The 72,089-nt window shown below is 45.8% G+C and overlaps 1 protein-coding gene across 1 annotated transcript; it reads right to left on the bottom strand.

Annotated features, from left to right (window-relative positions):
- Positions 1 to 17,788: 17,788 nt before the first annotated feature.
- Positions 17,789 to 50,718, bottom strand: LOC8034513 (cholesterol 7-desaturase nvd). Its single transcript, XM_029990433.4, has 5 exons — positions 50,587 to 50,718; positions 33,254 to 33,377; positions 27,019 to 27,207; positions 19,619 to 20,214; positions 17,789 to 17,953 (listed from the first exon to the last, which is right to left on the bottom strand). Exons 1-5 carry the CDS (start codon positions 50,716 to 50,718, stop codon positions 17,789 to 17,791), a joined length of 1,206 nt encoding a protein of 401 aa, XP_029846293.2.
- Between the last annotated feature and the right edge of the window lie 21,371 nt (positions 50,719 to 72,089).

Below are 72,089 nucleotides of genomic sequence, written 5' to 3'. Positions count from 1 at the left end.
GACGCAGCTCATAACACTGTTTAAATAGAAAACGCGATCTGCGCAGGACAATATTTCTTTTTCCTGCGCGTGCCCGGAAGGGTTCCTTATGAGCCCTGACAAGTTACGAAGTTAAACTGGCCCAGTTTTCTATCTTAGTACATGACCAAATCTTGTGCGGCGTTTCGAGAATTGGCGTTGCACTAATTGGGTCAAATTGAGCTAAATTCATATTCGAATTATATGCATCACCTAAACATTTGCCCGCTTCGTACTAGGCACATGAAGGTCACATTTATGTTAAAATAATTTAAACACTACCTGTTCACTTCATCTTGTTATATGTAACCATTTCGTGAAAAGCCTCACGAGTCTATGCAAAGTTAGTGGCAGCGAACATCGAAACCCTTACGTGACATTAAAAGAAAAACGATGCACTCACAATGCATTCGGAAGCAGGCGCGCAATCTCTGATTATTACATCTAAATATGAAAAAATAATAGAACGTATAATCATTACCCATGTTTGCATGTTTTTTTTTTTTTTAATTGTGGTACTTTATTATATTGCAGGTCCCAGGAGAAAGATAAACTCATCCGACGGTCCTGTTCTCTACAGAGGACGTCTTCTATTCTGCAGCTGTCCAAGTCCAGGTGGAGGACCTGTCGGTGGATGTTGGCGACGTCATCCATGGCCTCAGCCTCATGATCTATTGGACTTTTGATATTCAATATGCAACGGGGATCAAGACCACCTTGGCTCTCTTTGAGCGCACGATCGGGCTGCAAGACACACCACTGGAAAGGATTGCCCTGAAGCTTCTTGGCAGGCTACAAGCTTTTACTAATTACTATTTTTGGGGGGGTTTTGATCCTTCTCAAGTTTTTGGATTTTACAATAAAACGTGGTTGACAATATTCTTGGCTGTTATGACTGGCAGGACTTTTTTTTAGACGTCTGGATTGTGTGTTTCTAAAAGTTTTAGTTAAGTTTTGATGCCGGCACATTGCCCGTGAGTATTATTCTCTTATCCCTGAAACCTCCTCAGAGTGCCTCCTTAAGGAACTTAACACGCAAAGAATTCAGAACTCTCTCGTATGACAGCTGACCTCAGGAATGGCCCCTCCAGCACACTTGAACAAGCCAGTTCGCTGAGTCTCGGGGTCTGAAAAAGTGCCCTTACTATTTGGAGCTCCGCGAGACCCATGGTGTACACAAGCGACCCCAACAGTGTGGAGTCGCGGAAAACCTCGGGGGTTGTATATAGTGTCCGACGGCACTCGCAATTATGGGGATCACGCGAGTCTCTAGGTGTAAAAAAAGGGCACCAAAAAGCACCCAATTTAGGGGGGATGAAGTGATGCCGTGGGAGTTCTAAGCGGTACTAAATAATGCCTGAATTTACGGGTGTCACATGAGTACCTGGGTGTAAGAAAAGGCGTCAAACAGCACCCAATTCAGAAGCGATTCGTTGACCCCCTGAGAGTTGAAAGTGGTTCCAAATAATTCATCTAATTAGGGGTGTAACATAAGTACCTGAATGTAAAAGAGGGCGCCAAACAGCACCCGGAGTAAGGGGTGTCGGTTGAGGCCCGTGGACTTTGAGGGGGGTGCTAAGTGATCCCGTATATCTGGGGAGTACTTGAAATCCCCAACTTGAGAGGATACCACAAACACCCCAGGGGAGTCACATATGGGACACGGTCTTACTACCCTGAGGGGAGTACCCGTATACACCCTTTTTTCTTAGAGTGCACATTTCCTTCGTTTTTAACGCAAGTCAGGGAGGAGTGGCAACCGCTCGCGAAACCAAAACAATCAGTGAGGCAATCGGAACGAACAGGACTGTGAATTGCCTTTTCATGCAGCGGATAGCGAGTCTCGAGGACGAGAGGCGATTGACGCAGCGAGGTACACGAGATTGGAGAGGATGATGGAGATGCAGGATAAAGAACCGGCTGGGATTGAGGAAGAGGATGTGCAAGACACAGCGTCCCCCGTCCCCCCCCCCTCACCCCTCCGAGGCGATGGGAGGAAGCGTGGTGCCAACGGCAGCCGGCCCAGAACAAGTTCAGGAGCGGCAGGATAAAGAACAAACGGAACGGGGAGGATGGTGTGCGGGACATGACGTCGGAGGCGAAGGAAGGTAAAGTAGTTTCAACGGCAGCCATCCTAAAACAATCCCAGAAGGTACAGGGAAAAGAGAAGGGGCAAAGACAGTTTTAGACTAAGGAAGAGGGAACAGATGGGACGAAGCAGGTAGCAAAAAGCTGGAGAAGAGGAGAGGAGGAGGCGAAGGAGTGAAGAACTGAAGAGAGAGAGAGTGCTACCACCGAACCAATAGCTCAAAGAGGAATGAAAAACCCAGCACCAACCATGAGGCCACCAAAGGGAGTCCTGAGAGAGGTAACTGCACGTGGTACATCGCACCAAGGCTCGATGTACCACGTGCAGCGGGAGACATGCCGTCTCTATGTGCAACCCAGAGTGGCGGTCAAACTCACCTCATCGGGGAGCTACGGCCAAGAGCGGAGAGGCCACCGACGTCTTAACGGCAGGTTCCACATCTTCACCTGGCGGCAACGGCGTTCTCCTGCAGACTTTCAGGGGCTGGATTGTGACTGACAAGAAATCTGCATACATCCGCGGCATCGTAGATGGTGGAAGCCAGAAAACATTCATCCGAGAAGATGTGGCCACAAAGTTTCAACTGGACACTATAGGGCACCTCGACTTGAAATTTAACACTTTCGCAAGCACAGAAACAAACATTCCCAGCCAACACTTAAAGGTCGTGCGTCTCCATCTGCGAAGCCAGTACGCTACGGCGAGCCATATATTGGAGGCCGTGGTTGTCCCGTTCATATGTAAGGAGCTTGCAGAAACACCGGTCGACCACTCGTTCATACGAACCATCTCAGGCGACCTCGCGGACGAGTTGATGTTCCCCTCAGTGAAATCAGAAGCTGGTATAAGCCTTCTGATAGGGGCTGACCAGATGTGGCGACTTCTCACGGGAGAGATCCGACGTGCTGAAATTGCCACCGAGCTGGTGGCCATTTCAACTGTGCTAGGATGGACCTTCCAAGGGCCGACCAGCGCAGTGCAGGTGCTATCATGTTCTATGAATGCGGTTGTGTGTGCTCTCAGCGTTAGTTGAAAGTAGTGAAAGCGCACAATAAAGACGAATACGAAGACGGAGAGGCAAACAGCAACAACTTCGTATTCGTCTTTATTGTGCGCTTTCACTACTTTCAACATGCATAACCAACTCGCCTGCATCGCCACATTAGCTCAGCGTTAGGGCTAGTCACGAAGATGATTCCATCGCTTTGCAAAAGTTTTGGGAATTAGACAGTCTTGGCATCGTGGACGAGCCAACGACGACAATGCAGGACCATAAAAACGTAATCGAACACTTCAACGAAAACATCACGACGAAAGGAGGGCGCTATCAAGTCACTCTTCCCTGGAAGGACACCTCACCAGTCCTGGAAAACAACTATGATGTAGCCCACAAAAGACTACACAGCCTGATCAGACGACTGAAGCGGGATGGCACCGTTACAGAGTACGACGAGGCAATTAGACGCTATATGGTGGATAGGCATGCAGAAAGAGTCGAAGAGGACAGCCAGAACAGTGGACCCGTCTACTACATGCATCATCGAGCAGTGGTTCGAGCGGACTCAGCGACAACGAAGCTTCGAGTCGTCTTCGACGCCTCAGCTCACGGACCAAACACTAGATCCCTGAACGACGACCTTGAGACGGGCCCGAAGATGAACACGGAACTCCTGCCAGTGCTGCTCCGGTTCCGAATGCAAAAAGTGGCGGTCACTGCCGACATACAGAAGGCCTTCCTGCAGATAGCCAACGCAAAAGCAGACAGAGATGCCCTTCGCTTCCTGTGGTTTTCCAGCGCACCTCGACCGCACGAGCCACTGCCTGTCATAGACGAATGGCGAATGACAAGAGTACCCTTTGGGACTACTGCGAGCCCATTTCTACTTGCAGCGACCCTACGCCATCACCTGGAATCTGCGAGAGACCAGAGGAAACCCATCGCAGATACTCTACTTCGCTCGTTCTACGTTGATGACATGCTGACAGGAGCGGCAAGCGCGGAAGAAGCCGCGAATCTCGCAAGCGGTGCGAAAAGGCTCCTCCAAGAGGCTGGAATGGAGCTTCGCAAATGGAGCACAAATTGTCCTTACCTCCAGCAAACCTTTGATCAGCAAGAAGGCGGTAATAAGAGAGCGTGCAAAGACACGCCTATTCACTCACACGCAATAACTAAGGTTCTAGGTCTGGTCTGGGACAGAACGGCTGATTCTTTTACTTTCTCAGGTGTGCACTTGCTCAGTATACTCAACTCTAACCGAAATACAAAGCGCTCCGTGCTGCAAGCTTCTGCTCGAATTTTCGATCCTCTTGGATTCCTTGCCCCCTATGTCATCCGGGTGATGATGCTGTTCCAGCGAATGTGGCAGCGAAGAGTAGGATGAGACCATGAGCTGCCAGATGACCTACGTGAAGAATGGACGGCGTGGTCCACCGAATTGAGAGATCTAGGGTTAGTCACAACACCGAGATGTCTCCTGCGAATGGATGGGAAACTGAATTCTTTGCAACTACATATATTCGCCGACGCCAGTCCTAGCGCATACGGGGCCTGTGCATACTTGCGCGTCGTGAACAGCACAGGAGATGTTATCGTGACTTTAATTATCACGAAAGCCAGAGTTGCTCCTCTCAAGACGCTGTCCCTGCCGCGTCTCGAATTGATGGGAGCACTATTGGGAGCTCGACTTGATGTATTCTTGCGAACAAACGTATTTCACACTGGCATCGAAGTATGGCACTGGACGGACTCCATGATAACGCTGGGTTGGATCAGGGGATCTTCGACAGATTGGAAACCATTCGTATGCAATCGGGGTAATGGAAATCCAAGCCAAGAGTGATCCCTCCATCTGGCACCACTGTCGTGGTAGCATGAATCCGGCTGACTTGATGACTAGAGGAAAGACCGTGAGGCAGCTCAGTGTTCACGATGAATGGTGGTTCGGACCAGATTGGCTTAGGCGTGACCTGGAAGACTGGCCTCCTGCGGCGTCTCCAGCCAATGGTCTGCCAAGCGATATCGAAGCGGAAAGGCGACATAAAGTGAATGTCTTGCTCAACGATGCAAGTATACCTAACCCGCTTCTGACTTTGGAGAACTTTGGAAGCTACACGAGGATGCTGCGGGTCACGGCTTGGGTCCTGCGCTTCGTCCAAAATTGTCGACTACCGACAGAGTCAACGGAGCTCTCATTGTCGGCAGCGGAAATTCGAGACGCAGAGCACTTGTGGATCAAACATGCTCAGCATGAATGCTCTGATGCTGAGATTCGTGCCCTCTCCCGAAGTGAAGAAATCTCGGCAAGATCAAAGATAAAGGATCTACAACCTTTCATTGACGAGACTGGCGTTATGCGGATCCGGAGTCGATTACAGCACGCCTTACTTCCAGAGGGTGCTAGGCATCCCATTATTCTACCGAGAGATCATCACCTGAGTTAGCTAGTAGCCGCCTCAGCCCATCAGCGCACCTTGCATGGAGGCGTTCAGGCGACGATGACGGAGTTACGTGAGAGGTTTTGGCTGCTCAGCGCCCGGAGAACGGTAAAGACGGCGATCAGCCAGTGTCGAGTATGCCGACGCTTTTCTGCACAGCCAGCCAGTGCACCAGTCGCACCGCTACCGCGGGACAGAGTCCACGAGGGTCACCCATTCCAAGTCGTAGGAGTCAATTTTGCCGGACCTTTGTTCGTCAAGACCAACGGTGACGACGTAAAGGCCTTTTGCCTTTGCCCTTTTCACTTGCGCAACCACTCGAGCTGTACACCTAGAGCTCGTCTCTTCCGTAGCCACGACACCCTGGCTTCTGGCCCTTCGACGCTTTGTGGCTCGTAGAGGAATACCGAGCACGATTTACAGTGATAATGCTCTTACGTTCAAAAGGGCTGCGAAAGACTTGAGGGCTGTGTGAGAAACGATGCGCAACCCAGTGTTGCAGGATTACTGCAGCTCTCAGCGAATCACGTGGAAGTTCATCGTGGAGAGAGCGGCATGGTGGGGCGGTTGGTGGGAACGACTGGTGTGTTCGGTAAAGGTCTGCCTCCGAAAGGTTCTTGGACGGCAGAGCCTATCGTTCGAGGAGCTGACGACTATCTTGGTTGACGTTGAGGCTACCGTAAACTCGCGGCCCTTGACATACCTCCACGCAGATCCTGGCGAGCCGGGAGCCTTGACGCCAGCACATTTGCTCATCGGGAGAAGACTGACCACACTACCCGAGGTGGAACCGCCCCAGGCGTCATCTAAGGAAACCCTCTCCCGCCGCTGGAAATATCGGCAGCGCCTCATGGACCAATTCTGGAAACGTTGGAAGCAAGAATATCTCCAAGAGCTTCGCTCAGCACATCTCGCCCGACCCGCTGACAGCTGTACACCGAAAGTTGGGGACGTAGTTTTGCTGCACGATGACAACACCCCACGTCACCTGTGGAGAACCGTTCGCGTCATCGAGGTCTTTCACGGTAGAGACGGCCACGTGCGATCCTGCGCGTTTAGGCTACCCTCGGGTACATGCACACGAAGGCCCGTGCAGCTGCTCCACCCATTGGAGACCTGGTGATCAAATGAGCGGCTTGCTCATTTCGGGGGGAGTGTGTTGGAAATTAATGTTTAACGGATCCTTCCTAGCGCGCGGGCATGGGAGCGGGAAGGAGAAAAGAGGAAGTTGAAGTAAATCGTTCACCAGAGCTGGGTCGTCCTGTTCCTTTCCCCTACGAGCGCCCTCAAGGCGCAACAGGGGGATCGAAACGAAGCCCCGCGGAAAAGGAGACGACGAAGGAGAGCAAAAAGAGGAACAAAGCTAGCCTTCCTGAACATACAGGGTGGTCGGGTTCAGCGCAAGTGGGAAGAGATAATCCAGACAATGACAGATGAACAAATCGAGCTGGGCGGCGTAGTGGAGACCCATTGTCGAGAGGCGGAAATGCCACCGGGACACTCAAGGTTGTTCTGGGAGGCTTGTAACAGAGAGGGAAGAGAGGGGGGATGAAAAGGCACTAGTGTACTCTTTGCGCCGAATTGAGGACGGGTCAGGGCAAGACCGAGTTGCCGGGAACACCTCTGGATGACGGGGATGCTAGCAGGATGTAAGACTGAAGTGGCGGTGGTCTACATGGGGACAGGAAGAACTGCCAAGGAGAGGAATAGGGAGCTATGGGAGTGCCTTCGGGTAGACATAGGAGACCTCCATGGAGAGTATTATATTCTCCTGATGGGGGACTTTAATGCACACCTGGACAGCCTGGACGGGGCCACGGATGCAAACCGCCAGGAGTTACTAGAAACGGTAGATCAATTCAATCTTGTGAAAGGGAACTTCCAACCGAAGTGCGAGGGATTCACCACGTGGTCGTCAGAAGACCGGAAGCTTTGCATAGATTTTGCGGTCATGTCACCTGGTCTGTACGACCGCTTAACTAGGATGGTCATTGATGAAAAGGGCGATCGCAGAGCTGGAAGTGACCACAACAGAATGTTGATGAAATGTGGCGGGAAAAGGGAAAACGAGAGGGGAGGCAACGAGCGCAAGTGGTTTCTTACGGAACGAGACATCGACCAGATTGCGGAGCAACTGGAGGTGACGCCGGAGGCAGAGTAGGAACGCATAATTGGGCGTGTACGACAGGAGTTGAAGAAGAAAAAGGCGCAGGGTGGGCAAACGACTGAAACGATGGTGGGACCGGGATGTACGGGTTGCAATCAGCGCCAGAAAGGATGCGAGCCGCAAACATCGGACGGTGGTGAGAGCCCGGTGGCCCGAGCAGGCACGGAGGAGCCTATGGGGAAGCTACAAAGACAAGAAGAAGGTAGCGGCATGCTTGATCCAGGAGAAGCTTCGCAAGGTAGACCGAGGGATCCTGGAGGATCTGAGAAGAAGTGGTTGGGATGCACCAAGAAAATTCTGGAGACACATGCAGAGGTCAAACAGGCATGCGACGCCCAAACAGCCGCTGCGTCACCCGGAATCAGAAGTTCAACTGTCAGAGACGGAGGGTCTGCAGTTTGTGGCGGCGCAAGTCGCTGCCGCGTTTGGAAGAGAAGAAGGCAAGGTGAACCAAGTAGAGGGTGAGCCAGGGACAGAGGAGGTCGACTCGCATGAATGGTTGGGTCCTATCGGCAAGGCGGAGCTCAGGAACATCGTTGGTCGAATCCAGGCAAGCACGGCGACAGGAATGGATGGGTTTCCAGCGTTTCTTCTCAAGAAGCTGGTCCCAAGGCAGTGCTTCGCGTTGAGGGAGTGCTTCAGTGAAATGCTGGAGACTGGAAAGATACCTCACGACTGGCGCCACGGTTGAATGACTTTCTTGTATAAGGGTGCTAGGGAAAGGGGTAGATTATCATCGTACAGGCCGATCACGGTGACTCCGGTGCTGTACAGAGTCCTCGCCCAGAAATTGTGCTGACGGCGAGCTCGAGGTCCGGCCTGCAAAAGCTTCTGGATACGTGAACACGGCATGGGGACCGCCTCGGACTACGGTTCAGCACCCAGAAATGTGCTGTGTTACGTTGGGGGAGTCTGGGAGGACCGACGGAGAGTGAGCCGGTAACCCTGCAAGGGAAGAGCATTCCGTTCGAGTCCGCATACCGCAACCTGGGAGTCAGGCTGTCGACGGGTCCAGACTATTTGGCGCAGTATGAACAGAGGGTGCGAGTGAAGGCGCTACGAGGGCAACGCGTGTTTAAGGCCCAGGGTCTATGATCTTTTAATATATTGGAGGTGGTACGCGGCCTATGGAAGGCAGTGACGGTGCCGGGACTGACGTTCACTAACGCGGTGCTGTGTCCGTCAGCCGCCACGCGGGAGTGCTTGGAGAGAAGGCAGCGCGAAGTGGGGAAGGCTGGCCCTCGGCTCTCATGGGACAACACAAAACAAGGCAGTGCAGGGCGATGTCGGGTAGTCCTCGTTCGTGGATCGTGAGGCGGTGGCGAAGCTCAGTTTCTAAGTGCGGGCCTGGGGCCTCGGACAGGAGCGGTGGGTACATCAGATGCAGAGGTGCCTACTCTACACCGGGGCGGCAACCCGATGGACTAGGAGAGTTCTTTGTGCTGTCGAACAATTATGGGGTGCTGCTGCCGTCCATCAATAGGCTGGCAGATACAAGCATAGGATTGAAGGAGCTGCGTGAGCAGGTCAGAGCTGTGGAGACCCAAAGATGGGCAAGAAGGGCAGCTGACAAGCCGGCACTCCAGACCTACATCAGCCACAAGAAGGAGATCTACAAGGGGCAGTTTTTCGATAACACACTGAGGAGCAGCCTGCTCTTCGAGGCTCGCTCCGGAACGTTGAGAATGAAGTGGTGGCAGGTGAAATCTGGCAGAGTCCAGGCCAGCATGATGTGCGCCATCTCTGGAGAAGAGTAGGAGACTACGGGACACCTGGTGCTGAGGTGCAGGATGCCACGGCCGCTCAAACCACGCGAAGTGACACTGGAACAGGCTCTCGGTTTCGTTGGTCAACCGCAAGAGGGAGACATGAGAGCCTGCTGCCGCACCAGCACGGCTGGTGTGGCAGTAAGGGGAAACGGTGCGAACGTGATCGAGACAACAAAGCGACGATTGGAGAATTGGACAAGGAAATCCTGCGGGGGGGCGGGAGTTTGTCATTCCCGAAGAAAATATATTGCTAGGACATAAACTGAGATAATCCGTACTGTAGATTCCTCCCGTTAGGAATAGAATAGCCAATTCAGATCCAGATCCAGATCCAAAAGTCGTCCCCTGAAGAGCGAATTCAATGCACCCGTTAGCTCATTGCACGGTCCAAAAAATATCGTGGAGCGTGAGAGAAGGTTAAATCGCTAGCCACGAGATAGCAGGCACAAGCGGAGTAATTGCAAATGTCTAGGCTAGGTGGTGCTAAACACAGTATAATTCAAAGGCCACGAAAAAAAATGTTTGCTCTTTTATCGCCATCAGAGCCATTTATGCAGAGAGTTTCGTCATTAATTGATAAGAATAGGGCGAAAACGAGGGCACATCATTCGCAGACACTGATTCAATGACCTGGGGCGCAATGACTAACAGATCTTGTGACAAACAACTAGCCCCAAATATTCCCCTAGTGGAGGCACTGAGTTTAACAAATACCGCTCCAATCACGATTGCCAGGTGAGGATGTGTTCAAGCATTTTATTTCAGCACGCCAGAGTTCAAATTTTGCGACTCTTCGTAACTAAAAGGGCAACTCACGTGACGTTGTCGTCACGGCGACATTCAGAACGCACTCAATCTTTCTTTTGATTGCACTTGCGGCGACAACTGCTGCCGCGGCAACGAAAAAAAAGCACAATGAGATGAACGAAAAAGAATCAGTAGAAATTGTAGACATATAATATTTCTGTTACTCCTTACCTTAGAAAAAAAGTCTGTACTTAAATGATTCTAATAAAGGGAGAGGACGGATGCCTTTGGGTCCATGCGTTGTCCTGCATATTAAGTTGTATTCTGCCGGTATTGCATCAAGGCGACGTCTGATCGGATTGCTATTAGTTCGCAAAGAAATAGTAAGTACGTTCACCCGACCGCATCAGGGCTTTTCGGTGAACAGTTCGAGCAGTTCAATGCTTGTTTAATAAATTGCAGCAAATAAGGGTAATACAGGTAATACGCTAGTACCGTCAGTACTACAGCATTAAGAAGAAAGGAGTACCTATTCACCTCCTAAAAGAAAAATGGTCAACATATTCAGTACAAGCTTTTTTCGATTGGCGATTTATTTTCTTTATGATTTGATGAAAACTTAGTTTGGAACTGTAGAATTTGAAATCCGTTCGTGAGATTCAAACTTCGAACTTGAAATCGAAACTTTCCAACTTTCTGAACTCGTACCTCGAAACAATCGAAATCTTCGACTTTTCGACCTTAAATCTTTAGAGAATTCGAGATGTTCGAAGTTTTCGAACTATCTTCCAAAAAATCGAAATCTTCGAACTAGAACTTTTAGAAACCTTGATATTTCCGAATTATTTGAATTCGAACGTCAGCGGAGTTCCAAAGTTTCGAAATTTTAAAGTACGAACCTTAGTTAGGTACGAATTTTTCAAAACCTTTCGAACTTCAACATTGGGAGGTTCACGACATCCCTAACAATCACCGGCCGCCAAATCCCCATTTTAAGAAAAAAATCAGAGTAAAAGGTGCGTTTAATAATGAACGAATATATTGTCTCACCTAAGCATGATGTCTCCTGTTCCTTCGCCGGGAACGGCGTGCATAGCTACGATCAGCGCTCGGAACGTGTTTTGATATCTTTATTCCCTGTCATGGCCGTCCCTCGATTACATTACAGCGCAAGACTGCATGCGTCTTCACAGTTCAGAGTTTTGCACTCGAGCTTAATGCTGGATGCTCTATTAGGTTTATAAAACCTGGGTAACAGTAAAAAGGCTATTGCCCATGCAACAAAAGCATGTTCCCCGTAATAAATAAATAATAGTTAAGAAACACAGAGACACCCTCTCACATAAACATACGCGCACACTCACACACAAATCGTACACTCTAGGATTGAGGTCAGATTGTCACATCATAGACCTTTAAGGTGAAGGGTGCGTTTTTACTTTCGTAGAAACCCATACCTACAGTCTAGATCTAAAACTTTCATAAGGAAGCTCAGAAGGTGACAAGTCGAGCTACGCGAAGGCTAGCTCCAACTGCTTTATATTGGAAACCAACTGAGCCGGTGAAGGGGCAAGTTAATTTGTACTTCACTTTCCCATCCCAGAGTAATGCCTAATTTTAGAGACCAACCGAAGTTCTATTGTCCCAGAAAGTTAACGTAGAAAATCGAGATGATCCCTCAAGGTACAGCACGGGCCCACTTTTCAATCATCCCACGAGAGCACGGCGCACGAAAGAGGCAGGGATAGCTGATCTCCACACGAGCGGTAGCCTCCATCGCACCCGGGCAGGAAACACTAGCGTTGTGTTGTTTTTTTCTTCTTCTGTCGAAGGCATCCTCTCGCACGGAAACGCAGTTAATATGCACAAGCAAGCTGCATTTTCGAGCTCAGCGCGTAGCCAGTCTAGCTTCGCGGCCGGTGCGGTATGCGGTGCCCCCAGCTCTGCAGGTTTTCCCACTTTTATTTTTCCCACGTTTCCCACGTTTTCCCAGCCTTTTCCCACGTTTTCCCAGCCTTTATACTCCCAGTGTCCCTGAATTTAATCCAGCTGTACACCAACTTAATCTCAGTTTCAATTCATTTTATTGAAGTTCTCAACAATTTATTCCCAGCGCCATTCATTTTAATTCAAGGGTTACTCAATTTAATCCTTTGATATCTGTGAATTAACTATTACTACTAACTCATTTAGTACAACAATTCTAGAGGTCTAAATTACTCGCAAGTCATAAATGCTTTTTCACTGTATATGCGCATTGCGTGACTGGTTCTCTCGTGAATTTTGAGGGATTTCTTAGACCATAATACGTAAGCTCGAGACTGAATGATGGGGTTGTTTTGTCGGTCTTACAACAGTAACGGAAATTTTCAAGAGACTTGACAGTGAAACCGTGTTTGAAACACTTGTATTGGAATTAGGTGCAATCATTCAATGTCATGAATATTTTAATTGCAAGTCGAGATGCTTATTTTGGACTGCGTGTATTCCACACTCGGATATGTGAGTTACATGTCCTCGATATGAAGGGCAGGTATATATACGATGTACCTAAATTGCTTGCTGGGATAGGCCGCGCAATCAACACGTTGAATTTTCTGCATTGCTTCTTGCGTCGCCGTTGTTCCTTGCGTTGCCGTGTCCCCTTAAGGTTGTAGCTTCAATCCGCGCAAGTACGGCTGCGGTATGCTCACTGAGTTAAGCTTTCACAACTCACTTGGACTTGAAAACACATCTTCAACTGGTTTGAAGAATGGATGTGTGGTGGTAAGTACTTTAAAGAGTGCTTTTCGGCCAAGGCGGCATCTGCGGCTCGTCAGTGTGCGGGTGCATTATCAAATATAACAACCGCGTATAGCCAGAAGCTGTTGCCATGATCTCCCTCGAAATTTTCTTCAGAAATTCGTTGAACGCCAACCCAGGACACTTTCTCCACACTTCTTCGCAAGACATGCATGTGAGGACGCTGAAATTGGGCCCTTTAGTACCTGTAGTTCTCAAGACGGCGCTCCACCCACGTTTTGTCCTCCCAAACCTCCGACTACACCAAGTTATGAAGTTTGTCTCGTCAACGTTATATCGAAGTTGAAGCAGGCTGTTGCCCTGCAACCACGAAGCGTATTCTTTTCCTGCACTTCTTACGTCACCGCGAATTCGGTCAACCGGCTGCAGAAAAGTTGCTTCGCTGCATTACCGTGTCCATCTAACAGTCTATCAACTGTACTACATAGCCTGATTTGGGTACCTGGTCGAGTTGCTTCAAGCTCTTGTTTGAGTTGCTTCAGCGTGTAGGTCGGGTATTTATCCGCCATAGCTGCCAGATCCTCCACAACAACGAAGTCGAATGTCTTCTTTGAGCCTCCTTTGGGTTTCGGTTCATCTCTGATACGCAGTCGAAAATCAGCATATTTATTTGCAATGAAAATGGTTATGCCGTTGAACGAATACACCTAATTGAAATACATATTTTCTAAACACGGTTTTACTGTCAAGTTTTTTTTTAAATTTTTTTACTATTCTAAGGCCGACAAAACATCCCCATTCTTCAGTCCCGAGGTTTCGCATTATGGTCTAAGAAATCTACCAAAAGTCACGAGAGAACCAGTCATGCAACGCGCATATATAGTACAAAGTCATTCATGACTTTCAAGCAACTTGGACCTCTAAAACGCTTGTAACATATGATTTAGTAGTCATAGTTAATTCACATACATGATCGGATTAAACTTAGTGACTCTCAAATTAAAATGAATGGCGTGGGTTTAATTTATATCAAACATAGATTAAATTGGTACATAGCTGGATCAAATTCAGGGACACTCGGATCAAAAAAGCTGGCATTTGGATTATTATGAGCGGGAAAACATGTAGAGTCAAATTTAGCCCTAGGGTCATCAACGCTTATAGGGACCAATTAGTTTCACGGGAGAGCGGCGCGCTTTTCACACCACCCCGTCTAATGGCGGAACCTTCGGGGAAATAGTATACTTCCGGTTGACCAGCCTCCGGTATATGTTTGAAGGAACAAGACTGCACAGGCGCGTCTTTCAAGTTTTTCTTGATGTGGGTTTATGGACTATGTAGCGTCAATAAAAAAATCCACAACTCGTTTTATTTGACGTCCGTGGCGAAAGTTACGTGGCCCTGCCTGACGGCCCAGTGGAAACTTGTGTACATGTTATGGTAACCACGTGCCTCCCTATCTTGGTCTAGCTCAGGCAGGCCATGGGGCGTCGCCATGTCGGGGCGTGTCCCAGATGCGAGGCCAGGCCGTATTCCCTTGTAGACGGCTCTCCCTCGCCTTCTTGGTGGGTTTGTCGTAGGCACACCCTTCGAGCCCTTTTTTTGGACGCGTCCAACCTTCCGGGAAGCGAACCTATACTACCTAGGGTGCCTTCATGTGCGCTTCGCATAGAGTGATGCCAGCTGCCTGTTTCCCTTTCCCACACCCTCTTCCACCGCCATTTAGTTCCTCTCATTGTTTTCCCGTGCGCCGGGAAGTAGCCTTTGTGTCCATCGGTCCTCCCATCCGAGGGAGAAAATGCTAATCCTCCCTCCGTGGGTTCAACACCGCTGCTCCGAACTTGTGAGGTAAGGTGCTTGTTTCCGGGAGGGTTATAAGCACCACGGATTATCGCCGAGAACCAAAGTGGCTGCTGCTTTATCGGCGAGCGGTATTACAAAGGGTGGCATCACACTAGCAAAGCGCACACGAAGGCTCCCTAATACTACCAACCACCCGGGCTCTTCAATTCCCGCAGGTTATGCCGGGTAATATTTTTGATTCGAAACATTTTTTAAGGCGTATGTACTGTAACGTTAATGCCGTCTTCATTGTATGTTTTTCTAGCTCGGCGGACATTTGAGGGGCAAACAACCATCACTGTCTGGCGAGTAATTAACTGAAATTCGTTAATTAACTTTTTAATGAGTGAAAATAGCCACAGGGTTCCAATTAGAACCTTACTGAGCGTCATCGAAAATAACTGAGTCAATTCTCTCTAGAACAACTTGAAGCTCGTGGGACACTCGGGGGCGCGCCACAGTTAGCACTCGTGAAGCAGGCGCAAAGCCAGATTAGCGGAACGCAGATGATTTGATCGTTATCGCGTTCCACCACTGCTAGCTTTGCGCCCGCTTCACGAGTGGTGACTTTGGCGCGCCCCCGAGTTTCCCACGAGCTTCAAGTCGTTTGAAGAAGAGTTGATTTAGTGGTTTTCGATAACGCTCAGTAAGTTTCTAATTAAAACCACAAGTTTATTTGCACTCATTCAGAAAATGAACTAACGAGCTTAGTTAATTACTCACCAAACTGTGACGGTTGTTCGCCCCTCGAGTATCCGCCGAGCTCAAGAAACATATAGCAAAAAAGGCATTTACGGTATAACACGATATAATCCGGCCCTAAAGAACGGCCGGGAGCCGATGTAGAGCTCCCGGCCGTTCGACGGAGCTCTATTTGAGGCTCTTCTCATATCAGTGATTTTGTCATTTGCGAGAGCGCGGAGTCCGACTGGTGATCCTGCCACATTGAGACAGCGCCGGTACTTCGGACTTTAGTGAGGGCAAAGCGTGTTGGCACTTGAGTCAATTGAACACGTCGCATTACAGACCCACACACATACTATGTTGCTACATGGTACCCTTTAAAACGAAAACCCACAACGTGAGACATTCAACTAAGTTGGACGCCCACATATCAACCAAAGCCCTTGTGATTGTTTCGTGCTTTTCGTGCACGGTAGAGCGTGTACGAGCAAACATCGCTTCATCAGCTGCGTGTCGTCGCCATGAGTGTTCGAGCTGGCCAAAGCGATAACTAAGCTACGCCTGTTGAACGTGAAAAGGGGTGTAAAGGATTGCGTTACTCGTGTTTAGTTGTACCAGGGAAAATTCGAGCAGTACGTTTTCGACGACAAGTAGAGATATTGTGATTTGGACAATGCCAACGCAGTGTGTTCGATAGCACCGCTCGTTCCATGTGGAAAACGGCGTGCTTTCGACGATTGGTGGAGATACTTTGATTGTGACAAATTCGACCTACCGCGGCGATCTCTTTACGTGGATACAGCTGCAGACGCGAAAAGGCTATTTCAGATTCTAGGACCCAGGTGATAACGTACGAAAACTAGTTTCGCGTCCGACTTGTTATGGTCACGCGACACTCCTGGGGAGATATTCCATTGATTTGAACTGTTCTGTTTAGGCGGAGACACACACAATTAGGCGCTGTCATGATTGACGACGTAGGTGAGTAATAAAATCGGAAGGAGGCCACCAGGAGTTTCATGCCATCTTTCACGTCCTGCATCAATCGTGTCACGAAAAGACGCTTTATTGCACGCTTAAAAAAATATGTCGCTCTCGAACTTCGAAACTGACAATCGAACCTCAAGTTTTGTTTCATGTCAATAGATCCCACCCATTCCGAAGTCCTCCGCTGACACAAACTCTGAACTGGTGCGTTTCCTTCTTTTTTCTTAATTCGTCCTTGGGTTTTTGCAGGAGTTTGCTTATGACTCTCACGAAAAACAGTCTGTTCGCAAGCGCCCATGCACCCTTAAATTAGCTGCGGCATTTCGCTCTGCTCTAAGATTTGAATAAAATATCACTATTATTTTAATTATTAAATATTTTATGCGGTACCAAATTGGTCTTTGTTATGAACACCGGGGTTCCGGCTAAAATATGAAGTTATATTCTTGGACGTCCAAAGGTGGCGAATATATATTAATGTTTCAATCAATCTTTATTTACATAAGAGATCAAGTGTGACCCATTCGATCAAGTTTCTACCCTGTCCAGAAGAGTCGGGTGTGCGCATCTTTTATTTTGAAGACTAAGCGATGATGCATATCTAGTGCTGAGCGTGGAATCGACGCGAGCGTCACAAAGACTGTCCATGCTCGACGGCTGCGGCGTCTTTTAATTCACCCAGATCTGCCACAGCAAAGTTTTCCAGTCAATTGCAAAGCATTACAGCACTTCAAGAAGCCAGTAGGCGCGAAGAACATAACAAAATACGGATATAATTGCGGAGCACCCGAAACAGCAGATATGTTACCCTTGAAAAGCATGCAAACTATGCCCGAACAGGAAGTGTTCCCTGACCCTGCCATGGTGGCCAGGAGTGACCCAAATACAATGTATAGAAAAAATCTAAGCCCCATTTACTCATCAATCTTGCAGAGTTTTTGAATGGTCCCAAAGTTTTTCTTAGAGTATTATCATCATTTATTTTGCTTTTACTTTAACAATTCATTTTATTAATCATGGCTTGGCAGAAACAAAATATATTCATCCTGTGCTGTTGTCCAGTGATCTCGCTTTGACCTCTAACTCCTATTAGTTAATTAGTAACGATGATGATGAATGAATCTACGTTTATTTTTCACGAGTATAAAGACATGAACAGTGTTATGAATTCCCATTTTATGTCCAGTTTATAGAGGGAATATCAAATGAAGTGCCACGTGTTGGTCTTGATGTCGTTTAAATACTATCGGGGAGAATGTCCCCCAAGCACTGCACCACGTTTCTCTAACCACATGTCCTTTCGCTCCGTCACCATTCTAGAGTCCGTTCTCTCAACTCCTGCCATGTGGTGCTGTTGTCGCTGTAAAACTGGGAGTACCACTTCCTGAAGGCAGCGATGGTCTTGTCTTCTTTGACCAGAGCTGCCTGCTTGAGAAAGATTTTGTGGTTCCATATTTCGGCGTCTCGATCAACCTGGAATAAAAAAAAATCTGTGCTCGCAGCGAACCCAACAATCTTAAGTTGTTGCTTCTACTTCAAGAAAGCGCTAGAAGTTCAAATTTTGTGGCATAGCCTATATTTAAATATGTTTATTTTCTGTCTTTTATCGTTTACTGACACAGTATTTACCGTTGTAAATACTGTCCCTGTGACAATCTGCTACCCCAAATTGGAAGTATTTGATTCGCCATAAAACTTCATCAAACAATGCTGCTGAATGCAATATGGGTACTAGGATTGCTTCTAAAACTTGCGTGATGACGCATAGCTTGCTGGAACATCAAAATTTGAGGACCCTAGGCAGCACATGAAAGAGACCCTAATGGACCCCAAGTGGGCCAACTGGGCTGTGGCAGCCCCTGTGATAACCCCCTTGGTCCCACGTCGGTGCGATTTTGGAAGGCCCAATTCCGGCTGCCCATGCAATATCTCCGTGGGTCCCACCTCGGTTATGCGAAAGCAAAGTTAGCATAGATGTGGGCGAAACGAGGACACGCCTACTTGGGCTGCCGACCCAGTACCCCCATGAGTTTCACTTCGGCTACGTGTGGCCCTAGCCAACTTAGGCTACCCGTTCGAGGCCCTCGTGGATGCCAACTCGGCTATACGGGGGCAGAGTTAGCACAGAGGTGCGCACCACGAAAGCACCGCGTGGGCATGCTTAACTAGAACTCCGAGTGCAATTCCTCCATGGGTCATACCTTGGCCATGCAGGGGCATAGTTAGCGTAGAGGTGGGTTCCACAAAAGCACAGCGTGAGCATGCCCAATTCGGGCTACCCATGCAATGCCTTCATGGCATAGAGGTGGGCTTCACGGGGGCCGCTGCTCGCGCAATGCTTCCGCGAGTCCCACCTCGGCTATAGGTAAGCCGAGTTAGCACAGAGGTGGGTTTTAGAAATTCATTGCGTGGGCATGCCCAACTCAAGCTGCCCGTGCATGGCCCCATGCGTCAGACCTCGGCTATGCGGGGGCAGAGTAAGCATTTAGTAGGGTCCACGGGTGCATTGCTTGGGCAACGCGTGGGCATGCTCAACTCGGACTTTCTGCGAAATTACCAAAATGATACTTAATGCTTATATTAAGAATATTTAATGCGCGTTCTGTAAATATAACTAAAAATATCATTTTAGTGTAGTACCAAGTAACGATTTTAATTTAAAGCGTGAGAAAGAAGGTTTTCGCCTACAATACCTCATGACCAATGTACTACTCAGCGTTTATGTGGATAAGGCCTTTATACATTGGATGGAAGTTTTTGCTCAGGGTATTGAATTTGAGGCTGAATTTTAAACATGCTTGTCGGAGTGCCGTTATTGTTTTAACACTCGGTGTATGTAGCCGACTCAAGCTGGCTATATATCCCGATTACCAGATGTACAGGAACAATATGGAATTCTGTACATTTATATGTTTCATTTTGTACACTCGAAAAGCCCACTTTTTATGGTCGAGCTCAAGGCAATCTTCTAGTATCTCAAAGCATGTACATTTGCATGCAAACACATTATGTGTTTAAGGGCTACGTTTATGTATGTGTGTACAAAGCCTCAGTGACGCGAAAGGAATCTTTTTGTTATTAAGAAAGTTAATTAGGACAGTGAGAATATTGTTTTTTGTAGAATAAACACGTACTTACCATATGACGCATTGCCATTGTATGGAACAACCGGACAACCCAGTTGGTACCAGGCTCGAAGTACAGCCGATGCTGCATTCTAATCTTGAATGGGCCCTCTGGCACCAGAGATTGAACCGCCACATAATTCCCGGCTTTCCCGTGCACACTGATCGTCACTAGAGCAGGGCCGTGCTGCCGAGCTTCGATGTAATAACGCAGATGCTTTGGCCTCATTCCCAGTAGTTCGACGCTTGAAACAGCCTTCATCACACCAGTGTGACCAGTTGACGTCCATGTGGCATCCCAGTGGTGGGTGAAGAGGCGGCCTTTCCACGACTCGCCCAGGTTCTTCGAGAACTCTTTGCCGTCAACGAGGCTCGAAGCTCGGTGGATCTGGTTGAAGTGACCCAAGTCTGCGCCGTTCTCGGCGATGTCCTGGATGTGGCAGTGGACGACGTGCTCGAACGACCCTGTCGGGGAGGGCTCATACTCGTTGGTGAGGATGTCGTCCGGTATTTCCCAGCCTGGTGTCTCGTCCTCCGCGTGGTACCACACGAAGAGGAGTCCCATTATCTCCCGGCAAGGCCACGTCTTGGCTTTCACAAATTCAGGAACTGCATTGGTTAAATGGTGTCTTTTAAAAAGAAGCGCAATACGCAAGGCAAGATAGATAACAGAATAAGATCAATTAATGATTCCATCAGGAAATTGCACGTGTTCATATTTTGTGTTTATAATTCAATTGCACATTAAATGCATTATAAGCAAAAATCGATGGTGTACCAACTCTGTCCTCTAACTTCTGGTATAGCTCCAGCAATGGCAGTAAATCAATTTAAAAGGAGATGTCAGTGTTTTTCAGTGGCGGATCCAAGGGGGGGGGGGCGGTGGGGGCGATCGCCCCCCCCCCCCCCCCAAACGCCTCGCCAGGCAACCCCCCCCCCCCCCCCGGGGTTCTTCGTCAGCTCGAAGAAAAAACGTAAGCAATCGACGCGAGAAAAAGATTAAAACAGCGGTGGGTGGACGCGCCTGCTGGGCGCTTCCAAAGTGGGGTTTATCTCCGTCAAGGTCACGGTACGTCTTCCCGACAGGGACGGTGCCAGGAGTTTCGAAGTGGAGAGACAGTGGGGAATGCGCACCAAATATCAGGGTCCTCGACTGCAGGCACACTTCCAAACAAGGCCCGCACGTCGAGCACGGGGGGAAAATACCTTCAACCATATCTAGTCCCTTTCTCTCTCTCTCTCTTTGGGGGTTGTCTGCGAAACATTTGTGCCCTGAAAGCTCCCAAACGCAGACGTCAAGCAGCCTTCCTCAAGGGTAGCGGATTATCCTTCCTCTCTAGCGGCCGCCTTTTCATCACTTTTCGTTTGATGGTTTCTTCGTGGTTCTGGGCTTGTCTTTAGGCACGTCTTTTTTGGCTTGCTTTGAGATGCTGTCGCCCACGGGCTCACTAAAGGTATCTTATTGGCACGGTGTGCTCATTGCCAAGGGAAGTGAGGAGGGGACGTACCGGGAGGAGACGTTCCAGGGGGGGAGGGGGGATGCAGCTTGTACAACCAGGAGACCAATTGCTTTTCTTCTCAACTGAGAGAGGAAGCAAATGCTCTGGGTACAGTGTAGTCTGGGTCTGAGCTTCTCCTGAAGACGCTCCGGACTTCCCCACGACCTTGGCTTAAACATAAGCCCGCTTTCGTCCTCGCCTCCATCCCTCACTGAGGATCAGCGCCGCAGCGCGGAATACAGAAAGAAGCCGACGAGCGCCAGAAGGGGGAGATGTTTCCTCTAATGGGCTTCATACTGCCTGCGGTACGACTTCTCGTGGCGGAAAGCTAATAAAAGAAAGATAAACGGTACGAGCACTCTAAAGGCTGGAGGCTGCTTACACGGGGTCCTCAAGCCGACGCCGTAGGCATTTATTTGTACACAATGCCGTTTCAACTTAGGGTGGCGGGACATATTTGAGGAAAGGCGCATATTTTAGGAAAGGCGGACTTGGGAAAAACGAGCCCTTTCAAAGATGCGGCTATACATAAATTAAATGGACAGCGCCTCTGCCCGTTCGAGTGAACACCGACTCCCAAACATCCATGCTGCAGTCGTGATCGGCCTTTAGCTCAGTTGAGATTCGCCGACCTTACAACCGCTCTGCCCTATCATATCTCTGCACCTGTCCTCTCGACCCTGACGAATGAGCTAACTACCCAGAAACAAGTAAGTGTTCCTTTGATACAAAAAATATCCAGACGAAGTGCAATTGAATATAATTTGGAAGGATCCATTGCTGGTTTAAGGTCTTGTCTAAGTTCAAAAGTTATAGTTGCCGAACTGCAACATGCTTTCAAAAATATTCAACAATTCTTCGCTTTCGTTCTCTCGAGTTGCATCCAGAACACGTGAAAACACGAGTTTGGGTTGGCAATGCCGCATGTGCTGCACTCTGGACATTCCAAATATACGGCGAACAACTGACGAACTTGCCTGGCAGCGTTCGTTTCGCTCGCTGCGTCAACAGTGTTTTGACGCCGCGAGCAGCGTCGAAGCCGCCGGGCCATTTTTGTCGCTTGCTTGCAACGTACTCGCTCCGCTGATTTAAGCCGCTCTTCCCGTTGCCGCAGCAGTTGAGCACTAGCTCCAACCAGAATGTCTGCCAAGGCAATGTTTTTAAGTTGCCCTAAATCGACTGCTCACTTAGTGTCGGTCTGAAACCCAAGTTTCAGAAAGGATAGTGTCACCACAATTTTCGAGATACTGACCTCTAGCGTGGTCACCCGAAAGGTTTTAATTCAAAGAGTTCATCCCCGACAGTTAAACTGGTAGAAAAGCTCTCAAGATCTATATTATGTTATCAGAGTTTAGTAAAAACGATAACTCCACAAAAAATATAAACACTTCCCCCCTCCCCCACCCCCCGCCGTTTTACACCGAGGAACCGCCCCCCCTAAAATGGAGGTCTGGATCCGCCCCTGGTGTTTTTTCACTGACTGGTTTATTTTTCTGAAGTTTGCATCATTGCACACAAAGTTATATTTTTCTAATAACACTTTTTTTATATAAGTTCTTTTTGACGAGTGTCCTCTCACTCAGAGGCTCAAAATAGACCCGTTTAGAAACACACGTGCCGATTATTAAAGGTTAGAACCACTGCACATGGTGGAGCAACTGGCATCGTGGAACGTGCGAGTCACTCCATAAGATAGCGAACGTCGAAATTCGGCCAACGCTAGGAGCCGACGACCCAATGAAATAGCGTCGAGACTGCTACGTCACTACCCTCATCACATTTTCTGTGGATGATGTGTTTCTGCCTTCCTTCTATTCTAACCAAACGCATAAAGACTGCCATGACGTCGCGATCTTAGTTCGCCATTGTACAGAGATTCCACGGCTGTCAGAAGAGGCCAGCCTTTCGAAATGTATCTATTACATCTTTTCGATCTCCGATCACCTCAAAGCTAACGACACGCTGGAAGCTATAGGGGCTCGTTTGACACGTCCAATGTCTGTCTTGTGTTATGTTACAACGCTCGTTGCGCATACTCACGCGTAAAGAGCGGCGTCAGGCGACGAAAGAGGGCCATTCCTGCCTTTTGTCGTAGCAGTATCGTTGTTCAATTCAATTTTTAATTTCAGGATCAATAGAGTTTAATGATCGCACCTTTTTCCACGTTCGAGATAATTAATTACCCTATTATAAAGCAGGAACATAACAGCGTTCACCCACATATTTTTAAAGTGTTAAATTGAGAGTTGAAAAACTTTGTCTCGCCTCGGGGAATCTGTCCATTTTTTTTTTCACTTTACGTCAGAGCATTTTTGACGCTATAAACCGATGAAACCAATCAGGTAACTACAAAAGTGCAATGTAACGGCATTTTTTATTTGGTTGTGCGTCTATACTAATCGACTCAACCATTCAAGCGCAGGAAATGCACCTTGTCCTTTCGCTTTTACAGTGCGGATCCGTGTTGGCTCGCCTTTAAGCCTTTGACTAGCCTCTTGCTTAGGGCCACGGTGGAGCAAGAGAGATGTGTCTGAACGGCGCTGCCTCACCGTGGAGCGAGTTTGGAGAAGGTTCACTCGAAGTTTGGACAAGCGCCGTGATATGGTGTTACGTGCATTGGGCTTCGAATTGAGGCTTGAGCACTGTGTGCACGGGGCTTGGCGGATGAGCCACAATATACCTATTGCTATATTAACCAAGCGTCAAGGAGAATGCAGGGATTGGTGTTCCACGCGCCGCATGTGCTGGCCTCAGCAGTAGTAACTTTTCTCAAGCAAATACCTAAAACAAAAGGCGTCTTGCACGCGCGTTCGTCAACGCTTTATTTTGGTTATTTAACTTCGAATCTTTTATACGGGGAAGGCATGCGCGTGTAGCGCGTAGAACACCAATCCCTGCATTTTCCTTGATGCTTGGGTAATATAGCAAATGGTCTATTTGATGCCCGGGGATGAGACCCTCAATTTCTAAATATTTTTGTTCTGACTTTTTTTTACGTGTTTATTTAATACATTATAATTTAAAGAGGATCTATTAGAATATTTAAGAGGATATATGGTATCAATGAGAGTCACTCGAGACCCACTCGTTGCCGCGTTTTGTACTGTTTTGTTAGTAATTATGCCATGCTACTTATGAACCTTGTGAACGGCAAAAAGTGTAAAAGCTGTCGCCAGTTTTCGATATCTTCTACTCCTAACGATGCACAACACTCAACCTCTCGCGACAAGCAGTACAAGGGAAGGATCACCGACTTCAGGCGACGGACCATGCCTGTGAGAGACATTTCGAAGCTGACCTTGTTTTAAAAACCTCCACGGCAAAATCATATGGGAACGTATTGGCCAGTACACCACAACGCGCAACCTTAGCAAAGAACGCCGTATTAACAAAGTTTCCGGATTGCCCGTTCCTTCTGCCATAAACTCCGAAAATAAAAAAAATGCAGCTTTCGGCACCACCGGAAAAGAAAATTGCCGTATCTCTCAGCAGAATGGAACACTGTGATGTTGATCGAAGTTCCTGCGCATCGTCATCGTCAGCATTCAATCTGAACTGCAGGAATGCGACAGGTGACGAGCAGGGTGACCAAGGGCATACCGATACTGGCCGATCTACAACAGCCGTTTCTTCCTTTTCAAGCGCGTTTGATAATCCGCACTTTCATGCCTGCCATCCAAGTCATGGGTATATCATCGACTCGAAACTGGCGAGGTGAGAAGTGTTGCATAGAAACGCAGGATGCTTCATGTCTTCAACAAACTGCAGCTGTTATTGTGTGTCTACCGAACACGCTTACCACTACAACACAAAACCAGGTGTGCATGCAAGCAGTTGTATGAAAACTAAAGCTTACTACAACCCTACCGAAAAAACAAATATAACTTTTCACTGATTCAATTTTGAAACAGGAAATCAAACTAAATTTCTTGCTGGAAACCTGAAATCCAACATGCAGACGTCTGCAACCTAAATTTCAGGTTTTCAATAATAAATCTAGTTATATTTCCAGTTCCATAATCCAGTTAGGAAAAAAATATACTGTTTTGTTTTCGGTAGGGAATGCTCCCCAAATCTGCTACACTGCGATTCACAAATATTATAAAATACCACGTCGCAACACCCCTTTGGCTTTTCGCGATGCTAAAGGCTTCTCAATTTTGGTGCATTAACTGTAATGCACAAAATTGACACTAAAATTTTATTTCCGATTTATTATAGTCAAATTGAATTAGCTGGGCTAAAAATCATTGTAAAAAAAGTCTGTGGGTCAATAGAAATGAGTGTTCTTAATGACTAAAGAGACCTCGGTTTCAGAGCACAGTTTCTCAGCAAGGGGAAGAATTTGTACATTTCACCTCCTAGTTCCGGCTTGATGTTGAGTGGCCACCTTCTCTTTTCCTGTCGACGCCAGACAAGTTCACACTTTTTTTGTTCAAGTTCAAAAGCCGTTTTGAGCTCCCTGCTTAATGTATGGAGATCGTGACCCACATGTTGGGAAACACTGGCCTACGGGACACACAACCGAGTTTCATCGAACATTTGAGCCACCGCTAACCAAGACGGGTATGTTCGACATTTACACCAAACACAATGTCAGATTCATACATAGTGCGAGAAATCTATTAGGAAGGTGCTGTGGCAAAACATGGTCTCGAACAAGTCTCACTCAATACTGCACCTCTTGATTGCGAGTTGAGCGCACGTCATGCAATGATTTCCATTGCGAACGACTCATTTTATGGAACCGAAAAATAATTTGAAAACATTGCACGACAATTGGAAATGCACGTGGCTCTAAAAGAAGAAGCACCCATTTAGATGCAGTGCACAAGCGCATTCAGTTTCTTTTACCCCTATGGTCCTTATTCGCCCATCAACTTACAAGGCCCTACGCGCCGCTAGCGCATGAACAGGTGCGCGCTCGCTTCGATTAGAAAGCTTCTGGCCATCAGTGCCCCTCGCAGCAGGTCCGGGAACTCCGAGTGAAAATTATCCACCGAGGTTAACCTTGTTTAAGCTGAGGTCGTACTTCTCATACACCTTACAAACGACAGTCTGCAAACACGAGTCAGCGCAATATTCGTGGTTCTAATGCCGCGTGCTATGTTTCTCCTTGAACTTATTGCCATGCGGCATTCGAAGCACGGATCTCGCAATGACTCGCGTTCGAGTTTGTATGCAGACTGTCCTTTGTATGATGTATAAGCAGTGTGACCCCGGCTTAGACATCTCTCTGTACCTCCATCGTGCTTATGGGTATATTACTACACAATCAGGGTATAGTATTACACAAATAGAAGGTGAATAAAAATTATTCAGTAAGATTAGTGACCCAAGTCCCAGGTCCAGTTCCCCGTCCGAGTATATTGATTAGAGAATTATAAGCCGCACATAAAATTCTGATAGAGAACAGCCGAACCCAACAGACCTATTGAACACGAACACTGTTTTGTTGTTTTGCGTACCTTCTAATACAATTCTATGCTTCAGAAATAAAATTATTTTAGGATTTGTAAACAAATAACGCGAATACAAACCTTGCTTATTTTTAACAACGTACATGGGCGGTCAAGGGTTCTGGTAGCATACGATGCAGGGATACGCGACCGCGTTTAAGTTGGCGTCAAGTATACACAAGCCAGTGCGTGGATCGGAAACTAACGCACGTTAGACATAATATGCAAATTCATAAATCTTTATGTACAGTGCTTATCAAAAGACAGGAAGCCATTTCTTGAAGCTAACTTCTCATATGTGTTCGAAAAACAAAGCTAAAGTGTCATTACGTTAATTATTTTCTAGATTAAACACCTAATCATAATATAGGGGTTTCAACATTTAGAAAAATGAATGTTCCAATCTATCACTCAGCACGAAGACCATGAGCACAAAGTATGTCCATGACGCTTGCCTTTGGCAGAGTAGGGCACGTGTGTGCAGGCCCCGTCCTTGGCCCTGAATCTCCAGCCGTGGAAGGGGCACTCGATGCAGTCTCCCACCACACGGCCCATGACGCCCAGGTGGGCTCCTAGGTGGGGACAGTAGGCGTCCATCACGTGCGCCTCCCCCTCTTCTGTGCGTAACGCAACCAGCTGCAGCCCTGAAAGAGCAGCGTCGAATTACTTGGTTTTAGATTATTACATACGTCATGTTATCTCATAACAAATATTTTAAAAATATTAGTTGTTTAACTGATTTAGTAGAAATGAACTGCACATAAAAACGAGCGAAAGCCTCTTGACTGAGGTCACAGTGTTTTGAAACGTTTTATTTTTTGAAACAAACCCGGACACTTAGCTAACTTTGACATGTCTGCATCGTGACACGCTACAGCATTGGTAGCACTTGGAGGGTTGAAATTTGCTAAACGCTTTTTGGTTAGTAGCTCCGGATTTCGTGAAGGCGCATTTCGTGAATCCGTGGCTTGTGAAGTCCCATGGTACAGCCCGTGCAGTGTTGCATTATGAAACCTCACAGGCCTACACACCAATTCAGTTTCGCCGCTAAATTTAGCGGGGAAGTTAAATTGGTATATCAGTCACGTGACATTAGGTCACGTGACGTCAATTTGCCCGCTAAACTTACCGCGAAAATTGACGTCACGTGACCATGTGTCACGTGATTTATGCGGCAATCTAGTTCCTTTACTTTTAGCGGGAAAACTAACGTCACGTCACCTACACACCAATTCAGTTTCCCCGCTACATTTAGCGGTGAAATCGACGTTACGTGACCTGGTGTCGCGTGTTGCTAGAGCGTTTCGCGTATGAAACACGATTGCCGAGCGTTTCTTTTTTTAACTTTTATTTAAGCCACGCATATTAACTCCTATCATTTTTACGGCGAAATTCAGCTAAGCACTAGTCTAATACCACATCAAGTTAAGCACGCATCAAAAAGTGTTGTCTGGTGAAGGTATCTTGGCACTTCACTAGGATTGCAGCATATCACAGGCTACAGAACTGTAGTAGTTGCTCAATCACCCTTTTCTCGCCACCTCAACCACTGCTAAGCCAGAAAAAAAGCATGAGTGGTAAAAAATACAACTGGTTTTTCAAAACTGATTTTATTGACTCGCCAAAAACGGTAGTAGAGCGTCATGTTCCCGGACCTGCAGCATCTTATAGAATGAAGAAACCAGCGACGTACTTAGTTTCACTTTAAGCCTGAGTTAATTTGACATCACGAGTCGATTAACCAATCAAGCACCACCGAAAGCATACCGTCGGAGCGTTCGTCGTATTTCTATTAGCGCTGAGAACTCTGTATTTAACCTATCGATTAAACTTAAGCAATAAACGTCGGTACGTTACCTTGCCAAACGCTTTGGCAAGGTCTAGAAATAGGCAGTCTACCTGAGATCCCTGATCAACTGTTGAATGAAAGTCGCTTGTGATAGACAAATGTTGGGTTTCGCAAGATATATATTTTCTAAAGGCATTTTGAGCTGGGGAAAAATTAATTGCATTCTAAGAAGTTAGCGGGTTGCCCATAGATTATCTGTTTAGAAACTTTACACTGAACGCTGGTTAGCCGAGATGGATCTATAATATATGGAAACGTACTTATTACCAAATTTGTGCAAGGGAATAACTTTACCAATTTTCCAGTCGTCTTGTGTCAATGATGCCTCAAGTGATTGCTCAAAGGTGCAGTCATGCGCGATATGAAGGTGAACGCCGGGCCGTCGACCGCTCCGTGCTATCAGCGCCATGGCGCGGCTGCCATGGCAGCCACGTCATGGCGCTGATAGCATGGAGCGGTGGACGGTCCGGCGTTCCCCTTCTTATCGCGATAAGAAAGCGAGGCGTCACGGCAGCCGCGTCATCGCGCTAATAACACGGGGCGGTCGACGCTCCGGCGTTCACTTTCATATTGCCGGCGGGTGTACGTGCGGAGACTACGGAAGAGTATCGATTTGTAGCTTTAAAAAATTGTGAGTTAATTTAAACTATTCCAGTCGCCGAGCACAGCTCAAGGCCATTTATGATGCTCAGAACACCATCGGGAAAAAATTATGATACGATACATTAACGGGAAGGAATCAAAATGATTGCATGGGTATGCACTTTTGGGGGTGCTAGAAAAAGACCCAATCAACACTTACTTTAAAAGTGAAGCCAAATAACAAATGACATAGAAATAGTGGATCACTACAACCATGTAAGTATGTTGTGTTTTGAGAGAATGTGTGTCCGTTATTAATTTTTTCCTAGTCTCCGTTAGTTTGTTTTCAATTATAGACGTATACTGTTGACATCGCTATTAGAAAAGTTAGCAGAGCAATTATTTCAGTCTCATTATTGGACCGTAAAGTATAACTCAGTTTTGATGCAGAAGCAGGCTTCAACATTGCATCAACCGTCAGTTTCGTGTTTCTTGACGGAGCTTCATACTGTGCTCTAAAAATATCACAAAGCAAGTGCAGAACTGCGTATATCAGACCGTAAACATCAACAACTCTTAAAACGACAAACATAAATGCAGAGGGGAAAAAAACATACCGATGAGGTACCCGATGGAATGTTAGTGAATGACGCAATTGGTTTTTACAGCGCCAGCGGCATCTTTAAACGACGCGGTGTCAATATTGGATGCTTCCATCATGGTCTGGTGTGTACAAAGGTCCCAAGCAACTAAACGTGTTCAGCATACAGAGGAAATCACGAGACATAGATTCTTCTGAGCAACGTATTTGCGCTCACGGTATCGACCTGGTATTCCATCTGCAGGTGCAGACAACACACCCTTAGATCTTAATGCTGAATTTTCAGCGTCACTTAGAAGAGGCGAACGCGGCGCATTAATGTGCCCTCTTCAAAAGTCCTTCGAGCAACATTGGCAGTCGCCATTTCTTGGTTACAAAGCCCGTGATTGGATCCGAGTCCTCGCCGCATGCTGACGCAGCCGTTGTGTCCAATCAGTGCCTCCTATATAAGTTACACTATGCCTGTCAGCTCCGAGCACTGGCAAGCAGAAGGGAGAGGGCAAATAGCACGCGTGGTTGCCGTGCGGTGGAGCCACATAGCCGTACAAACCTGCCGTGTAGTGAAGCCAACCATCTCTTCCGTAGGAGGTTCAATGATGTCGCGCCAGCAGCACCGACAGCGAGAAAATCTAAATGTCTTTGACTGACAGCTGGGGACCAGCTCGCCGTTTTCAACGGAATATTACTTCTTATTTTCCTACCTTTTCACCTGCACACGACCCGGCGCCAACTATCTCTATGCGCGCGATGCAAGGTGACCGCCAAGCCCCAAACTGCCGCCAAAGCAGACGGTCAAGCGGCCAAGCGTTCTTCGCGCTCGCGCTGCAAAAGCGAAGCCCGGCCCTGCTTGTTTCGTAGTTTCGTATTTTGTCTCAACGAAACTCGTTTGTATCAGGGCGTTCACATCCAAAACAGTGTACGGCATGTTGTGAAAAAACCTATATATGATATATCTTTAATAATAAGGTAAATACAACATGCTAGAAAAATAGACAAAACAAACGTCCGCCAGGCGGCGCTACATAGCTTTACGTGCGTGTTGTGAGGTGAAGCATCGGGCCTGAACACGTCTTGGAGGGAAGTTGACAGGCATAGTGTAACTTATATAGGAGGCAATGGTCCAATACACGCTCAGAGCACGTGACCGAGCAATGGCGGACAGGCGCTGGCGCGGACCTTTGAGCAGAATCAATTGAACACGAGTGCTGCGTCTCCGTTGGACTGGGACTCGCGTTCGATTCAGAGAGAACATGAGTTGTAGAAATAAATGAACTGCGTAAAGGACGAGGACAGAGGTAGAAACGAGTACGACACACGGAGCGCAGACTTCCAACTGTTCATTTGGCGCAGACACAACAGTATATATGACAGCAGCAATCAGTTTGCGGTTAAATAAGGTTTAAACATGACCATCCAAAAAAGAGAATTCCTTGTCTGATAGTGAAACAGATTGCATGCTTATGCAGTCGTGACCTTTCTTTTTAATGAAGTAGGCTTCTACGAGTTTTCTTTCCGCTGCCTCATTTTCTCTTGCGAGAACACGTGTCTTTTGCAAATCAGGATGACAACCGCATTTCAAACAATGTACAGGCAGATGTCCGCCTGTGTTGTTTTTTATCGACAGAAAGTGTTCACGTGTCCTGAGGTTGAAACAACGTCCAGTCTCGCCAATGTATACTCTCCCGCAAGAAATGCAATCTGTTTCACTATCAGACAAGGAATTCTCTTTTTTGGATGGTCATGTTTAAACCTTATTTAACCGCAAGCTGATTGCTGCTGTCATATATACTGTTGTGTCTGCGCCAAATAAACAGTTGGAAGTCTGCGCTCCGTGTGTCGTTCTCGTTTCTACCTCTGTCCTCGTCCTTTACGCAGTTCATTTATTTCTACCAATCATGAACCAACTAGCCCGCCAAAAGGTGTTACTTGAGAACATGAGCCCTAGAGCCGCACGCTGACGTGGCATTCGGGTTCAATGTGTGACCCGCGTTTGTCTGCTTGAGGTGACACTCCGAAGGTTCAGCACTGTGACCTTGCTATATACACTTCGTTTCACCAGAAGTCCGAGGCTCGAGCGTTGTCAAAGGCTAGAACACATACAAAATAAAAGCGCAAAGTCGCACTCACTGTGCTCGATTGGTGTCCAGGGCCCGTTTGCTCGAAGCACTAACCGCGGCTAAAGTTAGCCGCAGTACCTAGGAGAGGGATTTTGAGATCACGTGACTGGCTCGGTAGGGATGCGGGGAAACATGGCGGTGCCCCAGTGAGTGAGCGCCGCTCGCTTTGGAACTAATATGTCGTTGTGGTTGCAATATTGGGCGCGTTAGTCAGCAACGAATGGTGCAGGACGCTTTCGCTTTGCTTTACGTCACTTAAACTGCAAAGCATGGGCAATGAAATCGCCGCATTTTTCAGATAGTGTTTCGATTCTGGGCACTCCTAAGCCTAAATTAACGCGATAATTGTCGGCATAGCAACGTATTTGGAAAGCGGATTGTTGATAGCACACAAAAGCAGACGGCGTCCCAACAGAGCTTTTCTCTAAATTATCCTAGCACCGAGGTGCATGCTACGACTTTAGTTGCACGCGTCGCACGTGCTGGCGTCTGCAGTATACTTCGTTTCAGCTTCGGTCCAGACGCAGCCGATGCTACAAGCGCGAGCATGTAGCCCAGAACAGTGCTTGCACCGCACGAGTGCGCGTGCTTGGCAGGGATGCTGAAAGCCCGGAGCTCGCGATTGTAGCTTTGGCTGCGTCTGGACCGAAGCTGAAACGAAGTATAGTAACCATTCTAAAGCAAAAAGTATAAGACAAATTTTGCCTTGCACGCGCGTTCGTTAAAGCCTTATTATGATTTTTTACTTCAAATCTTTTATAAGAGGAAGGCCAGCGAGCGTGAACCGTAGAATTACACTTCCAGCGTTCTCCTCGCGATGCTTGGATAATTTAGAGAAACGTCTGTCGGGACGCTGTCTGCTTTTGTGTGCTATCAACAATCCGCTTTCCAAAGACGTTGTATCGCGTTCATTTAGGCTTAGAAATGCCCAGAATCGAAATATTATCTAAAAAATGCAGCGATGTCATTGCCCATGCTTTGCTGAGGTAAGGCAAAGCGAAAGCCTCCTGCACCATTCGTTGCTGACTAATGCGCCCGATATTGCAACCACAACGACATATTAGTTCCAAAGCGAGCGGCGCTCACTCACTGGGGCAACACCATGTTTCCCCGCATCCCTACCGAGCCAATCACGTGATGTCAAAATCCCCCTCCTAGGTACTGCGGCTAACTTTAGCCGCGGTTAGTGCTTCGAGCAAACGGGCCCAGATGATTTCACACTGCGCTCGGACCAAGGTATAATATAGGAAGTATTCACTGGCGGCCATAGCTGTGTGCGTGGCTGCTGAGCGCGTGCTGATGGCGAGCCTCCCCGGTTCTTTTGCAACGTGCATTCCACACCATCAAGATTGCCAATCTTAACAGCCTATTAATGTGGGCTCATTCAGAGCATGCGCTCTAGACATCACGCACAAATATGGCCCCCAGTGAATACTCCTTATACTCTTGCCAGGGCTTAGGATGTAACGAAGTATAAGAAGTTGGCAAAGGCAAGTAATGCTTCACTCACCCCTCGCCCCCCCCTCCCCCCTCTTTCTCACCTAAAACGTCAAGACGTTCAACGGCGCCATTGGCAAGTTTGGACGACTCGAGCACTGGGATCCAGCCGTTTGGAAATACCGGAGGTGTTGCTTTGGTGATTGTCCTCCGAAATGATGGTCCGCCCTGAGAAAATGAAATGAAGTGAAGTTAGTATCAACCTCTTCGCTACTCCGCTACCCGAACGAGTACCTTCGTTTCTGACACGTCCTGTAAAAGAAATTGTATTTATGTGCTACCCAACGACGGTACTTAATCGGGGAAAGACTGGTTCAAAAACACAGAAACACACAACTAGGTGGCACTGCAGGTACAACGTGAACATGAATAGCAACCCTCTGCAAATGGCGTTCATGAGCAGTGAGGTTTGCAGTCGTCGTCCTGGTAAGTAAGAGGGAATGATGTGAACATTTTTAGGTGTATCATAATATTTGTGCTTTGTGTTAATTCCAGATATATCTGTGTGTTACCAGACAGAACATTTATCTAGCAATCGAGTAATATCCTTAAAAAGCTATGTCTTTTTTCTATTTTTTTTCTTTTATGGAGTAATTATTTGAGTGGTTTCGCTGTCAATGAGTGTTTTGGTATGTGACAGGGAAGTACCTAACGAACGAAAAACCTGAGGAACTTCTGAATTATAGCGATGGAGACCTCTCAGAGAGATTAAGAAGAGTATTAGAGAGAAGAGTAGATTAAGAAGAGAAGAAGCAAGCAAAAACTGCTTGGCATGACAATCGCCAGAAAGAACGAACTAAAGTGGAAATCTGCGTGGACGAGGGGAGGAAAAATCTACGCACGAAAAACAGATGAGTCACGGGTTGTTCATATCAGTAGCACTAGCGATCTTGCCAAGATGATGTAGCAACTTTGGCATATCTTTTCTTGTAGTCTCGTTTCTTCATCATGGCTGCTCACGCACATCTTACGCCAAGTGAAATAACCACTCTTTTTACATCCACTAAAGCAAAATCGATATCTTTCTTTCATTCGAATCTGCGTTCTGCGCGTAATAAAGAGGATGAACTCTGTGCATTGTTCCAAGACTTTGGATTCTCGTTCGACGTAATTATGCTCACCGAAACCTGGTAACAAAGTGAGGAGGAAGTACTAAAACTGAATAAATACAAAACGTTTTTCTTAAATCGTGATTGCAAAAGGGGTGGAGGAATATTGATCTGTGTAAAAGCTACTTTCGACTGCGAACTTGTTACTGAGTTTTCTAGCATATGTGCTGATTTTGAGATTCTGACGCTGAAGTGTGCGCAAAATGATTTTAGTGTGGTGTATAGGCCCCCAAGTGGAAACTAACAATTTTTTGTGTTATTTCGATAAGTTTCTAGATTTTTCAAGTGCAAACAAGTATAATCTTTTTGTGGGTGGGGATTTTAATGTCAACATGCTTACTGCCTCAAGTGTGCAATGTTCATTTAAAAGTGTCCTTGATTCAAACGACTGTGTCAACGTCACTACATCGCCAACACACGTTACAAGTGTCTCATCCACGCTTATCGACCTATTCATAACCAATACCGATTTAGGTAGCGCATATGGCGGTGTCATTGGTGTGCAGATAAGTGATCATTTGCCAATATTCATGATCGCAAGCAACGTCAATGTTATTCATTGCGCTACACTTGCAGGCATTCGTGTGTTTCGAGATATAAATTCTCAGACACTCGAAACCTTTAGGTCCTTGATTGTTGACGTAAACTGGAACCCAGTATACAACTCAAGTTCCGCTGATGACGCGTATATCAATTTTCTAGCTCTTTTTTTGAAAGCATATAACAGTAGTTTTCACTATAAACCAATCCAACAAAAGAAAAACATTCATAAGCCGTGGGTAACCCAAGAATGTCTCAAGATGATTCGTATGAAAAATAAATTATACCATAAATTCATAAATACTAGGAAGCCTGGTGATTTAAAAAAGTTCAGGACACATAGAAATAGAGTGACTAAAATGCTTAGGCAAGCAAAGAAAAACTATTTGCACTCTTTATTTAATGAAGCCACAATGTGAAGAGTAGACAAAACATGGAAAATAGTAAATCAACTCCTAAATCGATCTCTTGAAAACAATAGCATTCTAGAAATTAAAATTGGTGATAGAATATTGCGCGGACAAGAACTCGCAAAATCGTTTAACAACTATTTCGCTAACACTGTTCATAGCAGTCATAACCCTCTGTCGACAAGCTGCTACCTAGAAACTCGCAATGAAAGCAGTGCCTTTTTTCAGCCTACTGACGAATACGAAGTTTTCAGTACATTCAATTCCATCCAAAATAGTAAATCAAGTGACATTGACGATATTCAAATTAGGCCTGTCAAATACGTTCTGGACTTATTAGCACCGGTATTATCCCACATTTACAATGTTGCAATTTCTTCGGGTAATTTTCCGCGTCAAATGTAAATTGCCAAGGTGGTGGTTATTTTTAAAAGTGGCGACAAGAATGATCAATCCAATTACAGGCCTATCACCATTTTACCCGTCTTCTCTAAGTGCCTGGAAAAACTCATCCACACCAGAATTTCTTCGTTTTGCAACCAATTCTCTATTCTGACCCCCTCGCAGTATGGCTTTCGAAGGGGGCGTTCGACTGAACTTGCCTTGCTAACCCAGAAAGAAATAATCTTAAAATCATTTGAAGAAAAGTGTACCACTCTCGGTATATTTGTGGACTTTTCTAAGGCATTTGACCGCATTAATCATATCACTCTACTTAAAATGCTTGAGTATTACGGCTTTCGTGGGATAACTCTTGACGTTGTGGCTTCATATTTAGAATTTCGTCAACAGTGCGTTGTCGTCGACAATCAGCGTTCAGGTTTACAGTCATTAGCTGCCAGTGTTCCTCAGGAAAGTATACTGGGTCCTCTACTTTTTAATATATATATCAATGATATCGTCAAAATTAGTACGGAGGCAACTTATGTTATATATGCCGATGACACTAGTTTATTTTTTTCTGGTCAAGATAAGGAAAAACTCGCGCAAGTCGCAAATCATACTCTTAACTCGCTTCACAAATGGAGCTCTGTAAATTCACTTCCTATTAACACTTCCAAAACTAAGGCAGTGCTCTTTAAACCGAAGAATAAGTCTGTGGTTTTCGACTACAACCTTGTTCTGGGGCCCTCCATCATTGAACTAGCACCTTACTAAAACCCTAGGCGTAATTTTTCAGGAAAATCTGTCATGGGATATTCACATTGAAGGTCTCATTCGCAAGCTTTTAAAAGCCGTTGGCATTTTTAACAGGTTTCGCTTCGACCTCCCAGTAAAAATTAAACTCCTTTTATACAACTCTCTATTTTCTTCACATCTAAATTATTGTCATCTGGTTTGGGGAACCACAACATTAACCAATATAAATAATCTTCATGTCTCTCAGAAAAAGGCCATACGGAGTATCGTCAATGCCCCATATGATTCTCATACACAACCCCTTTTTAAGACTCTGCATATCATTCCAGTTACCAACCTGTATGACTACACAATAATTTTAAGATACACAGCGGGCATTAAACTGAACAATCCTTTATTTAAAGAGATCGCTGGTCTAGCACGAAGTATAAATTTTTATTCTACTCGTAATGAGGATGTCTGGAAGGTACCATACAGCAGAACGAACTATGGAACGCAGATGTTGAGACACCACCTCCCATCATTATTGAACAATCTAAGGAGCAACAACTTCACCATAGAAACACTAACACCTCGTGCCATCAAAAATATGTTTCTGTAGCTCTCTTATTTTTGTATTGTGCCTCATGATATCAATGTTCTACTTCCCAGTTACAAGTGTCTACATGTTTTTTTGTTATGTTTTTTTTTACTCGTCTTCCTGCTATATAATTAACGATTTTGTTTTCATTTTCCTACAATTTGCTTATCCGCCTCTGCCAAGGAAACGGGGATGGGGCCCAGTCAAGCCAACATCTGTTGGCTTTTTGCCCATGCCCCTGTCGTCTGTACATATAGACGAAATAAACTGATTCCATACAGTGTCTCAAGGAGACGTTGAAGACTGAGTCGCAGGCTCTGAAAAGGTGCCTGCACTGAAAACATTTGTGCAACTGAGATCACAAACAGAATGTCAAGATGACAAAAAAGAAAAATGCAGAGGCACAAAACTTCAGAAGTAAGTATATTTACCCCGTTAACTGCGTAGATTCTGAGTATATATTGTTCTTTGGGTTTTCTGGTGTCGCAGTTGAAGAACGTCAACAACAATAAGAGTTTGCGACCCCACTGCACCGACTTCTCTTTAACAACGAGTACTTTGCGAAGCATTTCTCTGAAGACCTCGGGATCGAATGCGCAATTTAGACGTACTTATAGTGTATTCAAAAGCGAAAACACCCACTCTGTGAAGACGACACTAGCTCAAGTTAAAAAGCCAGCTGGCATTCATATGCTGATGGGTGTGATGCACGTGCCGCAAGATGACTTGTACAGGTGGAGAGCCTGTAGAATTCCTCTGGTGTGAGAATCTATGATTAAGAACTCAGGAACTTCGAAATCAGCTGCATTTTGTAAAATCGGCTACAACGACGGACGAACAGAAACAGGACAAGCTCTTCTTAGTAAGATCGATCTTAAGCGCCTTCAGTTCTGCGTGTCTAGCAGAGCCACGAACGCGCAAGCTTGCTTCCGACGAGCAGAAGATTCCGTTTAGCGGCAGGCGTGCAAAGAGGCAATATATGTCCTTAAAACCGAATTCATTAGGAATCAAATGTTTTTGTTTTATCAGCTTCTGGTGGTTTTGTGCTCGAATCTACACTGAAAAAAAAAAACCGTTCCCGGGAAGACGCTGAGATGTGTTGGTCTGGAGGAGCTACGGTAAAAAGACTGGTTGAGTCACTCGTCGCTGATGACGGAAAGCTTCCAATCTTTTTGTTTACACACAGGCATTTCAATTACATTACAATCCTTAAGCACCTGTCTGAGATAAACATCTTTCTAACTGGGATAGTCGTTGTAAATCGCACTGATGGTGCTGCGCTCACACCCCCCTAAAACAAAGCGATGAGCAGAGGTACTTCAGCGCAGTAAGTAAGAGAACACGGGAAACTATGCTTGGTAAAGTCGAAGGACAGCAAGTACGTCTTAATTATGTCCTCAGCTTTTGAATTCACCTTCAAGGCACTTGTAAAAGATGGTCAAGAGAGGAGCACAAGAAAGTGGACGTTCCCGACTTGCCGGTGTTGCTCGATACAATATCAACATGGGAGTCATCGACCTTATGGACAGGTACATTTCGTACTATCGGATACCGCATCGCATTAGGACGTGGACTATCCGTCTTTTCGTTGAATTCTTACACATGATAATATGCAGTGCGTGGGTACAGTACCTGAGAGACATTGAATTGGACAACAGGAAGAGAAATAAAGCTCAGCTTAATTTATTTAAAAGCTGACGTTGCAGAAGCTCTCATAACAGCCAACACCACAGGTGAAGTTTGTGTCGAAAGGTCCTCGAACTCTGCTATTGGTGACGTGAGCGATCGAAAGCGTCGCAGTGGTCGGCCTTCCACGATTGGCCGAGTGCTGACTATGAGGTCAGCAAAGGATTTCTCAGTGACGGAATTAAAAGTAATGTAAGAACTTCAACTTTGACGGCGTTGGCACCGTTGGTTTCCGAGCGCAATGATTTCAAGCTTCCACCAAGCTTACTACAAACATCATCAAACTTGTTGTTCGCGAGGTAATGACTACAGGAGAGAGAACCATTATAACATCTTGCCGCCAATAGAGGTCAAAGAAGGGCCATAAAACCCGTTCTAATACCGAACAATGACGTTTGGCTATACTCTTTTTCATACTTAGTGTACTACGCTTTCTAAGATGCTGGCGCGAGCATCGGGTTTGGTCTCGCAGGTCATTTGAACACGTCCTCAAGCAAACGAAAGCATAGATGAAGTCACGGGCTCGCGTTAGTAGGTTTGACTGCGTTGTATACTAAGTATCAAACGGAGTATGGATAATAAGTTCAAGCGTTTTCCAGACACCATAAAACTAAGAAATACAATGAAATGCAGAAACTTCGGTGGTGCGGGAAAGCTCAGGGTCAAATGCACAAAGTGCAACATATTTATCTGCCTTCAAAACTAAAATTGTTTTCTGTATTTTGATACGAAGTGACTACTCAGGGACTCAATTGAATACCATCATTTTCCTATTAAGCACCTTCGATATGTTGCTTTCAAAAATTATTTCTGTGATCAGTGGAAGTGTCCGAATAAAGAAACGCCGTTCACTTTGAAATCATACTGGCATTTCTTGCCTCTGTAGTGAAAAAGGTCAAAGCGATAGGCCTCCTACGATGCCCTCGAAGCGCTGCGAAAAGCGACTTGTTTTGGGTACTACAAAGTTGCGCGTCTCAAACTGTCGCAAGTATAGAAGCCCGCGCCACCTCTTGTGGAGAATGCAATCCCGAAGAAAATACAAACAAACATCACAGGTCATAGCTAAAACGCAAAGAGCGTGAGCCAAGAGACGCCGTTTCACAAGTTCCGAAGAAAGAAAAAAAAGTCCCGGCGCCAGTTATTTTGACGTCGCCACCCAGAGATAGGACACGCGTACCCTAGCGGTGATCAGTGATGTAGCCGGAACAGCAGCTTCTGGGGCTCCGCCCCCCCCCCCCCCTTTCCCCCAACCAGCGCCCCAAGTCATGTACATTCCATGGCTTGTACAGAATTCGCTATTATCTTAGTAATTAAACTACATTGTATTACAAGTAATCAGATGACTCGTAATTATTAAGTTTTTGGAGCAATTTCGTAATCATTTGATTCCATTTCTCAGGTAGTAATCACAAGTGTAACCCGATTACTAAAATTATTTGTAACAGTTACTATTTTTCCCATTCCTTTGAACCTCTTTTCTTTTTTTTTTCTAAGAGTCCCCACCACAAAATAGCTATGCCCAGTCTACGACTACGACAGGAGGATGCTGTGCCAAATTGGTGGATTAAGAAGTAGTTGGTAATTCAGTGATTCTAATGTGATAATGGTCAGTACGAAAGATACATTTTCGAAGAGGTTTATTAATTTTACGTTGTTTCCATGGAGTTTTAAATTGTGTTTAAATAAAGTAATTTGTACAATAAGCCATTTAAATTCTAAAAAAAAACTTTAACACAAACATCTTCTAATAGCTTTCGCTCATTTTTTTTTATTTCAATATTCAGTGCGCGGTGTAAAATTATCACAACTCAACATTAATATTGGAGGGGAAAATTTACAACCAAGTGGCAATATTTACTTGTTAATTATCTAATTACCTAATTAACCTATGATTTACTAAATTGTACAGAACCCCGCAGAACGCGGGAAATATATCTTGACTATGTTTTTTTGTATTTATTTTAACAAATTAAAAGAGCCTCTTTGAAGCCATTCAAAATTACCGTCGTGGCACCTGAATAAAGAGGTCGTCGTCTGCAGTAAAGAAACGACTCTCACGGGTGCAAAACTCTGCAGAATTTATGGACATGTAATGATATTACTATTAACATTAGTAAAATTGCAAACGAGAGGAAATTCGCCTGGCGGAGGAAAAGTGCAACATATATTTACTATATTGATTAACTGCTTCACTTTATTAAACAAAGGGATTGAAAGAGTATGTATGCGTTCACTCTTACATTTTGTAAACAATCAGAAGTATTTCAGAAATATAAAAGACACTACTTCAAACATTTTTTTCTTCCGAAATTAATATTTTTAGTGGAAACACTCTCGATAAGGTGAACATTGGGGCTGAGCAGACTACTTCAGTGGAAAAGGGAAGTTTTTTTACTGTTTGAGGCGAAAACCTGCCGTAATGAGAGCGAGACACTACAACACTTGGTTTTGAAGCGCACGGGGCTTCGCCCTGCCTTTCCTGAAGGGGTAACAGATTTGGCAGAGGCCCTGGGTTTTGCTCGCGACGATGGAAGGACGGAAGAGACAAGGACTACAGTCACAAAGAGGCCCTTGAAAGATTGGTGGAAATTATATAAGGAAAATTGAATAATGCAGAGCTAACTGGCACAGCTGGGGACAGGTGGGACAAAGGAAAATTAGGACTAACTCCCGCGAGGCTCCGGCCCAAAATATCATCCCTGTCTCCCAGTGAGTCCAGTGCTGGGGTAACGCCGACAAGGTTTGACCAGAGGAAAATTGGCGACTCCCTCGCCGGGGAAAAGATCCAGGGGGTGATGTTTTTAGTTTTTTTTTTTCCCCGATTCTTCAGAGGTCATCCTGGTGATATCTCACACTGCCTGGTGATAGTTAGGGTGAAAAAATGGCTTAGAAGGGCGGGTGGAATCATATGTTTGTCTTTTTAGACTTAGGCTAGGTGGCGTAAGCTGCCACTTGTTACAAAGGGTATAGCCATTAACATCCATCCAACATCCATCCATTCATCCATTGTTAAATTTCGCTCTAAAGGTTCGAATGCCCGTCGAACCGCTGGAGCTTCGAGGTTTGACGTCAAATCTTATATTCGACAAACATTTGCGACATCCCTATAGATAGGTTAGGGCGGTGTTCAGAGCCGTATATGTAGAGAGTTTGGCCATTCGTTGGGAAGTATAGGAGACAAATGAGTAGGCGCCATTGGCCGAAAGCGGGCTGGGCGTGCTCTGGGGCGTCTTCACAAATTCGAATGTGGCCAACCAGAAGCCGAAAATAATATTCTGGTGGTGGACGGGAGAAACGCGTTGGACTAACTCTCGGTGACTGAAAATATGGTGCACGTGATTTTTCAATCATGGTCATCCAAAATCATGGTGGAAGAGTTTGACTAGCGAAACGATGGACAAATCCGTACGCCAAGCGCCGAGGGCCGGGAATCTGCCGTCCGAGCGATCACACTCTACATAGCAAAACAGAGTTGAGCGGCGCGTTGGCTTCTTACACTTTTCTGCATGATTATGATGGAAACCACGTGCACCCTATTTTCAACCATAGAGGGTTACTACACTTCACTCTTACGCGCTTATTAAAACCATATACTAACATATACCTTGAACCAAAACAATTTCTCGCTACCACCGCTAGGGGATTCTTTTAGGCTTCTGGTTGGCCAAGGGTGCATGTCTAGCCCACTTTCTACGTCTGGTGCACGCCCTGGCTCTGCCCGCGCCTCCCATTGACCAAACTCTCTGTATACACGGGTTTGGGCGGTGTTGTAGGCGGAATACATTCAAACGACTAAACCTTGCGAGGTTTGGTAGTCTGTATGTTAGTATCTGTTTATGTTAGGCTCGTGGACAGGGAAGGTATTTGCGCTACTTTCCCATGATCCAGTGACTTTGACCTCGACCGGCGCCGACCGGCATGCGCGCTAAGTCAATAGACTTTTTGCCGATAGACCTTTCGCTAAATTACCTAAGTATCAAACAGGATGTTGGGGACGTAGGCACAAGCGCTGCACGTGCTCGCCTTCCTTATAGAAAAGATTCGAAGTAAATAACCAAAATAAACCGTCCGTGAAACGCGCGAATGAAGTTCTATATCTTTTAGATGTTTGCTTTCAAACAGTTAGAGCTGAAGACGCTGGCACACGCAGCGCGTGTACCTACGTTACCGATTCGTTTAGACTTTTGTGTAATTCTTCAAAAGGTCTATGACCGAAGCACCAGAAAGAATGCTGGGAACTAAGGTAAACGCGCTGCGTGTGCTGGTGTCTGGTCGAAAGCAAGCATTTAAAACAAATGGCACTTTGCTCGCGCGTTTCACGGACAATTTATTTTTGTTTTTTATTTCGAATCTTTTTTATTAGGAAGGCGAGCACGTGCACCACGTGTACCTACGCCCCCAACGTTCTCTTTGAGACTTAGGTAATTTACAGAGCCGTATATACAAAGAGTTTGGCCATTCATTGGGAACTATAGTAGTCAAATTAGGAGATGCGATTGGCCGAAAGCGTGCTGGGAACGCTCAAGGGGTCTTTAGAAATTCGAATGTGGCCAACCAGAAGTCCAAAATAACACCCTGGAGGTGGTCGCAAGAAACAAACTTAATAGGTGCATCGGAGTAACTCTCGGTGATTGAAAATACGGTGCACGTGACGATTCAATCACGGTCATCCAAAATCATGGTAGAAGGGCGCGACTAGCGAAACGATCGACATAATCCGTACGCCAGGCGCCGAGGGCCGAGAATCTGCCGACCGAGCGGTCACACTCTGTTCGAGCAAAACAGAGATTGAGCGGCACATTCGTTTCTTACATCTTTTTGCATAATCTTGATCGAAACATCGCGTGTACCCTATTTTCAACCATGAAGGGTTACTACATTTAACTCTTACGCGGTTATTAAAACCAGATATCGATGATTCAAACTGTTTCTCGCTACCACCACTAGGGGATTCTTTTCGCCTTCTAGTTGTCCAAGAGAGCATGTCAAGCCCTCTTTCTGCGTCTGGCGCACATCCTGGCTCTCTCCGCTCCTCCCAATTGACCAAACTTTCTCTATACACGGCAATGGTAATTTAGCGAAACGTCTATTTAGAACTATATTTCCTTCGGTTGCCGCTACCTTATCAGAATGTTAGGCAAAGAGCGCGTTTTACGACTGTGCAGGCTCCAAAGGGCCAGCGCGGTCGCGGATTACGTAGCTGGCACCGAGTAAAGTCCGTGAAAAAAAAAAAAAAAAAAAAGATCGCCCGGGCCAAGCTGGGCCTAGACAGCACGCCACTTGCAAGTAAGATCACTTGGTGTTTTTTTTTCTTTTTGTTTTTAACGAACAGCCCTTTCTATCGCGAAATACCTTCCTGGAAGTATGCGGTGCCCCCCGTCTTCTTTACGCAATGTGACGTTCAGATGCACGGCACGTAAAATTATTCAAGAAGCGAAGAGGACGTTGACGTTCGTTTAACAGTTCGTGATTTTAAAACCCAGAGAAGTCATAATTAAGGCCAAACTGAGTGTGTGCTGACCTTGAATGACTTCATGGACGTTTATTTACCTTTCCGGTAGAATCCAAGGGACAAAAATTCCCAAGTTTAGATAATTATGACAAGGTGGGACATTGGCAATTAATATGCCATTGTACAGGGTGTCACAAAAAATTTTACAGGGTCTTTTTTACCTCAAATATAAACTCAGCATCGCCAAACGCTCATTATCCGCCCAAAAGTAGCGCTAGTGGTCACAACCAGACGCGAAATTTTCAGCACGATTAGATACCTTAATCAAAAGTTATAAGTAATTTTCTGAAAATTTCATTGGGAAAATGGCGGCCGACGGAGTTTTCGGATCCATGGGGCTGGCTGTATGGCACCAGAAACCGAAAGCGGGCGAAAATGGGCTCCATTTTCCCATTGAAATGTTCAGAAAATCCCCTATAACTGTTGAATAAGGTATCGGATCGGCCTGAAACTTTGGCATCTGGTTGTGACCTCTAGCGCTACCTTTGGACGAAGAATGAGCGTTCGGCGATGCCTAGTTTATTTTTGCGGTAAAAAAAAAACGTAATTTTTCTTTTTTGTGACAGCCTCTACAACTGTGGTCCCGCCGCGCTGGTGAACCCTTTTATCAGTGTGCACGTCCAGCCCGGTCTCGCTTAGGTATCCGAGCAGGCCTGACAGGACCGCGACGCGCTTGTCTTTGTACCCCTCGGGGCGGCACCAGGCTTCGAAGGACAGGGGGCGGTGTATTTTTCCTAACGCGTCGAGGGTTTTCGTCCTCCCCTAGTCGAAGATCGGGCAGTCCCATACGATGTTCCGTTCATCGCACCCGAGTTAGCAGGCTGTAATCCTGGTCTTCTAGAGCCGCAGCCCCGGTCACAGCAGCTCTCCTCTTGCGGACCGCCCTCGCCCATTGCTGAGTGCGGGCGGGCGTGATGCCGGCTTGAGCCTTGAGTTTTCGCATCTTTACCATCTCGTGCCTTCGGAAGACTCTCAATGAAATGCTCGCTTCGGGTAGCTTTCCTCTGGCTTCGAGCTTAGTCTTGGCGGTTTTCCTGAACGCCCACTTTATGTTTAGGACGGTGCACTCGGGGTCGTACGGATTGAAGGCGTACGTTGGCGGTTGCACAAAGGGGGTTGCGGCCCGCTCCTGGTGTCGAAGTTCGATATGATTAGGCTCTTCCATCTCCGCCCAGTGCGCCCTGTCATTGCCGTCGATTCCTGCGTGACCGGGAATCCACTGCACGCTGAAAGAGAGTGGGTTCGGATCGCGTCGTTCTATTTCATGTGCCAGCCAGAAAATCTCTCCGACTGCGGCGTTCTCCTTGAGTTGCATCCTCAGCGCCCTAACGGTGGCCTGGGAGTCCATGAAGACGTGTATTTTACGTAATTATTTGCTCGATGACGCGGTAATGTCCCTGATGTCCTCGCGTAAGGCTCTGACTTCAGCTTCCTGCGCGGATCTGCATTGCTGCAGCCTCTAGCTCTTGATTTTGTTTCCGTAATGCCACGCCACCGTGGAAGCCACTTCATCTTTGAACGCGGCGACGACGTACACTCGAACCTCGTCGTCACCACCACCGCTCTGTTCATGTCGCCTGGCAAGCTTGCGCCTTCTGTCGGCGTTAGTCGTCGAGTTCATCCTCTTCAAGACTGGCGCGGCCCGGGTGACCGTCGTCTTTTGCCATGGTGAGATGAGGTCCGGAATCGGTGACATTGTTGTCTGCGCGCGCAGAGAGCTCCACAGGGGCAGAAATTCTGACAGGGTCCTGCCCTGTCAGGTGTGCGCCAGCTTGGCATCGTACATCTGCTTCTGGTTCTTTTAGATGTCTTCAAGGGAAAGCATTGGGACGGCGTCGTGCAGTAGTTCAAGAGTTGTACATCTTGGCAGACCAGGGATGGAGCGTCGCGCGTCGTTTATCAGTGTTCTCAGTTTTACCCGCTAAGCGGCGTTGGGAGTCTATTGAAACGCACACTGTATGAAATCTTGCATACGATGGTGGCTAGGACCACGGTCCTCGCCAATCCCTCCCTGAGACCCCCAGCCAGCGTTGCAAGGCGCCGGCTATTGAAAACCCCATCTTTCAGGTGCCCCGCATCCACTCGATGCAGTCGGTCGGGTCGCCGCACGAGTGGGCTCTCATCCCCTAGAATGGAGCGCTCGGCCACCTTGTCGATCTTCTGGCCGTGGAAGCGCAGGTTCGCATCGACTTTCTGCCATTCTTTCCCAAAAGCCATCTACCTAACCTTTCCGGGCGTCGGGCGCAGGCCGGCTTACTCCAGAAAGTAACTCACTAGGTCGGGTGCGCATTGCATCGTCTTCTCGGGAGGGGGCGCGTTGTCGCTTCCCATGGTCCACACGGTGATGTCGTCTGCGTAGACCGTGAATGCCAGGGCCGGAACGACGGCGAGCAACCATAGGAGCGACGCTACCGCCAGGTTAAATAGCATTGGCGACAACACTTCCCCCTGCGGCGCACGAATCTCGTTCGTCTTCTCCGCACTGATACGGAGCCTGCCGTTCTTGACCAGATATTTTCCCCAACTCAGGAATACTTCACAAAGTTCAAAAGCCTGCGTTGAACGCCCAGCTTGCAGGCCATGTCAATGACCCTGGAGTGAGCCAAGGTGTCGAAAGCTTTTCTTACGTCCAAAGCAACCACGATTTGGTTGCGACACAGGATCGGTTGGTACGCCAAGTACTCGAGAATCAGGGCCAGGCTGTCCTGCGGGCCAAGGCTCTTGTGGCATCCCATCTGGGCGGAGTGTAACACTTCTCTCCTTTGCTGGACGATCCATTCAATGCGCGAGAGCACCATGCGCTCCATTAGCTTGCAACGGATAAAAGTGAGCAAAATGGAGCGCACGTTACTCGCGCAAACCGGGTTCTTCCCTGGCTTAGGAATGGGGCACACCCAGGACAATCTCGAACCATCAGGGTTGTTGCCCTCGTTGATCAGTTTCAGCTTCCTTCGCTTGACCGCCTCCGTGAGGTTTTTGCGCATGGAGTTAGTGATACTGTCGGGAACCGCCGCGCTCCGTTCGTTGCACCACTCAATGGCTGCTTCCATTCCCTACGGTGTGATGTCCACTTTAGACTGTATTTTTAAATTCTCGTGGTTTGTATATCTTCCAGTCCGGGCTAGTGGCCGTCTGTGGAAAGAAAGATCCCCCCGACCTCATCCAGTATTTCTTTTTACGTCCTTGCCTTGCGCCAGGGCCAAGTTCTGAGCGGTTGCCCCACGAGCTCTGGCTCAGCATCGCGTTGCAGACGATCCACGTGCGACTGAGCGACGTCCTCTCATTGAAGCTTTCGAGCAGTTTGGCGCAGTCGTCCCTGCACAGCCTGGTGGCGTGCCGCTGCCCCTCCTTCGTGAACTAGCCGGCCTTACGGATGCACCTTCGCTCGCGGGTGGGGCGGTAGCACCGCAGGTCCTCTTGCGCCGCAGGACAATAGCCTGGTGTTCGATGTGCGCACTCAGAACGCATTTCACAGGCCAGTAAGCAAAGACGGCACCCCAAAGAAGGCGATTATTGGAAAAGTCTTATTTGTGGTTTTTTCTTGTTGTTGTTCATTTTTATTTGCATCAAGTACACAGTTCACGCAGCCCCTACTAATACACAGCGAAGGGGAGTGAGGAGCGGGCGTTAGTGCACAGCTTACACCCCCTCCCCCCCCCCCCCCCCCCTCCATCCCTTTTGTTTTTATCTCCGCGCGATGCTGTGACCGGAAACTAGCCGTTGTGCTACAGTGGACTAGAAACATTAGGCAGTTTTCGTAGACCGCGTTTCCCCCTCCGCTAAGCCCTCCGCAACGAAGAAGCAGCAACTGCGCCAGCGCGCCGATGGCCTTGACTGTAGAGTTCCGAATATCTTAGCGGGTTGCGGAGAGCGTTGCGGGACGGCAAAAACCATCTACGAAAACTCCCTATTGAGTAGTGGAAAAAGGGGTGGCGTCCGCGTGTGGCACACCGTGTTGAGCCTACCAGGTGGCGCTAGCGCTCTTTTTTCAGTAAAGCCCCTTCATGATTTAAAAGTAGCGCAAGGTGCGTCGATGCACGAGACACGTGCTACGAGCAACCCTTAGGAAGATCTTGGCGGCACAGCGCAGCACTGAGCTAGATTTCAGACGCCATGTTCTTCCCAGAAGTGGCGCGCGGCACGTGTCTGGAGCATTTCCACAACAATGGATGGCACCCCTTTTCCCAGGATAGAGGGGCTCTATTTTTCCGAACACTGCCACGCCTCGCTCGCATACGACAACCACAAGCCGCGAGCCTGAATCAAAACGTTCTACTTTTTATTATTATTATTATTATTATTATTACTATGTTAGTGGCACAAGCAGCACGAGCCAGCGCCTCGCGTGGCTTTCAACATCATAGATTTCAGTCGGCCGATGAGGCACTGCCACTGCTTTTTCCACTACTTCTACCTCCCTGAAACTGTGCTCCGTTGTTAACCATTCCTGCCCCGACCTTGCTACGGTCTGATCAACACGAGTAAGCAAGGTCCGTGCAGTTTTCCCAATTAAAGCTATCGAAATTGTCCGGGCGATCACGCGACGTAATGCGAATGGACAGCTTTAGGCGTTGAGACATTTGGATAATATACAGAGAGCAAATCGTCTCCTTCTTGCGCAGGGGCTGCGGTGACATCAGAATGACGCCGAGCTCTGATCGGCTTTGGTTGGAAGGATAGCGGGTAGACCTCAACGCAAAATGCCTTGAGGTCTACCCACTACCTATTTTTCACAATCACCCAATAAGAGCTTGGCATTCTGACATCATCGCAACCCCTGTGCAAGAAGCAGACGAACTTGCGCTCCGCATTTCGTTTTGATTAAGTAAAAATGTCGGTGCTGCCACGTTTGTGCTACGTGCCTACGCACAAACTCTGCGTAGGCACGTGGCACACTTCTGAGGGCAGTCAGTTCACTGTCCGGGTATGATGACTGAAGAACCTCTTAACAAGTCGCCGGCAAAGACACCAGTGCGGCTCAGTAAAACAACGCATCATTCGAGACTGGGTTAAAGAAAGCACTGCAAAGGCTGGAGCACGCGAGCGTCTTGAGGCGCGGTTTGACTCTCTCTCAGCTCGTGCGCTGACTTTGGCCGTGCTTTCTTTCACCCCGTCTGAGCTGAGAAGCTGTTTCTAGCAATCCTGCCAGGTCTCGCCTAAACCACAACCGATCAAACACGTTCTCGCGGACGTGCTGCTCAAATCGCTTGGTCGCACCAGTGTGTCCATTCTTCGCGCAGTAACTTTCTCTTCTACGTGACGCGTCAAGTTCAAGCACACCATGAACTTGACGTCGTATGCCTTCCATCCTAACACCAAAGGTGAGGCTGCGCCTACACATGAACTACGTTCTCTCTTACGGTAGCGTTTACAACTTCGAGCAGGCGCCGCTTGTTCCGGCCTATGCTTCGGCCGCCCCATTCTTGCGTGCAAAAGCTTAGAGTTGAGCGCGACCTAAACCAACGCGTTTTTGTGGGCGCGTAGGCCATGTGATTCCCGGAAATTGCGTATTTCGTGACGTCGCGCCGATTCCTTGCGCCTTCCAGGCGCGCATAAGAAAGTTCGATGACTAACTTTTTTTCTGAACGCGTACGAAATCGCGCTGTGACGTAGTAGGGTGCTCCTCTCCCGGCCAATCCGTGGAGGGCACTAGTTCTGGCTACACGTTTTTCCGCCCTCTGGCGCAGATGCCCTCCGCTCGCCGGAAGCCGCATCGTCCTAACAAAAGCGCATGGTTGTGACTCAGAGAACGGCCCGGAAACAGCAAAAACGTCACGAACTACGCAATTTCCGGGAAGCGCATGGTCTACGCGCGCACAAAAACGCGTTGGTTTCGATCGCGCTTTAGAGTACCGAAGGAACGGGCGGCCGAAGGAGAGAGAACGCATTTGGCGAGGAGGGCGATCACATCACCCCCAGCGCAATCGCGATTGACCAAACTCGAGCGCCTCAGCCGCGACTATTATGAGCGAAAAAACAAAGGCATCAATGCTCTTATCGCTCTCACCCGCTTCAAAGCCACTGCGATAAACGCGCCTATGCACCGTTCGTTTTCGCAAGCACGACACTCACCCAATACAAACCAGTTACAGCTGCCGCGTGTTCGTCAAGAGTTGCACTATGCCGCCAGATGCGAAAGGAGTGCAACCTACGCTTACCACCCCCTGTTTGACACCGAAAGGCCGGTTCACACAAGCTGCGCAGCGACGGTACTATCAGCGCTGACTCACAGCTAAGATAGCGTTGCATTGGGTGTAAGGAGCCGGGAAGGCCGGGGTCACATGCAGCAGAGCCTTGATACAGAACACAAAGCCATCGCAGTGCCCCGTGAACAGACCTTAACGCGAAAAATGCCCTTACCATCTTGATTTCTATTAAACGAAGCATGAACATCACTTACGTATTTTTTGTCCACGGGAACGCGTCTTCGCCGCCACGTTGCCCACGTCGCCACACACGCGATAGCAGCGACAGCGATCCAGAGCGTCGTCTCATGCCCTGCCAAGGTGTACCGGGTCCTCCGGTAGTCCATGGCGCCAAGCATTTCCGTGTTGTTAAGAACGGCGCTACCGCTGCACACACGCACAAAGAGAGCAAATGATGATTAAGCATGCGAGTGAAAGAAATCGGTGGTCATCGATCCCATCGAAACGATGCTCAAAGAAGAAATGCTTGCAATCATTGTAACTGCTGTACACGGCAAAGCTCTTCGACACGCCTGCGGATCAACGTTAGGTGCGGTTCAAACATACACACACAGGGCTTCCTCAACGCTATTACCAGTCAAGGCTGGAAATATCGCTTACTCGACTGATGCAGTTCGGACTTGGTGCTATATTAGTGATACAGCGCTGCGTCAGTGGTATGCTTCGTTCAAGTGAGCGCTACATTAGCGATTCTTTTTTTTTAGTTCCTTTTTTTTGTGCCCCTAACAACCTTGCGGCTTTCATGTGGTAGCACAAGATAAAATGTTTAAGACATACAATTTATATATTTTCACAGACAATAGAAATGAAAAAGGTCGGACTCATCACGGGCTAGTCATGAGTAGATCACACAAAGCTAGTTCACTCTAGAAAAATGTCACGTTTCTTTTTTCTATTAAAGACAAAATACAGTTCATGAACTTTTTTCGAACTTAAAATGCAAAAAAAAGAGAAGAGATCGGTCTATATTTTTAGAAGTGGCTTAGGAATGGAGTTTCCAAGCTAGTTTACGCTTGAGAGCTCATCAAAAATGTTCAAGAATGGAGGCTTTAAATTGTTAAATGAGAGTTGACTATTTTCCCATCGCAGAGCGGGAGGAACAGTGGCTCACGCTCATTAGGGCGTGGAAGAAGCTTCTGCCGCTGTGCCAACATATATCGCCTTGCTTCAAACAGGCCGAAGCGCCATGGGAATCGACCTTATACACAGATAACCTTCGTATCAGATAAATTACGTGCGGTCATGCATTGCACCCTTCGTTCCGTACCCAGTCGGCGAATAATAGGAAGGATCTTTCGGCTAGCCATTTTGGTCGATGCTCGGCTTCTTTGCTTCTCCGCCTGCGTAATTTTGAACGTCTTGGATGAAGCTTTATGGGTAACAGCCTCTATGCGCTCCATCTTATACGTACAATGTACTTCGTGTCTCCCTGATTTCGCAATCTCTGACGCGCTGCGACGCGGTCTTGTGTAGTTTCGCGATAGTTTAACTCGTTAATTTTTTCTTGTTACTTTTACCTGCAACTCGATAAATATTTTTAAAGTAACTGTAACGGTACCTGGCATACTTTTCATTAACTAAAAAGTTTATTAAAAGACAAAGATATTTTTCGTAAAAAGTTACCCTATTTTGTGACCACTACAGCGGATTCGAACGTGTTGCCGAGGTTGGGCCCTACATTAGAGGGAAGAAAAAAGAAAAAAAAAAACACCAAGAACTCAGCTTTTTTTTTTTTTTCCCCGGAGTGAAAAGCCAGAGCAGGGGGTAGACGTTTTCCAATATCTGTTTTTACTTTTTCATCGCATAGAAAAGCGCATTTAGCATTTGCTTTATTTCAACCTTTCTGTGTGTGGCTCTCTCTCGCTCCGTCTTCACCCTTTCCGACCTCGTCGGTCACCCCCGGCCAGGGTGGCCAGTTCAGTTTATAATAAGCGGATTTGGGCTTCTTTTTTACCGAGTCACTGGTAGCTTTTTCCAGTCACTTGTCGCACTTTTTGGGCTTATTCGTGTTTTTCCCGCAAATAATTATTTTATTGCTCGCCATGCTCATTGACAGCGCGTTTGTCGTCAAAAACGCGGAAAACAGTACGACCGTTTGGCGCCGCGTTTAGGTTGCGCAAGCGACCGTCCGTCACAAAGTGCAAAACAATTACTATCCATTCACAAATGTTTTAGCGCCTTGCCCTTTTTGCCAGTGGGCAGTCGCGGTCGTCGTGTCTAGTTGCCATTGTATTTTGCGCAAAATGGCTTCGAAGTGGTCGAAGTATGGCAGAAGATATTGTAAAGTGTGGGAAAAGGAAACACAGCTTAAGGACTGGCTGCGACCAGTCACTGGAGGCGATAAAAAACCAGTGTGCAACTGCGAGATCCGCGCTTATCATGCCGACCTCGTTCAGCATATGGCAACAGAAAAAACACGTGAGGAACTCTCACCACTTTCCAGTGCATGCTTGACTACCATGGGCTTCACCAAGTCGTCGCCTCCGAGAACAATACCAGAACTGGAGCTCAAGCTGGCATGTTACTCAGCGTGCCATGCCACTATCCGGCGGATAGGGGCATGGCACGCTGACTTCGTATTTGAGCGGGTTCGCCTTCGTATTTGAGCCAGTTCTCATTGTCATTTTATTATTAATAAACTATTTTCAAGAATGTGTACATCTATAGAACTTCCTCTTGTTTTGGGCCTCTTCACGAAGGTCTCGCCGCTTTTTTTGGGCTTGGTTGGGGACGACTATTTGCTCATTCGCTCTGCCGCATCTGGCCACCCTGCCCCCGGCTCTTCAGCCAAGCGAAAGAACCAGCTCGCGGAAACACGCGACGCGTAGACACCTGTTTAACGCCGAACGAGAGTCTCTGGTTCGCAAGAAAAAAAAATAAAATAGTTGGATGGTAATCAACCGTTATAGCTCAAACGAGAGGTTCTCATGAGTGACGAACGAAAGATGGTCCCGTGGCCCTGCTATGAACTGCACTTTGACCTTGTCGAATATGGTGGCGATAACTTCACTGCTCGTTGCAAACACTGCAAAAAAGTATACGCAGCCCGGAAGTCCTCTTCCTCTAACGTTCGCAAGCACCTCGGGGTGAATTTCAACTTTCATTTCTAGACACTACCACTAGGCATGGAGACGGAACGATCGAAAGCTAAAACCCCGACAGCGCTCTCCAGCCTCAACGGCTTTCCCACCACCGGGAAAGTTTCCTTACGTCTGAATACTGCACTGCCGTCCAGCGCACGCGTACACCGCATCTTTAGCGAGGGGCGGGATCTGTTCAGCATCGAAATTGGAAAGTTATGTGATATTTGAAATGCATTCGCTGCTGCGTTACAAGATGAACAGAAAAATGTATTATTTAGTCCATCTTGTATCGAAGCTGCAAACGTTTTGATTCAGTAAAGTCGTACGACGGTAATAATATATAGCTCAAAAAGTGAAATAAGAGTTTTGTGAGAGTTCCAAAGAAAATATGAATTGTATTCATTGTGTTTGTCATCAATGTCTTCATCACAAAAGTAAAAAAAACAACTAAAGTATCTTGAAAGCAACTAAGTTACTATGACGAAATAACTGTAACTGTAACGCATTACTTTTATTTCTAAGTAACTGTAACTGTAACTCAAATACAATTTGACGAACTATTTTTAACTGTAACTAATTACTTTATAACGGGTAACTTGCCCAAGGCTGCTGCGACGGAAAACGAAATTTTAAGCGCGCAATTGAATGCTGCCTTTATTTTTTGTTTTCGCGTCGTGCTAACTGCTTCACACTGCACTGTAGCTCATCAGTAGCCGTCTCAATAAAATTCGTGTTCTGAAAATTGCATGTAAAAAGAGGTAGGGATATACTTTTAAACTATGGACGTCCCGTACAGTTGTTGCATGAACTCTAGTGCTAAGAAACTCAAAAATACTCTTTGTCGTTCAAACAAGTTTCTTTTTTTTTTAATGTCCAATTAATAATTTGTGTACCCAGCAAAAGTCAATATTGCTGAGCGATGGTAAAAATACAAGAGATATTTCGGCAGCACGCCACTTTATATGGAGCCAAATCACACATTCGCATGCCGTCCGTCGGTGTTCGTGACAAACGCGGCAGAACGCACATGAGAAGTCGGAAACCACCAAGATGCGGATAGCGAAGAACATCACTTAGAATACGATGTCATACGCAGTGAGTAGGCGAGCCGAGTTGAATGCCGGAGAAAATGCCGATGTGGCATTCCTGACGCAGCTCAAAATATCTAGGTATGCTTATCTCCCGTTACATGTATTAAGGATTTCCTCGCTTTCAAGAAGATATTTGAGGACGCACACGACGTCACACATTACTGGGAAAAATATAACGCTAAACAATACAGGTTATTCAAGTCGCCCCAGAAAATTGCATCAGTAAAAAAGGACGCACCCTCTAATTGCTACCGCAATCTTCGTGGAAAAAAAAAAAGAATGGGCGTATTAGTTGTAAACAGAGAAACATCACTTACGAAAGTAGGCAAAAACCTTCAGAATCGGATGTAGCATCGAAAACAGCGGCGGTGCGTTGATTCACCGAATAAACTATTAGCTCCAGGTTTCCCCGCACTGCACTGCTCAAAACGAGCGAGCAAGAGCTAGAGCGAGACCACGCCACTCCAACCATATACTCTCGCAAAACGGAGAAAAAAAAATGAATGAAAAAAAAAACCTCTCTTGGTGTCCGTAGATGTCACCCTCCAAAGGTGATCTGCGTGCGTTATCTGCATGGTTCACTCGTGCTGCTTTCTGGAAGTCTGATTGGCCGCTCATGGCAAGACCGGGGTTCTTTTGCATTCCGGGGTTGTTTTGTATTCTGAAAGTGCATCGCAACGACGCTGAGGCGCCAGTCGTCGACTGGGGTCTATCAGCCAGAAAATAAAGAATAGTTTGCCATGACCCGCGTAGATCAAAAGATCCGTGTACTGAATTAATGAATGGCCCCAAAAGAAAACTGAAGTAGACGCAAATGGGGAAATTCCTCGGTCGGAGAACAGTTAACCAGCACGAACGAGTCACTGTTGTAACAATATGAGGAACACCGTTAAAGGTTTCATATTATTACTTTTATTCGCATCGATCCTCAAAGCAATTTATTCGATTTATTAATTTCCCACAATACTGATATACCTAGAGAAATTAAGTTTCACTGAATTACGTACAATCACGTATAGTTTTGATATAGTGAATTGAAATTCGGTTCTGTTCATTCTTGTGTGTTTTAACTATATGCTTTCGGTTAAGTTGTTCATGTAAAAATGCCTCCTCGTGTTGTATGTGTTTGTATTGGTTTATGTAAATACACACCTGGTGTATTTATATTTGACTGAAAATTAACAAAATGATGGTTGGATACGCTCGCAGTACGTGTAACTCAAAACATTGATGTATTTATTAAAATGTTCTTTGTGACTGCTGCAGAATGAAGCAGTTACGGGTAACATTAAAACAACCCAAGCACAGGGCTGGGGCTCTCATAATAGAGACGGGAAAATCGCGCGTGCGCCTTACCGCAACCTTTAGCCTTGTGCCTGCTCCCTTCTACTTTGTCTTCGTTTCTTCTCCGCTGAGTCGAATATCCTAAGCGCTCGAAAAATGTCTGAAAATTACTGAATTAGAGGTTTTCGATGACGCCCTGCAAGTTTCTAATTGCAATTGAGTGTCTATTTTCACTCATTAAAAAGTCAATTAGTCACTTTCAATTAATTGGCAAACTAATTAGTAAGTATCTCGCCTCTTCTGACGTTCACTATCACGAGTAATGCGGCTACCTAGAATACAATAATTACAAAAATTGTGTCACTCTTGCGTGAAACACCATGTATATATATACAGGATGTTCCAGGTAAATTTAGCCGTGGTTTAAAAGTATTTTGGTGCAATTAGGGAGGTCGAACGCAATGGAATAACTACATTCATTGTCTTGGAGCAAGTGAGGTTGCTTTTCGTACTTTGCCCAATCAACTAATTAATTAAAATCAATTAATGCACTTTTCAAATTCTCAATTTAAAGCAAAAGTATCAATGAAAAATTGTAGAGCTTCCTCAAAAACATTTCATTCAATGCTTTTTTTTTTTTTAACCAGGAAACTTTTAACACCTGTTCGTTTTTCAGGGTTTCCAAAGAAACTAACGAATTATAAAAAAAAGCGAAAATACGCGAATATTTTAAGGGCGCCCTGCAACAGGGTTTTATTCAGCATGCTGAGTTAGTTTATTCAAGCCACGGGTGCGAGCGCCGCAATACAAAGCTCTCAAGCACTAAGCACATTTTTCTTTTCTTTTTTTCGTAATTCGGGGGCTTTTTTTTTCTTTTTTTTGAAGCCCAGAAACACAAACAGTGTTAGAGGTTTCTTGATAAATGCCACTGAATTGGATGTTTCTGAAAACGCTCTACAAAGTTGTCATTGGAACGTTTGCTGTAAATCGAATATTTCAAAAGTTCATTAATTAATCTTAACTAATTAGTTCACTGGGAAAAACAAAAAAAAATAACCTGACTTGCTCCAAACATTAAATAAACTTTTCCCCTTGGTTTTGAGGTCCTAAAATGCACCAAATTATTTTTAAAGCTTGGTTAATGTTAGGTGCAACACCCTGAATAAATTCAACGGCCCAAAAATTATGGCCTTTGAACTCGAGCTTAGTTTGCGAGTTGTTTAATGAAAGTGGCGTTTCCCTTTAGTTTTAAAGCGCGCAAGGTGGTTTTATAATGTGATGAAAAAGCAGGCAAGCTTACGTAAGACCAGACCGTATATACACTGACCGATGCGAGATCAACCTCACATGTACAATTAGATTTATATGTGTCTGTCTCTCAATCACAACATTTGTCGGTCTGTGTACGTGTGCGCGCACCTGTAGAAGGCTTTGTTTATATCATTCGCATTATGACATGATTGCATGAGATGCCACGTAATTAACAAAAGAAGCGGAAGATAAATGCAAAGCTCACATCTCCGATAAGCGCAGAAGAGCCCCGCAGTTTGCTCATGTTCAGCGTGCTATGCATTTTGATTTGTCTTATGTTCTTTTATTATCATCAAAAAAAAATTGCCATGGACGGTAGCAAATTATGAAGAAACAATAATAAACACATATTTAGGGTGTTAGTTTTTAGGGTGAATGATTTCCGTGAAAAGGGCGTTCTTGTCCAAAATCATCAGAGTGATACTGGTGCGGCTTAAATCACGATTTAAACCATCTTGATTTTTTTTCTCGACCCTGAACTCAATGAACTTGTGGTAGGCTAATTTCATGATATGAATGCCTTGTCGATTATGTACAAAAGTGCAGTAGTTGCACTATCCATAAGCCGAGAAGGTTTCACATCGCAAGCCAGCATGCAGTGCGATTGATAGATAAAATATATTTGTTTCCTGCGCTACAAAGAAGCAGAAAACAGCTGATGTCCATCTTAGGTCTGCCCCAGCCCTTATGTATTGTCACCCTCAACGTATCGGATTAAAAACCCAAAGTTCCGCCCGTGCGCCTTTCCGCCGCCACAGCTTCGCAGGTGAAATGTCGCCGCAGGCTGCTGAACGCGTCTCACTGTCGAACGCCAGCCCGCACGGAGCGTGCAGAGCCGCATCGCAAAAGCCTAACGTTTTCGTCGTGTGATGCGCGCCCCGGGGAAATTCCCCGGGAATTCTCTCTCGTGTGAATACCGCTTTAATATTCTCAACGCGGGGTTCGCGAAGCTTCATGACGAAATCCTGGGAATCACATTGTTGACAACGCTAACAATGAGAAAAGCCAACAACTTCGTCATCAAGTCTTGTGAAGGAGAAACTGAAATGAAAGCCCGCATGCATCCTTCAAATTGCGCGGCGACAAAGCAGCTTTATGGTCAGTGTCGTTGAGCGCCACTATACTTGGATCGCACTATAAGGCCAGTAAGCTTGTGTAAAATCAAAAAACATTCCTACCCAATATCACTACACGACCCCTTTGAACCGACGTTTCGCCACTCTACGATATAGACCTTTGTATCGCGTATCATCCGGGCGAAAAATGCGGAGTCACTGAGCTGGGAACGCATACGCAGAATCGGATATACCGCACGACAGAGCAACAGCTCATGCTGAGAACGCATTCCACAGCCCAGCAGACAAAGATAGCGGCGCGCAGAATTCGATTTTTTCAAACGTCTATAATTGCTGAATTTCACAAACCACGTTTGCAATCCAGATTTTGTTTCCCCTTTGGGATAGTGAAACTTGTTTTGAAAGCCATGCCCAAATAGATTCTAAAACGTCGACGATTACGTTTTTGGCCGAAGAAAGCGCATGGGTACGGCCTAAAGTACCTTGATAACTTATTTTTACAAGTAACGATACCCAATACAAATGACAAGGGATATACCGCCGGAACAAACAAAATGGCGGCTTTCAGTTCAGTCGTCTGCTGTTCGCCGCCATTCGCGTTCCTAAAACCTGCACTGTCACGCAGACGGCGCTTCAAAGAATGTCGCGCTTCAAAGAATGTCGTTACGCGTAGATAGCTCTTATCTAGGAACTTTAGTACGACCGAGGTACCCTGCTAAGATCTTCAGTTCCCGATCCCAATAACGTTTCACTCGGGACAGGCAAACGACCAGTCAGATGCAGCTATGCTGTGACTCGATTTTCTCGCAACTCATTCTCGTCAGATACGCTATTGAATTTTGATACAAGCCTGGTGCAAATGACTGACTTACCTTTCAAAACGCTTTACAGGGATTCCGATATATCCGCTCCCGTCGTGATCGGGTCTAACCAGAAGATGAAGAGCGCTCGTCGTCTTTTCTGACGCGGTGCAGAGTTTTAAGCTTGCGGGCAGTTTTCTTCTCCTGCTCAGTCTAGCGCTTGATTTCCCTGTGGCAGTTCCAAAACCTTCATCGTGCACAACAACCCGCCTATAGCGCATGGATGGACGGTGGTTATCAAACACGACCTTGCGTAGAGGAAGTTATCAGTATTGACACTTGAAGAAATACCCTGCTTTGACCTTCAGAACATCAGGGAAGTTACTGATTGTTTTTCGCTGGCATTTATTACCCTGAAAACAAGGCGGGGACAAGAATGAGGCTCTCCCAGCAAAGGCTTTCTTTCCAAGAATGGCTTCTCTCACGATGAAGCTGCCATAACTCGTTCATTCTACAGCATGTATACACTAACGCTTCGATACCAATTTAAATACTCCGCAGAAATCGGCTTCTCAACGTATCGCTCTGAAATTTACTACAGAGTTGCGGCTAAGTAGTACACGCATGGAGTTCAAATATCAACTGTTAAGCTTACCTTTAGGGTTGTAAAGTACCTTGGTACAAGTCACCGGAAATCGGTATCTAGGCGCTTGTTTGTACCTGAGGCACAAACCTAGGTGCTTTTATTTCTCGGTACCTGTATCTGTAGCTTAGGTCCGTTTCCCAGTAAGGTGTACATAAATGAAGTTGCTTTTTACAGGTTCTTTTCCATTAACTTCGTCAAAATGGTAGAAACTATAAATCTTGAAGTATTAACACACACTATCATGTGCCGTGATTAACGCTCAGTTGGGTACGATCTGGGAGGGTCTTACTTGATCGAACGACGTTTTAGCGAACGAAGTCCCGCCCATGATGTTTTATCGCGCGACACTTTAGCGATTAGCGGTGTTTATTTGAGCGAACGGTGGATCATCGATGCCGTTCTAGTGACACCAATTTATCAAATCGCTTCGGAACTCCGGTAAGAAAAAATAGCTATCTGCTACCTTCATCTCAAACCTAAATCGACTTCTTTGCGTGTTTGAAGCTCATCTGAAAGTCTTATGCAGGATGTTTGTGCCTAATAGTCAATCGAAAACTCCTAGTACGTTGTTAAGAATGTATTAGCGGTCATTTCATTCTTAGTTAAACCTTAGGCTCCTTCTAGGCACACACTGCATAGAACGCTCCTACTACGTAAGTTCTTTGCTTTTTTTTTTTTTTTCTACGGGTTAAGTTACTGGAATGTTCCAGTAGTTGGAACGGTGAGGTAAAATAATCGATCGACTTACTATTTCACAGATGTGTCACTAGCCATCCCATGCTGGTTCTTCTGGTCGCGAGAGGGGTCCCCACTCTGCATGTCCGAGGCCTGCCCTGTCCGCAAAGAGCCTACAGCGTGTTCGTCCGGACAATTCAAGAACGACGCGACCGTATGCTCGTGCATACCTTATTGAGGAACACCGATGACGCAAATAAAAATAAATACCCCGGAGCTATCGGCGTGCTTTTTACATCCATTGCAAAACGACACTGATTTATAATTTCCGTGTTGTTGCCGTTTTCCTACTGACCATATATATACATTTTTTTTTCTTTTTTGTGGAAAATAAAACAAGGAAAAAGTCGAAATTGTCGTAAAGTTTGGACAGCCGCCACAGTCGAGACCTGACTCCAAGACAGACGACGGCGCCAGATATTGAAATAATAAACGGTCACCTTCTATCGTACTCCCGCTGTGTTTGACTCCTGTGCATGACGTCACACAGGAGTACTTAGCAGTCGAACAACCCTGGTAAATCGACCTAGTATGAAGTTCCTTCTCCTTTGCTTTGCTGCAATTGCGTGCAACAGTCGCGTCAAGTGATAAAAGAAAATATATTACCTGCTTGCCGCCTTTTTAAGCCTTCTGGTAAAAACAACGAATTTCTTTTTTTTTATTGGAAGCACGATTGGTCTGTTTTATTTGATTGCCTTCATTTTTTTCTAAGACGTCAGGGTGACGTTGGAGTGTAATTTACGAATCAGCAAATAACGTGTAATTATTGCAAACTGCGCTTCGTTGACAGCTCTATACGTATGTACGTGGAACCCGGGTGAGGCAAAATGCATTATAGAATTTTAGCCAGATTTAAATTGAGTTTTTAATGCTTCATTGTTGTAAAAGCATACAAATCACTAACAAAAGGTAAGGGCGCAAACGAGCTGGTGGTGGTTAAACATTTCGAGAAAAACCCCGAGACTGGGACAAAAAGAGTTTTTGAGGCTTTGTGTTTGTCCGTCCCTTTTTGTCCCAGTCTCGGGGTTTTTGTCGAAATGTTCATACAAATCACGCTTTTCATATTTATATGACTGCATTTTCAGTTTTACCTCAGCTGAGGTTTCCTAAAATGACGTAGAAACGAATAATTAGAATTCCTAAAATATGATTTCTGCCGTAATTTTTAACTTCATGTACCGAGTGAGGCACTGTAATTGCAAACAAGGACTCGATGTTTTTTCGTGTTTCTTTATTATAATTAAAACGCTGTTTAAGGTCACGGCTCTTTCGCTTTGCTCTATTGGTTTATCTGATGATTCGGTCCTCTTTGTGTGCACACGCACACAAAGATAACGAAAGGCGTGACATTGCTGTCTTCGTGCTGTTTTATTGTCCTCATTGGCTCGTAGCGCCATCTACACTCTCATTTAAGGTTACAAAGAGAATCAGGTGTATGCAGGAATAAAAATACAAATGTGAAGCCACTGACCCCCTTTTAGCGTCGTACGCATATATGTATGAACCGGCAGCACATTCCCAAGATACAAAAGGCAAACATAGTATAACGTAACAGAATAACGCATGAACACATAGCCATAATTCACAAATATTGCGAGTATGTTCACAATTTGTCATGTCGAAGAAGCGTTGTACGGTGCGCTCAAATGTGAGATATACTGCGCGAGCAGCGGCCGAAACTGATAACAGAACCGCCTAACGAGAAAACCGATGATGCTGTAAAAACTGAAGCGGCTCTTCCTGTGATTGTAGCCACTTCCCGATACAATTATCGCATGAAATTGCCTCTTTCTTCGTCGCCCTCAGTCCTAACTTTTAAGACAATTTTTGTTACTCGGTTCATCACTTCACTAGACAGTATTGTTGTTATCATCCTTGATAAGTCGGCGTGACACGTTGACCATGAGCTGCTGCCTTAGTCCGATTATCGTAAAACTGTTTTACAAAAAAAAAAAAAACGTAAAAAAATTAAAGAGCGACGTTTTCTTTTTGCTGTGATTTTCAAAACACGCATTGTTCACCGCTTTGGAATTGCGTTAACAAAAAAAGAACACTGCGGGGTGACCTACCAGACTGCGTCGGCAGATGACAAACGCATACTCTCCAGCCACTGCTCGCGCCTTGTATTTAAGAATTGAGCACACTGCACATTACACAACAAAACTGTAACATTCGACGAGATAAAAAACACGCAATTCATGGATGTACTTAAAGTTTAGAAGTATAGACATCATCCAAGTTTACTAACAACCCTCAAAAGGTAGTAGGTATACAGTATTCAACATCACTATCATGCAACGTGAGTTGCGTGTTAGTGTCTATGCTCGACTGCATGGAAGGGCAGAACTCCTCTATGTTTTTATAATGTTTTCTATGTGATAGGTTAAGAAGATCACGTAGATTGTTAAGTGTGAAAGAACGTAATACCGTGTCTATTCTTCGCCCTGTAATTAGTACATGTTTTTAGAGAGGCATGCGTTTCAAGTGTTTAGGTTTCGTTGGCTATTTTTTTTAATTCATTTGTGTAATACTATTCTATTAAAACATCAAATTCAAATTTTAACGACAATATCCATAGCCCACTCATTCTTTTACTATTCTAAAGAATCATATTTTGAACCTTTGAACCTTTTTCCCGCATTTGTGTGTAAATAAATCAACCTTGCTTCATATGTGTTTAGGACATGTCCCATAAATTGTAATTTTACAGGGTATGATAGATTCACCATAACGACTGCTGCCCCTCTCGACTAAATTTTTTCTCACACCCATTCTTAAGTCTGGAAGGATATACTGAGTAGCACGTAGGATTGTAGGACATGAACGTCATGAAACGAAGTATTTGTGGTGGAATTCGCTCCTTCGGGGGCACTAACTTAAGGGGTAAAATTCGTAGCTATACTCCGTTTCAACCTAAATTCCAACGCAGCCGACGCTACGAGCTAATGGGACCGATCCAAAAGCGTCAAACGTGCAAGTCCTTAGGCCTTTTCTGGCTATGATTGGTTCGACGATGGTAGAAAACGCACATAAACATTACGAACACCATGATGGTGCGCTTTTGTCGCTGTTTGATTAGCCCTATCAGCTCTTAGCGTCGACTCAATCAAGAATTAAGGAGTAACGAAGTATAGCCAAGTTACTTTCAAAGAAATATACAAGCAAAAATGCCGTTGTTTTGTTTCTGTAGAGCTGTGTCGCGCAATGTGCGGCGTGAAGTCGACGTCGTCGTTTGGAAATTAGTATGCAGGCATAGACAGCACACAACAAGAAAAACGCGGAATGAAAATAAGTTTCGCAAACTTATAGGTACACTTCGCTTCTTTCTTTTCACTCGAGTAGGTGTTTAAATAAATTGCTAAAGCATACTTGGTCAATTGGAATAATTATCCAACTCAGATATGTATCTACATGTCGACCTGTGACGAATACAAACACTCTCACACGGAGTTGTCTCACAACGTCACTACGCGACCCTGTTTGATGAATGCCCTTACTGCGTAATGACAAGTTTGCGTGTTTTTTAGAGAAAAAAACCTACAGTGCCAAAGCTTCGGCAACATAGCAAGTACAGCCCATATATCGAAAGCGCTCAAGAGCAAAAACAAAAAGACATTTGAATATGCAGCAAGGGCTGGTCAATAAAGCATAAACGTTGATTATAAATATCATGAAAAATCAGAACTAGTTCTTTAGATAAGTGGTCACATTTCGTCATGAATTAAAATAGACTCGTGTAACAAATTCCATTCGGTATTTGTACGTGAAAACAAAAATCCGCCTAAACCATCCGACGAAAAGGCCCTTATTTTTTTTTAATGGTTTACATGAGTTCAAAGATAATTAGGTAATTTTTTTATTTCTTGTTTCAGTACCTGTGAGATCATTAAAAATTGCGAACAAAAACTTCCGCCGAAAATCCTTGCGTCTTAGAAATAAAGGTTCCCTACCAAGTAAACATTTAGACCCCGTTATGCTCTAGTTTCGATTACATTTTCCTGTTACAAATCTCGCAGCAATGTTTTGAGGGTTTTCCAACTTATCTACAAGGTACTTCTGATGCGGATCCCACAAAACAGATGCATATTCCGGTGAAAATATTACCAAGGAGCAGGAGGCAGTCTCCTTTAGTTGCTGTAGTGCCCCGCGTAAATTTCGAATGAGAAATATTGAAGTGCGACCCGCGTTCTTTGTTGTTTGACTGACATGAACGTTAAAAAAACGGTGCCTGAGAAAGTAATAACCAAATATTTAAAATTAATGTTATTGCTTAATTTCTGAACACTAATAAAATAGCATAATTGCATACGACTTCCTTTCCACCCGAAAGTGAGTTACACACACTTTACCACATTCAAGTCTAGTTTTCGAATGATGCACTAGTCTGATATTTTATCTAGGTCCGACTGCAAAAAAAGCTGAATCACCAACGCTGTCGACTCTGATGTGCAAACCATACTCGTCCACAAACAACCCTATAGAAGAATGAATGGTCAAATATATGTAATTAATTAATAAAAAAAACGAAAAAGGTCACAGCATCGACACCTGCGCAATCCAGAAGCCACATCAACAAAACTTGAGCTTGCACCATTTATGGAAAAACACTGCTTCCTCCGAGAAAGATAGTTTGCAATCCAACGATATTTGTTTTCATAAAGGCAAAGGGAACTCAGTATGTGTAGCAGCAGGGGGTGAGACACTTTATCAAATGCCTTGCGCAAATCAAGAAAGATGTCGTGCGTTTCTCCTCCCCCTCGGAAGTTGAAACCAAATCATGCTAAATTTGTATCAGCTATATGGTGCATGAGTGGCCCCTTCAAAAAGCATATTGAGTAGTCGAATAATGTTTATTAGAACTGAGATGTTTCAAAGCATTGCTATAAACTATATTCCCGACATATGCAGCTTAGTGATGTCGGGCAATAATTGTCTACATTTTGTGTCCGTCCGTACTTATGGATTGTCGTAACACGCGTCATCTTCCACTCACCCTGAAATACACTTTGATCTAATGATTTAGAAAAATATTCCTTAAATACCTTCAGACAACGAAAGAATACAATTTTAAAAATATATGAATGACAAACTATCGGGACTTACAGCCTTTTGAACATCGAGCTCATCTAAGCACTTCTTTATCCCCTCTACACTGATGACGACAGAACGGCGTATAATTAAAACAAATTTCATTGAGAGGTCTGACGCTAGAGGAGAACAGCCAGAATGTACATATTAAAACAGTTGGATGTTTTGTAACTTTTCTTGGTCTACTTCTTCAAGATCTACGATATTTGAAATTGCCAAGTTCTCCGTACGGTTCTTTCTTAGGTATTTCCAAAATACTTTGCTACTAAGTCGCATGTTATCAGAAAGTCAATCGAAATACTTGAGCTTTGCAGAGATAACAGCTTCCTTGTAGGTTACATTCAGTTTCTCAAGCTCTGCAGCTGCCGATATGCATGGTTGTTGGGTTTGTAATTTTGATAACAACATATGTGCTTTTGTGGCACTTTTTTTTCACGGTACCTGTCATCAAGGGCTTATCATTCATTGCTTTTGCATGTATTTCTCTAAGGGGATCGTCTTTTTTTAGTAATTTTAATAAACGACCTATAAAAAGTCCCACGAAGAGTCTACGCCGTTTTCAAGAGCAAGAAGCTCAAAATTTCCCAAAACTCAGAGTCCTTTCTCTATGGCTTGGAAATTACCTTCATCACACATATACAGTTTTTTTGTAATTCTCCTGGGCACGGAAAAGCTGAGGGAACGTCAAGATAGCAGGGACTACGTTGTAGTCGCTAATAGACCGATCTCACAGCTAGTTTGAGTACGCCACCGCCGCCGACATGCATCGTGGGAGCTGTAGTCTTTCTGCACGCCCGCCAACCCTGCTGGAGGTCTGCGCGACCAGGGCACGATTGGCATGAGCTGTCTCGTGACCTGGCATCTGCCTCCTACGAACTACAGTTATGTCGGCGTCAAGCATGCGTGGAACGCTTGGTGAGATCGGTCTATTCATGGAAGGACGGCTATCGCATGAAAAGTTCCACTATTACACAGCAGTAGATCCCGTGCATTCGCGACTCTAGACAAGAGCCGAACAAATTTCTCGAAGCCATAAGTTGTTAATATGTCGTCGAGCTCAGCATAAACAGCCCTGTTTGGCACAATACGTAGTGTCATCACCTAGCCATTTTGTATCTCGGAAGTTAAAATCTCCAACCATAAAATCTGCTCGTCAGGAAAGGCGCAAGCATTATTCAAAGTCTGAATGGATGCAAAAACCGGATCCAGGGAGGAAGAAAGGGGGGGGGGGGGGGGGGGAAGTGGTTAAAAGACTTGAGTGGCCATATCTCCTTTACTGTGGGTTTGTATACGCCACCATACTGTTCCAACCTGTTCCGCTTCCACATCAATTATCACGCTATTCAGAGGATTGCTAACTAAGAGGAGCACCCTACCCCCGTGTCCAGTTCTGTCCCTTCTTTTTTTACACGTCAAATTTGGGCGGGGGGGGGGGGGGGTAGTATTGTTTTCTCTATCCGTAATTTGGTACCAAGAATAAAATTGTGATGGAAAACCTTGGGGCCCGCTTAAGCTTCGCCTTTAAGAGTGGAACGCGGCAGCGTTATCGGGTCCCATTTGGAAAGCCTTCTAATTAAACACGCGCTCGTTCCCAAGCCGCGCAAGCGTGTGTGCGTGGTCTGGTTGGTAGTGTCACGTGTTGTCATTAGGATTTTTCCGCCAAATTTGAAGTAAACATTTTCCGCTACATTTAGCTAAACATTTACCCGACAAATCTAGTGCGTCAAAAGGGTCATGAGTTCACAGCCACGTGTGACGTTGCACGTGACTGCGCGCTTTGCATTATGGGACTCTTTTGGTCGGACCGACGCTGACGCCAACGCCGAGTATTTTGACACGCGAGCTGCTAAAAACTATCGCGCTAATACTTGAATTAAACCTTTTAATTCTGCAAAGTCTTTTTTTTTTCTACACAGCGACAAATTATTAAGAATACAGAATGCGGATTGTTATGAAATACGCTTTCAGAAATAAAACTTAGTGTTTCACTTCGTCTTTGTTTACCACTATCTCCTTTTTTTACCCCGAACTACCAGTTCTTTCTCTAAACGCAATAGCTTGGATGCTCCGCTTTCCAAGCGCTTTTCTTTGATACGTGAGGTGAATATATTCACGGAGCACCGTCTCCAGATTATCGCCTGACCTGTCTTTAAGTCGTGTGCAGTTTTTCGCAACGGTGTCGTCAGTCCGCTGACTTTTCTGGCGTCCCTCTTGGTTGAAGGTCTCCGCTGACGTTCGCAAACAAGCCAACGCACTGGTTACGCGTTAATCTGAAGTTAAAAACCAGATATGTTACCACTAAGAACAACAAAAGTCCCGATAATGTCGCTTGCAGTACCGCCCTCGGACCCCGTCGAAAATAGCATCTAAGAAGATTTGACGTAGTTACGCCTAGAGCCACTAAGTTAAATACGCCTTACGGTACAGACACTTTAGCCACCTTAGTGCTTAAATCTTCTGTTGCCACTTATCTGATGTTTCATCTGAAACCACAAGAAAAGGTTTTCACTCTTTCAGAAATGTTAACCACGTTCGCGAGACGGCAAAACAATATCGCCTCAGTCTCCTGACACTGTACGCAAAGCTCGAGAAGTCGTATTTTTAATCGCAATGATTGACACTTTCGCCCACTCTGAACTAAGCCACAAAATGGCGGCGCCCAGAAGAAAATGGGGGATGCAGTGGTGACACTCAGAGAGTGGTTCATTTAGTGGCTCCGGTTATACTCGTGTGACGTACCTCATAACCATACCTAAGCAAAACTCACGCATGAGTGCACTCATTCACCTCACTCATGAGTTTGAGGTTGAGTGAAGGGCGTGAGTTTGGTGAGACGCGTCAGTTCGGTGAGTTTATCAGTTCGGTGAGTTCATGAGTTCGGAGGGGGGCGTGAGCTTATGAGGTCGGTGAGTTCATGAGTGTGGCGAGGCATTATTTGGTGTAAGTATTTCAATTATATCAATTGATAGCTAAGCCCTGAGAGGCCGCTGCTCAAACCATGAGCCTTCGTTCCGATATTCGCAGGGAGACCAACAAATTATTTCCGGTTGGGCAGATGACATAGTCATAGTTGTATTCGTATTTAATATTTTTTAACCTACAGATGCCATAACAATGAAAAAACATTTGTTTTATATGCGCTTCCTTTTCAGTTCACCCAGGGTCATGTGTTTATCATAAAGGCTGAATACTGCTGTCGTAGTAAACAGTATCACCTTTTTTTTTAGAAAAAGTAATGGGAAATCAGATCAATAGCGTGCCGGTAGGGAGTGTCCACAACCTTGGGAATATAATTATGCCACAATGAGCGTTTGAAGTCCTGCAGAATGGCCCAGTGGTGTAGCCATGATGGGTAAATTCAACAAGTTACTGCTCTATATGTCGGTAATTGTCCTCTGTAGTGTAAAATAACCAAAATGATGCGTCTACTATGGGTGCCATGAGCAAGTTAACGCAACTGATGTTCGCAGGCGTTCCTATAATCAAATTGGTGTACCCAGAAGGGAAATGTATCAATCCATAACTCTAGAAGCGTCCAGTTGTTAATAGTCGTGGAATATATTGGAATTGATTCAGCTCCAGCGGCTAACTTTCTCAAGCTTTCGCTGCAGTAGTTACCCGCGGGCAAGTTCAAATCAGACAGCCACGTACATTCTTGCAAGGTGAATGGTATGCTCAGGTTAGACGCAACGCTGCAATAAAAAAAAGAAAGCTTCTTTCTTTAAGCTTAAAAATTAATGAGTCTAATTCTGGTAAATCAGGATTATATGTGTTACCGTAGAATAAACTGGCTCATATATCATGCTGCAACATACGTTAGTTACATGCAATCACAACGAAGAAGACATGTACGTAATTCAACTACTCTACTCACGTTACTGTAGCTTAACTGCATTTTAAGTGCCTCGCATAAAGTGATGCGTTCCTCATTCCAGTGCAATAGCAGAGACTGCATGGCTTTCCGAACCTTTCCCATGCAGGAAGCCAGAGAAACCCCTAATTTGGCATAAAGCTTGGCAATCTTAGGGGCATAATTCTGGCTAATACTGTTTAGCTCCAAGGTGTTAGCTAGTGCCAGTGTGCTTTTCTTTAGCCTTTCTATGACTTTTTATGGTTTGCCCCATAATTTCCAAAGTGACAGACTTGAGTTGAAAATGCCATGATGAACCGAAAAACCAGTACTTATGCCTAAATATGGCACTTGTTTGGCAATTTAGGACCAATGATGCCATATGAAAGTCCAACGACGAGCATTGAAGCTCAGCCTGGGCACTTCATTGACGAGTTAGGGCCAAAATACCCAGACTCTTGTCGAAAAAGGTCAATTTCGGCTCCGCCTTGGATTCTTCGGTTTATTTAAGACCGTAAACTTCTTAAACCGACACGTAGGCTTAACGTCATGGAACTGCGGCGGCGCTGCGATCGCGCCGGAGCCAGGTGGTGTGGGCAGAAGGGCCCGCATTTTGCTTGGGCGTCATAGCATTCCTGCATGCCGCAAAGCTGTGTAGCCGTAAATTGCACCGAAACGTACAGCAAAAGTAGCGAAGTGAGTTCCTACAAGTTCCCGACGGACCCTGAAAGGTGCAGAGGGTGGATAATATCCATGGATCGAAAAGAATGGTCGCCTCGCGCGGAAGACCGTTTGTGCGGTAAGCACTTTCTTGAAGTCAAGTGTGGCGTCCGTCCCGAGGCTTGCTTATGGGCAGGAAAACCGTCGTCTGATCGAGACCACCCAGATTTTGTTTACAGGGTGTTCGCGCACAAAGCACCGGCCAAGCGCTCGTCGGTGGTTTGTATACGCCCGTGCTACCAGGCGGAAGGAGATCGGCACCGGAACGGACAAAGCGTTACCGCTTGTCGTGCCTTGTGGTCATGAGGGTAAGAAAAACATCATACCTTGACTGACACTGTGTGTATTTAATCAATTCATAAATACACTTCCGCGGACCCACAGTTTGCTGATCCCGCCGGCAGCGCGGAAATCGTCTCCAAGTAATCGTAGTCCTCGAGAGACTTGTGGGCCTGCACCGTGTCGGCCGTGAACTGGCTTGGCAAAAAAACAAAAGACTAAACAAAACGACAACGCGAGCTATCGACGTCAGTGTCAGCAAATTCACGTCAGAACTCCAGCAGGTCTTGTTTACGGCGTACGGATCGTCGAAGGCAACGCTGTCTACGCACAGCTTGTCTCAATACCGCTGCCGTTCAGGCTCGGGTAGCAAGCTGAAATAGTCGGGCCTAACATACGACACGCGTTGGCAGAAAATACGACGCACAAATAAAGTTAGAAGCGTCCCTACACCGTCAGAAACGAGTGCAGGCCACACAATGCAATTGCAAAAACACCGAGAGCCTGGCCGCTTTTGCCCATAGAGCTCCTGTGCATGCGCGGTCTTCCGGCTGTTAGTAAACAGAGCCGCGCCGGGTGTCGGTCTATAGACTTAAAAAATTATCCCAAAGTAATGTCTTACTTTGGTTGTTAAAATCAACTTACTTGATAGAATATATCGCATCGAGTTCACTTTGAATGGCCATCCCGTTGACGGGAGGATACTTCACAGTCCTCCGGCTTCGCAGTTCTCTCTGCCCCAGAAGAGCGCAAATCGCTGAACCTTATCGCTTCCTGTCTAACTGGAATCTGAAAACGTGGGGAATCGGTGTACCCTCTAGATACAATATTTAAAAAAAAACAAAAACGATAACCTTGAGTGGGAAATAACTGCACTGACGTAAGAAGTAGAGAGAAAGGAAAAGGGAGTTGGAGGAGGGGGTTACCTGTTTAGAAAAAGAACCAGAAGCAAAACGCAAACATTCGTGATGAAATGTCTTCACTCGAGCCATCGCCATAGACTACGTTTTCCTTTTCTATTTCTTCTTTAAGTTGCAAGAATGCAGAAAGGGACAAATTCTGCTGGAGCACTGTTTTTATTTGAAGCGGTTCGAGATGTTGGAGTTCATAGGTAATTCCAAATATAGAAAACCTCGGGGGTTTGTTGGATTCAGCTGAACAGGATGAGTCATTACGCACTTCGCGTTTGGAAGTCACAGTCCTTCGGGGCAGAATTTGCTGCGATGAAGAGATTGTTACGTACTGGTAGCCTTTCTTCTTTCTATTACTCTTTTTGTTTGTTTGGTTGTTTAGTAACCGCAGATGAAAATCTTCATTTTGGTTCTTCAGGCCAGTTTCGGTGCATTTCACCCCAGCACTTTTCGTGGTTTAGAAGAGGACATTCGACGGCACTCACGATTCTAAAACAAATAAAACCTAATTCAAAACAATATCAATATAATGGTTGATTGCCTTGAGGGACCTAATTAATTTCTGAACGGCTTTTGATCGTCAAAAATTTCAGAGGTGCGTAAACCTTTATATTCTAGGAGCCTTAAAACACACGAAACCTTTTCAATGAACTTCTTTTCACCCCCCTCCGCTTTTTTGTTTAGCCATATTTGATAATGAGCGCAGTTCGGCCTCCTTGTCGTTGTTTATTGAAAGCTTAAAAATCTTCCCATAGTTAGTGCTAACCCATACTTTCTCCTCAAACTACATAAATGTACGAAAAGATCGGTGCAGCGGCTTCGC

Source organism: Ixodes scapularis, unplaced genomic scaffold (genome assembly GCF_016920785.2).
Source record: "Ixodes scapularis isolate PalLabHiFi unplaced genomic scaffold, ASM1692078v2 PGA_scaffold3__209_contigs__length_174095766, whole genome shotgun sequence".
NCBI lineage: Eukaryota > Metazoa > Arthropoda > Arachnida > Ixodida > Ixodidae > Ixodes > Ixodes scapularis.
The sequence above is the reverse complement of the archived record's forward strand: the minus strand, read 5'-3'. Positions and strand labels throughout refer to the sequence as shown.

What these genes read in the sequence shown, in the direction of transcription:
- LOC8034513 (XM_029990433.4), bottom strand. Translation starts at nt 50,718, where the DNA reads ATGGACTACCGGAGGACCCGGTACACCTTGGCAGGGCATGAGACGACG. An exon ending in TTCCCGTGGACAAAAAATAC is followed by an intron (nt 33,378 to 50,586) that starts GTAAGTGATGTT and finishes TCATTTTCTCAG; the next exon opens with GGCGGACCATCATTTCGGAG. An exon ending in TGAACGTCTTGACGTTTTAG is followed by an intron (nt 27,208 to 33,253) that starts GTGAGAAAGAGG and finishes CTGCTCTTTCAG; the next exon opens with GGCTGCAGCTGGTTGCGTTA.